This window comes from Odontesthes bonariensis, chromosome 16 (genome assembly GCF_027942865.1).
Source record: "Odontesthes bonariensis isolate fOdoBon6 chromosome 16, fOdoBon6.hap1, whole genome shotgun sequence".
Lineage (NCBI taxonomy): Eukaryota > Metazoa > Chordata > Actinopteri > Atheriniformes > Atherinopsidae > Odontesthes > Odontesthes bonariensis.
The window spans coordinates 18,190,986-18,253,059 of NC_134521.1; the positions used below are offsets into that span (position 1 = coordinate 18,190,986).

The window sequence follows — 62,074 nt, forward strand, 5'->3', positions numbered from 1 at the left end:
GCTCAGTTGGGAAATCATTATGGTCGACCCAATCAGATTGCCAGGGCGGGCTTTATACGATGATGGACAGATGATCAACAGGGACATTATCGACTGCGTCACTAAAGAGCTGAACATGGCTGCCGCTGGAGAGCTAGGGTGTGTAGATTCTGCCATCGAGTCTGTTCTACAGGATCTCCACATTGCATTCATTTTGAAAGACGAACAGAGGAACGCGATAAAGGCTTTTATCGATAGAAAAGATGTTTTTGCCGTCCTTCCTACAACAAGTGTGTGTTGCTTAATCTACGTCACATACTACGTTGCTCTGATTGGTTGTAGGTCTATCCAATTGAGCGAAGAGGCATTTTTTTCTCCTGGTTCGGTTGAAACACGCCCCATACTCAAAACTCTATCCAGCGGTATCAGACTCACATTCTGACTAGAATCGTGAGTATGACGTAGTCAGGCTAGTAAGTCAATGTTCATAAATGATATTGCTAATATGGGATGTCATACAGCTTCATGTCAAAAGAGGCGAACTATCCCTTTAACTTTTTATGAGCCTGTAAACTAATGCTCGAGCTTAGCCATCCACTTCCCTTCAGTCCTTGCTTTCAATATGTTCTCCAATCGTAGACCGTCGCCAGAAAAAGTGCCAACAGTCTTTCCCCGCCAAACATGCAGTGTGGCATGGTCTTCAGTGTTTGCACTCAATCAGCCCACGAACAGGACACAACATTTGTTTTCACACAAGGATGAAGAAGTGTTGTGGCTCTGAAATTGCAACAAAACAGCACTGAACATGGAGCTTTCACTGATGAAAGTAAAGGCAGGTAGTAAAAGATGGCTTGCGTGTATAGTTCTGCAAATGAGATATTGCATGGCTCACTAGCTTATACAGCTTATACCTAAACCGAACTAATAAGTCTTTTTAAAGCAGTGAGTAAAAACTAACTGCAGTTTACGTTCTCTGGAGTTCAATTTCTTTAGAGATTTTTGCCAAAGATAACTTTTTGAGCAATCCAGATTTAAAATCCCAGCAATTACGTCTCTTCTATGTGGCGTACAATACAAAAATGCTTCAGGTTAATCGTTCCTACGAAGTTTTTTTTTTTTTTTAATTGGATGTGATGGGAAAAAAAACAAAAAACTCCTTTAGTGCAATTGAATACTTTTCTTTCAGGAGCAGCCAATGAGAAATTAAGTCAGCATGAGGAGCGAGGGAGACGCACTCCCACAAAAAGCACTCCAGACATTCAACTTCCCATTTGAGCAGAGACACAATCAGCAAAAGAAAAAGTGTCTTGGCTCCCAGTCTGTGAAGAAAATGAACTGATGCATTTAATATATGATGAATTCACTGGAACTCTAGGCTGTAAATCACTACCTTAAGCCTTCTCAGGCCTGTTTTCTTCTTTAATTTGCCCTCCCTCCCTCCCTCCCCCAGCCCCATGGCCTAGATCACTGAGGAACTTACTGAGAGCATTGTTCCTCCTGCCAGCTCACTTGGCATATCTACTTTTATTTAGAACCCTGTGGCTGTTTGGCAGGAGGAGGGAATAAGCAGTGTTAAAGGTATTTATGAGGTTGTCCTTAAAGAACCTCTCTTTATATCAGTGGTTTGACTAATGCCAGTGACAGGAAACTTGACGTTGGCAGCAGCTATGAAGAAGTTGTCTGCATGACTGATGCTGCTTGTGATAGCTGCCAAGCCAAGACGCATTAACTGTAGTAGCTTTAAAACAGACTGATTTCCATGACAGACGCAAAATTTGGGAACTAGGCTGTTAATAATTAGAGTTCCCCAAGAAAGTTGCAAATTAAGGCTGAATCCATAGTCTTAAAATGGTTGATAGCTATCAGCAGCAGGCGGATTATTGAACCATTCTGCAATGCAAGAACATTCCTGTGGCGTGAATGATTTCAATTCTGCCGCGTGACTTTTGTATACTTTAAAAGAATGATGATTAAAAAGTGAGACGTGTTCTTTCATTCAGGCATTCTTGTTACAAAGTTGTGCTGTTTCAATTGCATATAAAGAAAAAATCCGACCTAACCTTTTGGGAGTCAGTGCGGCGGCCTCAGTGCACCAAGAATTTAATGCAAAACAACAAAAGGTTGCATCTTCCCACTGTCCTCGTGCCCAGTGCCAGCCCCACCTGTCTGCACAAACAGCTGTCTCACTGGGAAACAGCAACGTGTGACATGTTGCACCGTGTCATTATTCACAGAAACTGTCAAAGAATGGATTGAAAATGACACACACCTTTAGTGTTTCCATTCAAATTAGGCGGGTAAGGAACAGTCAGGTGCTGCGAATCCAGTGCACTTGATTAATTGATCATCAGCAGGTGTGAGCACCAAAATAAAAAACAGAAGTTTTGTCAGTTTGCTGGTCTTCCTCCGAAAGGGAAGTCATCAGAAGTGAGCTTGGGGACGCGACTGTTGCTGCCCATCAATCTGGGAGGTGTCAGTCGAGAGAAAGATTATTCCCAAGTTACAAAGTTCAAAGACAGCTGTCAATCTTCCCAAGAGTGGACGTCCCAGCAAGTTCACCCCAAGGTCAGACCGAGCATTGCTCAGAGAAACTGTAAAAACCCCAAATCTACATCTCAGTCTCTACAGGCCTCAGTTAGCATGTTGAATGTTAAAATTCATGAGAGTACAATAAGAAAAAGACTGAACAAGTATGGCTTATTTGCAAGGGTTGCAGGAGAAAGCCTCTTTTCTCTAGAAAGAACATGACAGCACAGCTCACGTTTGCAAAGCAACATCTGAACAAACCACAAGACTTCTGGAACAATGTCCTTTGGACAGACCAAACCACAGGGGAGATGTTTGCTCATAATGCACAGCAGCACGTTTGGAGAAAACCAAACACAGCATATCAGCACAAACACTTAATACCAACTGATGGTGGTGGTGGAGGGATGGTAATTTGGGCTTGTTCTGCAGCCACAGGACCTGGACACCTTGCAGTCATTGAGTCCACCATGAACTCCTCTGTATGCCAAAGTATTCTAGAGTCAGATGTGAGGCCATCTCTCTGACAACTAAAGCTCGGCTGAAACTGGGTCATCAAGAGGACAACGATCCCAAACACAGCAGCAAATCTACTAATCTTTTTTTTTTTTTTGTCTAAATATTCCAAAGACATGCAGGTCTACATTTTTAGCAGTACGTTGTTTTGTTATAACCTTGTGTTATAACCGTGTTATATCCTTCCTCTTTCTTCAAGCTGAATCAGCTCTTAACACTTGAATCTTCTCGTTTGACTGTTCCTCTTTTCAACATTTATTCAGTGTTCTAACCCCAGAATTGTCCAAACATCATCTGATAAAGATAATGAACACCAAAAAAAAGGAAGATTAGAAGTGACAGAGTGTGTAGGCCTCAGGTGTTTGCAGTCAGTTTCATGTCATATTAACTACCCCTCTTGGCCCAAAGAAATCCATGATGGCTCAATTATTCCAATGTACCTTTTGACAGATGAGAGCAAAAACTCAGAATACAGAAGTCCTCATGTCACCGTATTTAGTGCGAGTGACCTCCAGAAATTGAATTAAGTGCTTAATTTAACCTCAAATTGTGAGGAATTTCCACTGAATCAGACACTGTCCAGTTTGCTTAATTTAAATCTAATATGTACTAGATTAGATACATTAGCATTATTTACAAACTGGCACACATGCTACGATATAAATAATAATGTAATAATTGAGATGGCGTATATCAAGACAGACATGGACATATCTGCAGCCACCATTTCACCTCTATTTTGACATTTTTCTGTCCAAAGAGAGGTGTTGCGTTGAATATCTGCTGGGTCATCGTGACTATTCATCCATCACATGAGCAAGTACGCTTTTAAATTTTCAGTGGTAGTTGGATATCTTTCAATAGCTCTGACTATAATGAAGGAATATGCTGCATCCCGCATGGTAATCAAATAGGGTTTTCATTCTATTGCGTTGAGTGTGTTGTTTAGTATATTTTCTATAAAAAGGAGAAGGGTTATTCAAAGGTTTGAAGTTCTAAAATTGTTGCAGCGATGGCAATTAGTAATCAAGGATGAAATTACCCAATACCCCCTAAATCTTTCCTGACCGTTGAAGTAAAGCATGCAAAATTTTAGGTTCTCTACAACAGTTTGAGGAAGCTGATATAATGCCGATCCCTATTGTCGGAGGGTGACATTTTGACGATATCGCTCCCACTGAGCAGTGGCTGAACAGCATGTCTGTTTGTTACCTGTGGAGGGCAGCAGCAAGCTGGGGATCTGTGTTGGCTGCCCACTGCTGTGAAAGCAGAACAAGAACAGGAGGGAGAACAACAACGCCGCCGCTCCATTGGCTTCAGAGAAAAGCTGAGCCTTCCAGCCCCCAATTTTAAAGTGACAGAGGTGAAGTTTATTCACTTTGAGCACGTTGATGTTTATTAGTTGGCCATATATATATTTTCCTTCAGTCTACACGAGGTTCAAAAGGATTGATAGACATTTAAAAGAAGTGTGTCATTAAAGTATGATGATGAATACTGAACGTTTGAGCAGAGGCGTTGGTCACGTGATCGCCAAAGGTTTACATTTTTCACATTTTGACCAAAGCTGCTCATAAATACTCTGAAGTCGGCATATATTTGTTAACTTTATCATTCTTTTTTTTTTTTTTTTAAAGTTAGACTTGTTTAAATTAAGCTTAAATATGTTTTTTTTGCAGTTGTTTTTTTCCCCAGGATTCAGAGTGCCAGTTTATGGCGGGCACTGTGGCCTTTCAGCCCAGTATCTAATACCTTTCATAATGTTTCTATTTTATCTTACCAGCACCCCAGGATAGTAAGCACTAGTCACCTTTCCACAGAATACATTTGAACATGCCACAGAAAAAAAAGGTATCATTGAGAAAAGGGGATAAACTGAAGAAATGGATAATGTATAGATTGATTATAGCCTGCTATTATCGCCATGCTTGGTCGTTTGCCTTTTTATATTTATTTTTTATGACATGGTTCAAATTTGAGCTCTAGTAAACAGGAGCTAAGCCTGCAATGGTAGTTACCATAAAATGGACTTATATAGTATGATATTTCTAGATTTGATCTGTGAGGATATTACCGTGGTTAGAAATAGCTGGAGCTGTTTAGGTTTCGCTCACATTTTCCACATATAAGGTGGCAAATGTTGGGATACTAAAACTCGATTTATAAGCCGGAGTTTTTATGATTCAGATTCCAGGAAGCTCGCTTTTATCCCAGATGGACTCCCACTCAGAAAGTTTGCAGTGCCATGAACAAGAATGATTTTTAAAGATATTAAATCTGAGGTGAACTTGTTGCATTCCAAAACTTTTTGACTTTGTGGTTTTAAATTTAAGTTTGCGAGTCTAACCCTTTATTCGTGCTTTGTTATTGTCCGTTTGGTAAGTAAGAGGAGGTGTCAGCAGGAAAAACACTGGAAAAGCACCTGCATTTTGTACTGAATATCAACCCAGAGAGAGCAGCAGAAGTCAGGACCAGAACGGTGACACCAAAGCACTGAAGTTAGTCTTTTACTTTTCAAAAACCTTTTGTACCTCAAATGGTACTCGATGTAAATCACTCAATGTGAGACTGTACATGAAATGTACAACCTGCAGTGTTGAATGTGGAAAAGTGACTCTCTTACATCACAAGTGATGTAGATTGCATTAAAATCAAGCTCGTAGTTTTTCATAGAATGAGACTTTTTACAGTAAGGTCCCAGTTAAACTTTCAGAACGTTTTCATCGTTTAACTGCCTTCACAAACTCTTTTCTGTGATCTGCTCACATTCACAAACTACAGATTAGCTTGGTCTATGTGACTTTTTAAACTACATATATACTTATTGACAATTAAATGAAGAAGGAGACACTTTTTTTTTTTTTTTTTTTAAATATTGCAATAACGTTGCAAGGGGAAGGATAAAGCTAAAATAAAATGCATTGTTATAATACGATTATTACGAATAGTCACAAGTTTGAAACGTTTCTTCCACAAATGTAAAACTGTAAGGTGAGCTCTCAATTAAAAAAAAAAAAAAAAAGTGCGTTTTCATTGAAATCTCTCCCTTCTGTCCTCCATCAACAAAACAACTTCCAACAAACACAGAAATATGAGCGAATGAAACGTGAGTAAGCGTCCGGCCTGGCAAAATATCTCAACCTCATTATGCCTCTATTCAAGAAATAAGAACAGCCTGGAAAGAAACGCATAATGTATATTATTCTTTTAACAGGATATTCTTGTATGTGCTGAATTGATGGCTGGAGACAAAGTCAGAGGCTGAAACCCAAATGCCCAGCTGGTAAGTGATCTGATCTCGTGTCCTTTGGTTTTTAGTCTCATATCACTGAGTGAATGTCGGGTGATTTATGTCATGTTTGGGATTTTATTCATCACAGAAGCATATATTTTACACTTGGGATCAAAACTATCGATAACACGTGCCTGATTAATTCAAACTTGCAAATGAAGATGGCATAAAATGGAGAGTGAAGTATGTATACTGGAGTTAAACTGGATTATAATTGTATTAAATTGGACTGTGTTTACCTGGACTTTGAATCCAATCCTTTTTTTGCGCGTTCTGTATAATCACCAAAGGTTACTTATTTGTGACTTACCGCCATGTAAACAACTGAAGTGAATTTAAAAGTTCTAAATATATATATAGTATATATATATATTAGAAACTGCCTGTAAGCCAGCATGCAATGTTTTGCCTTAATATATTTGTTCATGAGCTTTTTTTTTTCTTCTTTTTTTTTCCCTGAAAAGGTTTGTACTTGTGGGGAGTTGGTGCATGAAGGGGCTGAAAGAAAGACACAAAGCAGGAGGGACCTGTACTTGCAGGGACACTTGAATGAATTAGAAGAAAAGGTTTTTACAGCCACAGTTCTGGGTCCTGACTGGCAGAAAGTACCAACGTCTCTGATTCAAATGATGCAAACCTCCAGGATTGGAAGGATTTAAACGCTGTGTGAGTGTGTGTGTGTGTGTGTAAGAGTGAGTGAGTAGGTCGGTTTAACTACCATTTATCTGAAAGCTGGAAAGGACAAGAAAAGGAACAGGGGCGCATTTTTATGTCTGAATTCCTAAAACTTAGATTCAGACATGACGATAACTATCCTTGATATTTTTGTACTATGTGCCACACAAATTTAAACAGAATTCACATGTGAATCAAATCTGTCATTTCAATACAGCACAGAAAAGGAGTATAGCTCAACATCCCACAGCAATGTTCCAAACAATGGGACTTTTCTCCAGAATGATTGATTCAAACATTTAATTCATCAAAGCACCTCAAAGGAAAAACTTAATTTGAGTTATTTAGTCACCGAAAAAGGGAAGCGAAGGGGTCAGTTAATATGATATTATCGCCTCAGCCAGAACAGTTTAATACAATTACTGCTGGCGAGTGAAGGCATCTATTGTGTTCCTGTAACAGCAGCCAGTGTTGCACCGATTGTGAGGGTGGTGTAAGTGTCCGACAGAATTATCTTTGTCAAGTGGCTGTCCGGGCACGGTTATATGATCTCATGAGGCACAGCCCCCCACACACACTCAGTATACATAAGTATACACCAACGGAACTAAAACGCCACATCATTTCCACACACACACACACACACACAGTACACCTGACCCGGAGGTCAAGGTGCAGTGACTCTGAGGTTTGTCTTAACTGGGCCTCTTGAAAGTCTCGCTTTGCATTCCAGCAACCGGAGGAGGGGGTGGCCGCGGCTTATTATTGGAGCGGGAGACCGAGAGAAAGAGTGAGAGAACAGGGAGGGAGGGAGGGAGGGAGAAGTGGGGGTTGAAAGAAGCTGGAAGGTATTATGGACTGTTTCCTTGCCTTCCTAGAAGCTCAGAGCTTGTTCCCTCCCACTCAGAGTTCTCCAACAAAGTAAAGGAAACGCTGAAAACTTGAACCTGCTATTCTCTGGCTGCCTCGGCCTTCTAACCAGCTCACTTGTTTTCCTTCCCGGCCGCTGCTTGTGTACGTTTCTGCCGCTCTCGTTCTCGCTCCCTCTGTCTGCCTCTGTCTCTGGGCTGTGTGTAAGAAGATCACTTTGTTTCCGTTGCCTTTTTCCGCGGTGCTGCAGACACACATGGAGGAGAGGATTGAATTTGAGGAGATACTGACGGGGGTGCACAGCTGCAAGACTACCCTCCATCTCCACACCAGGACTAATGCACTCCCCCTCCCTCCCTCCCTCCCGTCCTCACTCTCCTGCTCTCTGTCTGTGTGTGTTTGACTCTCGCTCTGTCGCACTCTCTGCTTTCTGCCTCCCGGAGGGGTGGGGGGTGCCATATGGGAGCTCTGAAAAATTAAAGTGGATCGGAGATAGACGAGAGAGGAATCTTTCAATCTTGGGCTCCGGTGTCGGGATCTGTATGGTAAGTGCTTCTCTGTTTCTCTCAGAGCACTTTTCAGAAGTTCTGTTTCTGAGACTCCACACATGCCTGAATCCAGCGTGCGTTTCTGCGTTTTTCTTGTCAGTTAGCTGTTTGAGGTTTTTGTTGTCGGACTCTCACTTCACAAATCCTCTAAAAGTTCAAGCTAAAAGTTTTTCGTTCACCTCACTCCGACATGCTTAACTTAGTGTTTGTTTGTTTTTTTTGTTGGAATTAATTTGCGCGCTCTGGCAATCAGAAGGTTATGAATTGAAGTTTTGAGGGTCAAGGTGGAGAGATGCGGGGGGATGGAAAGGAGGCCTCGGGGATGGGGGGAGAAGGGATTTGGAGGGGGTCAAAGAGAGCGGCACTTGGCGGAGGAAGCTTTGTAAAAACTTTTTTTTTTTAGTTATGTCATTGTGAAACATGTGACTGACTTTTTTTTTTTTTTTGCTGGAGCTCGAATGCAGGGGATCTGCAGGGGAAGCAATTTCTCTAACTGACCAAATTCATCAGTAGTTCAGCGGTTTCACCTTTTAACGAGCTCAGAATATTTAACATGTGCTGGAGTACGACTATAACACACTGAGGAATATTTAAGACGCGCACAAAATGTTCCTCTTACTCTGTATTTTAATCTTTGGTTTCTTCAACAGACGTAACAATAAAGAATTGTGAAAAAAAACAAGCATAAAGGAAGGAACGTGTCGTTGAATAAGTTCAGATGCAGAAACAGGCCTTCAGTGTCAAAGTTTGCGATGCCTATTCTAGACGAAGCCTCGATCCAGATTTTATCGGCCTTTGATGAAAAGCTTCAGGAATCCAGATTGTTTTGTAATAGCTTTATCAAAAAATGACTGCCAGTGCAGATCATTAGCAGTCTGCTTGTCTTCCCAGAATGTTAAAAAGGGTCATTGTTGGTTTTGTTGCTACCGCACACTAATACTTAGCTGCAGGCTCCCTGAATAACCCCTTTGTCTGATAAAATGAAGGAATACCCCTGGATCTGCATATCCGCATTTGTTTCTGTGTAGATTTATGGAACATTTTACCAAAAAAATGTTAAGCATGACTAGTTATTGCAATTGAAATTCTAAGTGAATTTTATTATTTATAATATGGAGTCAAAAAAAAAAAAAAAAAAAAGTTGTGTAACAATGGTGCACAGTTGAGGTAGAGGAGTGGTATTTCCCTTAACAAAGGTGATCTTTACGAAATCAGAGCTTTTTAGTAAGGAAATCGTGGTTTTCTTTTCTTTTCGGGTTAACAGTGTATTTAACCCCTAAGACATTACAGATAGCCTTTCCTCTTAAACGTGTGCTTTTGAGTGCAGTGAACTGTTTGAAGTGAGCCAACTCGTTTTGGGCAGCTGCTGAACTTCAGAGCCGGGATTTATGTGTCTCACCTTGATGGTTCGTTGCCTGTTTGGAGGTTTGACCTCTTCCTTGTCTCGCTGAAGAAATCAGAACCCGTCTCTGTCTGACTCATACGGCACCTCCCTCGCTCCCACTGTTCATTAGACATCTCAGCAACATGGGAATGAAGTGCCATGACTTGCAGTAATGGGCTTATTTCTGTCGTGAAAGGTGCTTTTAAAGCACGATTTTAAGGGCTGGAGTTTTGCCTGTGTGAGTGTATTTTTGGTCTGTTTAACTGAGAGAATGCAGGGAGCCTTGTGCTGGATTTCAGACACTACCGCAGCTCCTTTATAAATACACATAAACTGTGTCTGCAGCAGAATCTTTTTCTCTATTTTGGGCATGTAGGTCACAGTCTAATGGGGCAGCAGAACCGTCCGCCTCCGTAACAAGGTTTTGAGAATATTTGGGATCTGGAAAAGAGGTGGCTACTCTCTTTGACTGCCTGTCAAACACGAATATCCTGCTCAGCACTTAGAATTAAAGAACGGCTTTCGCTCATATTTGTGTCTGCAACTCCAAAGCTTCTTTAATCATTTTTGTGTCAGTTATTTGAAGCACAAAAATAGCTGTCCCCATTTCAAAGAATTCAGGTTAAAAAAAACCCATAAAAACAAGTAAACTGAACAGAAGTGCTGTTGAGTCTCTAGATGACGATAGCTGGGAATGTGTCTTCAGATAACCTGCCTGATCCCCACAGCTAATTTTTAGCCTCTACCTCGGGCCTCTCTGGTTATAAATTAGCTCGCTTGTTGTGTGCAAGCAGTGGAAAGGGAAAAGCTCACTTAGTAGCAGTGATTTATTAGCTGCTGGCCTGCTGCTGACATGTGAATGACACAGGTGCCATTGAGGATGAAAACAGAAACTCAGAAAGCAGGCAGGATCTGACTGATCCAGGAAATAGGTGGCGGTGTCCTTCTCTGCCATTCGACCAAGAGAGAGAGACCGCATGATTTACACTTTCGTGTTCCTGTCGAGTTATTCGCAGGACACGTGTACAGTGCCACGCTGCGTTCAGTTTATGCTAACCATGCTCTTAACAGATCTAAAGAGCTACATCTGCACCACTCCTGCTCAACTTGACTTATTTTCTAGTTAAAATCCCCCAAAGATCTTTGGATAATAAGTTAAACTGAAGCACCTTCCAACAGCTGTGCAAAATCAAGAGATGTCATGCTACAGTATATGCTATATACCGTACATGCTAAAAGTCATTTAAAGATCATTGTGTTATCCATCCTGTAAGTTGAGTTGTGCGTATTTCCATTACAACCATAATGCAAGTAAGATAATTTTGTTAGGCTGTTTTTATGTATGACAGTCCCAATCTGGGTATTATCTTACTCGAGTTATGATCAGATTACTAGAGTGCACGTAAAAGCAGCGAGTTGACCCCTTTGCCCTCTCCTGCCCCCTTCGCAGCACTCTGTAGGTAAACAGACGGCTCCAGTTTTCCAGTGCTAAAGAAAAAGGGTGTGAGAAACACACCACGCACATTACTGATTTGAATGATGACTGGGAGGCTGCTGTGAACACACCTGAGGTCCTCAGTAACGGTGAAACAATAACTGAGCTGTGAGTGAATGAAGGGATTTGGCTCATTTTGACTTTTGCTGACTAATGTCGGCACACAGTGTGTGACTGTGAATCCATGCTGCTTGGCAATGGAATATGATGGGAAAGGTTATTAGAATAACAGTTCATCACCGTGGAAGGCAGGAAAACAGGAGCCTTGCCTCCCCATCTTTGTGTCCTCTGTGTTCACACAGATCAGACTTGACATAATCACGACTTTCAAAGCGAGTCTTCTCCAGTTTATTTATTCAGCTTTATCATTGCCTTTGTTCTTATTGTGACAACATCCTGCTAAAAACTGAGTCCTCCCGACGTGATCTTCCGTATGATTATCCTTAAGCAGGAGTTCCAGCAGTTTTGGATTAAAAAGTGTTAAACTGAAAGGCCAACTTTATGCTTCTCGTGCCAGTGGAGCCACTGCACTCTCTGCATCAGCCTCCATGTGACCACCACTGATCTGGCACAGTTTGAATTCAGATGGCAAAGGACATTCTCAAGATGGAGATTTCACCTTTCGCTCATCATTCTGCAGGCAGAGATAATCTCGGGGAAAGTAGTAATTACCCGGAGTCACATTCGGTGTGAATGCAGCACGCCATGATTTGTCACAAGGGTTTTTAAACGTATTCCAGGAAAGTCTTGAAAGCTGTTTTGTCTCTAACCGTATGGTAGAGAAAAAAAGTAGAAAAGGGAAAAGACCATTAGTTTAACTTGATTTGATGGCTAGCATGAAAAGGGAGATTTATGCAAGAAGTGTCATTCGACACTACGATAATGACGGATGATAACTGTCATAAGTCGGTCATTATTGAATTATTAATGACTTGAGCCAAGTCTTGGGCATTGTCAGTGGAAAGTAAAACAGATGTTTAGTGTTCACTGTTTGCTGTGATGAATTAATACCCATAGCTGTATATTGAATTTAGACTATTATTATCATATGAAGAAGAAAAGTAGAACGATTTTTAAATTTTTATATTTTTTCGTTAGCCTGAGATGAAATTTAAAACGTTGTTTGGACACTAAATTACAGCTTGCACGCACGCACATGCACGCGTACACACAAACTCACATGCAGCATTGAATACTGGCACAAATGGCCCCAATGGGTTGGTTATTAAGGGGATGATGTCATGTCTATGATGGAGACTCTGTGTCTCTTTACCAGTGATCCATTTCTTATCCAGCTGTCCTTTCCAGCCCAACGCAGAGAGAAATGCAGAACAAAAGAAAAATAAGAACATTTATGCTTCATTTTCCTGCCTTTAAAACATAACCAGCATTACACGTTTTGCTTAATTTAACTGACGAGGGCGCCGCAACACGACACGAATGAGATTTAGTGCAAATGTGAAAGAAATATTTAATATCAACGAGTAAAAAAAGAGAGCCTTCTGGTACAGCAGCTCATTCGGGTGGTGTCATCCCAGAGACTGGAGCAAGGGGCTGACCCCAAGTTTAAACATAAAGAAATTTCATTTCAAATAGAGCTGACCTTTTTTTTTTTTTTTTTTTTAAACCTTTTTTTTAATTACTTGGCTTTTATTCTGCAAAAGTTTTTCATGCCATTTTGTCTTTGAGCAATTTTAGAGATGTGGGTTTTGGACAGCTGCCTGCTTCTTAGGTCAAGAGATCATAATCAATTTGTCTGCCTCTCTTTGAGCCAACAGGAGTTTGTTCTCGTTGTTTGCAAGCCGAGGGGTCTCAGGACTTCTTTGTGAGGTATGTGTGTGCGTGTGTGTGTGTGTCCATCCCCTGTGTTTGTAGCCACATGATTCTCTTTGTACCTTTTTCTTTTTTTTAAACAACTCTGCTTCATAAACGATCCCGTCTTTTGTGGAGTTGGGGGTGGGGGGAGGGGAGTCCATACTGCGCTCAGGGGTACACTGGGAAATGGCTTCCATACATTTAGTATTTCCTTTTTGAGGGCAGTGCGGTGCGGCAGGGTTGTCACGTCAAAGCTGTGCTGCGAGGGGGGTGGAGGTGTTGGATAATGCAGACACAATGGGCTAAGTCAAACATTAGGAGTGAGACAAAGGACACTCCACTCAGGTCACTGGGGGCCAACTCTTCCCATTATCTGAGGGAAGTGATCTTAACTGAGGGAGTTTTTAAACCCATCAGCAAATTAGTGGCTGTGCTGAGCTGCTGCTGTGTGCTTGGGTCATGATCGAAGCCTTGACAATGTGTCTGTTTATAGAGGTTGGCTGCGAAGCACAGGATAGCAGTCACAACACGACATAACATGGGGCTGGGTTAGCAGCGAGCATGCTATCATGGCCGTGTTATCATTGTTACAACCGTGGTATTTACTCATGGGAAGCACAGGATAAGTTATTTCTCATCTGCACTAAAAACAGCACAAGCAACATAAGTCAAAGGGTAAGCTGAGGGTTCCTACACCATATGCGACCAATTCTGGTTTCAGATGAGCCAAAACGAAAAAAAACCCCAAAAAAACTTGTGTCTGTACAGAGTAAGTGCTAAAACTTAGTTTTAAATAAATCAGTTGTAGTTTTCCCCCTCGATAGTAAGGTATAATCTTTTTAAATGATCGAGTAAACACATTTTTAGTTCCCTTGAATTAAAAATGATGTTTGTTTTTTTTACTGAGGAAGGCATGGCCTTTTTTAATGGACTTCCTAATAAACTGCTGATAATTATTGCTGTCAATGAATCTTCTGATTATCACAAGACAATCCCGTCACAAATTCATGAGAAAAATAATTAGAAAATAGTTGTTTCACAGTGATAGAAGAAAGAATAGCCTACAGATCTCTGCATTGGACAGAGAATATCTGGGATTCTTCCTTTAAACATGTTTTAAATCACTGGTCAATGATGGGCAGTTGCTAATTTATTTATTTTTTTAGCAAATTATTGCTGGCTGAAATAATTGAATCGGGGGACTTGCCACTTTAGAGCTCAGGTGTAGATCAGCTTTTAGCATCTTTTATGAGCTAAGCAGCCTGTCAAGTCCTCTAATTTATTACTTTAAAACAAGGTGTCAATTATGTGGTAATTACACGCTCTTAAAGCTGTTGCTTAACTGCTTCACATCATCAACATTTATGCAGTTTCTCAGTAAACATTTAATTTACTTTGCGGCTGTTCGGCCACTAAGAAACGGCACAATCAAAACAATGAACCTTTTGTGTAACGAAGACGAAGGATCGTTGAAGAAGCCACCCCAGATGAATAAATAGATTAAAAAAAACAAAAACAAAAAACAACAACAAGTAAACAAATGCAGCCAAGCAAACAAACAGAGCTCTATTTTAAGAATCTTTCAAATGGCTCAAGTGAATGTCAATACTTGCATGTGGTTATCCAACTGTGTGTCTTTTTCGTATGAAACTCTATGCGTGTTTGTGTGACTGAAGGGCCATTATGGGACAGGCTTTTAAGGGAGATCTGGGAAGTGGAAACCTAATACTGCCCGACTGCTGCTCTTGTGTACATGATCCCCACAGCTGCTGGAGAGAGAGCAACAACGGAGAGGAGAAAAGGGAAGAAGAAGGGAGGAGGGGGCAGAGGAGTGCACGGTGCGCTCAGTAATTAGTTGTCTGGTTTTGTATTGACCAGTCTGGTGCTTAAGCCTTGGGGACTGTTAAATTTGCTATTGAAACTGAAAGGATTATGCACCCAAAAGAAATTAAACGGGAGCAATAAATAGATTGTGGGCCACATGGTGGACTGCAGTTTTTGTTTTCTCTCCCTGTAGCTCCTTATCCTTCCTCCACCAGCCTTCGTTTTTCTTACTGTTTTTTTGCCACAAGCCGCCGTTTTTCGTGATATTGGGGGAAATTGAAAAAAAAAAACATTAAAGGGTCATGACAGCTTTAAGTACTGGTAATGACTCTCCATTTTGAGACCTGACTCCTAAAAAGCAAACTGGCACACTTCCCTGCTCTTTGCCAACCTTAAAATCTTGAGTCTTGTGGGGGCTAAGTTTAGGCTAAATCTAAAAACATTTCAGTGTGTTGGCTGTGGCTGAGGGGTGTCATGCGGGCGTGTAATGAAATCGCTTTGAATGGAGACGTGGTGATTGCAAGTGGGAATTGATGTCTCCTGGCCAAGCCGCCTCGTGGGAGGAGAGATTTGTGTCTATGTTTGCTCCCACCGGGGGTCGGTCTTCTTTATCACAGTGGCCGTGCTCTGGAGGGGAGCATCTTCCACGTGCCTGCAGATGCTTCTGGCCCAGAGAGACGAAGATTTCTCTTCAGATCAATGTCCACCAATGACACCAGTTTTACTCTCTTTTTGATAAGTGGGTGCTGAAAATGGAGACAAAAAAAACCCCCATCAGCTTTGAATTAGACGGTGTCACAGTTTCCTTGTCATGCCCTGCAGCGTCTGTTACGCTGCCCAGCGTTTCAAGGAAAATTTATCTAGCTGTTACATAAGGGATCAGAAGTCAGCATTAGCCTCCATCTGCATCGCCCACATGAACCTGCTGAACTGTGAGTCTTGAGAGTATCTTGTGGATGTTAGAGGGGTGATGTCATGTTCTCTCTCACTGTTTGTGTAGCTGGCAGGGGCCGGCATGCTGCTGGAGAGGGTCACACACTATGAGTCAGTGAAGACCAAACTAGCCCAGTGGGACGTTGTACAAAAGTCTCTTTCTTTTTTTTTTCTTTTTTTTCCCCGCCCCTGCTGCCACAAAACTCTGTGGTGTTTTTTTTTTGGTAAGTTTCTGGTTTTCCGTTTATTTCTGTTTTGCCACAATGGTTTTGGATATTGCTTGTGATAATATGCTTTTTCATCTTTTTGTTTTTTGGGACTCTTTATCACCAAGTCGTACAATCTGGTTACGATCCCTTTACCTGATCGTCCCAACCGGAGGGACTGGGTTCACAGTGACCTGAGCAGACTGATGGAAAAGACATCATAGATACAATATCATGTTTTTTTTTTTTTTTAAATAACACCAAGTAAGGTTTTGTGTGACATCCCACAGCTGGATAACTTCACATTAAAGATAACAGTGCAAGAAGAATAAGCTGATTTCAGCACAACAGCACGGTCAAACTTTATAACATATCATCAAGTTGTGTCGTTGCAGGAGGTCCCACAGTGACTGTTCCTAACAAATATCACCTGTGTCTGGAAGGGGCAACCAGGGGAGGCCAAATTCCCTGCTGTGTGATTGGCTCATTCTAAGTAAAAACATGTACATACACATCTGGCTGTGCGCTAGTGATTAGCATTGACAGATGATTTCTATGCAGTATAATTCACGGGGCCCGACACCCCAGCAGTTGTGTAATGAAGCCCAGGGTTCCTTACCCCAATGGGGCAAAATCGGGGGGAAGGAGGAAGAAAAAGAAAAGACCAATCAAAGGAAACTCGGGGGAGAATCATGTCTCTGCCAGGGACTTTTGGCCTGATTCGCACTGACTGAATTTGTATTAATGCAATTAACTCAGACATGGGATGGCCACAATTAAATTACTCTGCAATGTTGTTGCAAAATAGTGAGCCGTTTGCCCTTCATGCAAAATTAGTTAGGATTTTTGTTGTTAATCTGTTCTAAAACAGATATAGGCCATTACTTTCATTTAGTCTACACTTCGTAATCAGTCGTAGAATTTAAAGGAGCACAAATTTGCTGGTAAACAGACTCTTGCTTTAAGAAACAACCGTTGTAACGAAATATTAACTTCTAAAACATTGCTCTTATTTGCTCGTAATTGCTCTTATTTTTATTAATTTTTCAAGAAAACCTTTGCTTCATTTGTGAATCACTGCACGGTGCTGTTAACAAAGTCATAAAAACATTGGAGTTATTCGAATAAATTCGAAGTCGGTTACGACAAAAAGTAGACATCTGAGGTAAATCAGTTTGGTAAAATAAGGATAAAGATCGCTGTAGTTCATAAAGCCATGAACTTAAGTGATAAATGATTTTAATAGGATTACTGGGATTAAAATGTGAATATCCTTTCTTTTACTAAGCTAAATGAATTGGATATTCATGTTTTTCTCCTTCTAACATCTTGTCAGGTATGCCTGATTTTACTTGTATTGTTTTTGCTGTGCTGGTCGCTTCAGTCAGTGTGAACTCTGAAATTAATTTCATAATCAGGAGATCCAGCAATAGAGACCCCAAATAATTGTTTATTTTGCGGAAAAAAATGTCTTTATTTTCCATCGAAATGTGCTTTTCTCTTCTTTAGTCACTTCCTTACATTAGTTTAATTTTCCTCATTGTGTTGCTCAACATGTAAATTGCCTAGGGAACATTTCAGAAATGGTGTGTGACGTCTGTTCTGAGACTATGAAATGTATTTTTCGTTGTGGTCCCTGACTGAAGGAGAATGAACGATTTAATGTATATTCATTCCAGGCCTGTTTGCAGTGAAAGCAGTAAATCTGAAAAGGTGTTATTCTGTGCATCTTTGTACAACAGTGGCTTTCCCTCAGATTGCGATGGCAGACTTCTGGCTGCTGGCGTTTATCTGCAGTTATATACCGAGTAGTCTGAGCCCCCCCCCCCATTTAGGGGTCCCTGTCTTCCCCTCCCCTCATCCTTCCCTGTAATAGATGGTCCCCTCACGATCGGTTTGAGCCCACCTTTAAACAGCCAAAGGGCACTGGGGTTTGTCTCCGACCAGACGATGGACTGCAACAATAGGAGCGTGTAACATTGTCTGTGTGCGCACGGAGGCCCACAGCTGTCTGAACCACACGTTTAAACACGTGATGGCGTTGTGTTGACGCGGCTGGCTTCAACTTGGGCCTGCCAAGTATCAGAGACAGGATATAGGACATCCAGGGTATGCAGACTTACTCATTTTCAGTATCTTGGTCTCTTTATCTGTTTTTTTTTTTTTAATCAACTGCTGTTTCTCCAACATGGCTTCATGCTTCACGGGATGCTTGATGCGTCCGCCTCTACATCACGTTCAATGCCGTTTTCATGCTTCCTGCTGTTTGTCTTTCAGGACAAACCCTTTGTCTGGCTGATCCCTTTATGCAGAGTGGCTGGGACGTAGCCAGCATGGAGCAGTTCGTGTGTGTGTGTGTGTGTGTGTGTGTGTGTGTGAGAAATTCACGATGAAGCATCTCAGAATACGTGTATGCATTTCTATTTTGATTAATAACTTTGACTGGGCTTGTCTGGGGAATGGAGGGATCGCTCACGTGTGTCACGCTGTTTTTGACTCCTTTGTCATTACTTTATGTTAACGGTCTCTTGGTGCTGATATTCCTTTATCTGTCATGGGGAAGGATGTAGTATCCCAAGTTTTCTTACCCTGTGGTAGCTCTGGGACAAGGATCTTGCTTGTTTTTATTTTTTCTTCTTTAGCATATTCCACATTCATATGGAAATGGGGGGCAGAGGAGGGACAGAATCCCACACCAGCTTGATCTTGTCCTGAATAGCTGCCAGTGTTTGGACTGACCCTGAGCTGACTTAAAGCTACTGGCCAGCCTCTGCCATCTGACCACAGAGCCGAGGGCCAAGCACATTTTTAGCTCTTTAATACATCTTATGTCGCTGCATACATATATTTAAGATGATGCTCATAGCCTTACTCAATGCAGTTGGATACGCTCGAGTATTTGGAAACACGAAACGCAGTGTTATTCTCTGTCAGTGTTTGACACATACACAGACGGCCATGCCTAATCCCTGGGTGACCGGGAGTGTTGCAGTATGTTCCTTTTTTTTTTTTTCTGTTTTATCTCACAAACTCCTTCTTTATTTCACTAACCCTCACGGATACAGTGACTAAACCACGGTGCACTTTTACTATCAACTAGCAGATTTTAAGGTTTAATTTATGTTCATGTTCATCTTTTTTTTTAAAAAATTTCCAATTGAACCGGTCAACATATCATTCAGTAACAGTAAGAGTTTATTTTATCTACATTATTTATTCGTTCCTTGCCATTTAGGAAAATTCAGTTTTGAGTGTCTTTGCTTTATTCGAGTTACTCGAGATTAAATTCAGGTGGGGCATGAAAAAAAATTTTATATGAAAAAAATCTTTTTTTTGGTTTTCTGTGGGAAGATAAATAATATAAAAAGAGTATTTGAATTGTGCATGCTCTCCAAGAAAATGAATTAGCTGGATTAGGATAATCTGCTTTTGACCCTGCAGTCTGTGAATTAATATTGTGTTTGAGATGTCCCGTTTCTAATAAAATTTGAGTGTGCTTCCTTCTCGGGCATCTCTGACACAATGGGCCTCACAGACCGAACCGCTGCAGTAGGATCTAGCAGCGGGGATCCATCAAACAAGATTTGTCTCGGTGGATATGCTGGTTTTGTCCTTTAGGATTAGAGGCCCACCACCCATATTAAACCCAAGCCTAAATTACTCTGCCTTTAACACATATAGACCGTTAGCAGAAGTGTGCCTATACAATTTTAATTAGTTTTCTTTCTTTCATTTCTTTCCTTTTTTGTTTCCAAAATTACCTCTTCAATGTGAGGAAAGCATTTTACATAAAAAAAAAAATAATAATAATGTTTTGGCAAAGAAATGGTGCAAAATGCTTTTCTCATTCAATTTAATTTAATTTAGAAATTTTCAAAACACCAGATTTAGTTGTTTTTCATACATCAAAGTAACACTTATTTTTCAAATGTGACTTTTTCTTATTTTACCACTGCACATATTAAAGATAATCAAGATATTATTTTACCAATAAATTGGGATATTTTCTGCTTGCAATTGAATTCTTTGTATTTTTCAGGTGGCTGTAACGTCACGTCCGCAGGAACACACACTGGTGTGTGTTGCGGCTCAACTTTGAAGCAAAAGTGTCTCGGGCTATAAAAAGAGCAACGTGTCAAAGGAGGGCCTCAATGTGTGTGTGCTGTTTTGTCTCTCCATTTGCACCCATTCAAGAGACAAAGAGTTAAAGAAGCAGACGATGGGCTTGTTAACACACACAGGCATTAGTAAATTAGTGTGTCGTTGCGAGGGAGGGGACACTCCTCTGGTGTTATGACGGGAGTCTTTCACTGACGATGCACTCCACTCCAGCCCTACAAGTGTCCGGCCGCTGAATAGAGAGGATTTGTTGCTCTCCACCTAATTAAACAGTGCTTTGAGAGGTGGTTATGTTGAGGAGCCCTTTGTTCCAGTCCACCTTGAAAAGCTTTATGTTTTGACTTTGGAGACAGTGATGGTCCGGCCCAGAGACCCGGCCACTCGCTGACAAATATGGGAGCTGGTTTTTATACACAATGATCACAGCATCAGTGGTGTCCAGTGAAGGATTTCTGCTCATGAATTGGTGCGAGTTTTAATGTAAACGGTGATTGGTTTTTCGAGAGATGATGTCGTGCTCAAAAATTCTGATATTCGGTGAAAAAAAATTCCTTGAAATGTGAGGATGTGGTGAGACAATATGTAGCAGCTGACTGCAGGGGTTTTAGGAAATGATGATGCCCTTTGTGCAGCAGCCTGTGGGCTTGACCTGAGGGATGGAGACCCACGCCTGTGTGACTCTGAAAAGGGACACCACATCAGGAGCAATGGTGTCTGAGTTCAAGTCAGCCTAATCTGTTGATATGGAAATTGGTCGTGTTTGCGTTTGCCTTTATTAGAAATGAGATCTCAGGGTGTCATCCTAACCTGGGAGGACACGAGAGAGGCATATTGGTGTAATTTGTAAAGGATGGAATTCATTTAGATTTTTGACAATTTATTTAGTTTAATTAACATTTTTCTAGATTGATTTCTTTTCTGTGAAAAGGCCAAACATCTCCGGGGGTTTTCATGCTTTAGACTGACGAGGCCTTTCACCCAGACAACCCCGAACAATTCCCTTAGTTTAGCTGTCAGGGCAGTTTAAGTTTCGCTTTATGAAGTTTAAAAAAAAAAAAAAAAAAAAAAAAAACGTTTTTAGATGTTTCTGATTTTTTTTTTTTTCCCTCTGAGCCATGTAGTCACACAGTCTGCAGGGTGGCCAGTGGCTATCTAACGAACACCGAAAGGATCAGTTCAGAGAGAGCCGGAACTTCTCAGCCTTTGCAGACTCTCTTGTGTTTGCTTTGCTTTGCTGCCTTGTAATGACGTGTGAGTGCTGCTGACACGGGCTTTCGTCTTTGCAGCAGCAAGAGGAGACGTGGAGCAGCACTTGGCTTTTAGCTGCCTCCGTCTCCAGGCAAGGTGATGGCCATGATGTGACGCTGGTTTACTTTTCTGCTCCAGGTTGCATCTGTCGTCCGGTACAGTGCGTCTGTAGATATGTGCGTGGCAGAGATGGTCACGCGGCAGAAAAAACAATGCCGTTTTAGGTAGTTAAATCATTTATAATGTCATTTAGTTGCATTCACTTTAGTATATGCCAGGATTAACAGTGCCAAATCTAGAATACTTAGTTAGATTCACTCTTCTGAGGGATATAGGAAACACACACACACTTCATTAAAGGAATAAAAACTTTTTCTGTATGTATTTCATTGTGCAGTATTTCAAGGCACATTGAGAGAGATAACATCAATTCAAATTGGTTTAAGAAGTCTAAAATAGTTTCAGCTGGAGGTGGAAATATTAAGAAAGCTTACTGGGTATATTTTTATCTTCTATTATGAGCAAAGCACATCGTCCTGTAGTTTGAGAGTTTTGTACCGTTGTCAAATACCGGCTGGTGAGTAATGTGAGACAGGAAAGGCTGTCTTTGTGGTGGATGTAGCCGAGCCGACCCTGTTGGAGCGTTGTATGTTGGTTCAGTCGGGGGGATCCTTGCCCCCTCTGTCCCACAGCCCCCTTCTCCGCCATTGTTCCTGCTCAGATCAGCCAGCTCTGTTTTCAACGTGCCACTTCTGTTGTTGGTCCGTTTTCTCATAACCACAAAGATGTACGATGTGCTGCATTGTTTGGAGACTTGTGCCTGTTTTATCTTAAAGTGAAAGGCACTGCAGTTGCACATTATATTCTAACATTTTCAGGATTTTGCCATTTTTCTTACTGTTTTTTTTGAAGAGGCATTATAGGAGTGATACTTAAGTAATCACTGCCCATTATTTTTTTGCATCACCGTTTGTCATGAGTATTTACATCTGCAAGGCTTTGCTTTCATACGTCATGCGCTTTGATCTTAAAGTAATTAAATCTAAATGTTGATTGCGGCAAACAGGTTTAGCTGCTTATTTGCAACATTGTCCCCTCTGTTGTCTAATTGCATAATTTATTATCACATTAAACTACTTTCTTTTTTTTAAAACCAGCGGCAGACCTCCTGGCGTAGCCCGTTGGTTTCGTGCTGTCTGGACGTGCTTATTTGTAGCTGCAGTATTTTTGGACGCAGACTCGTAATTCACTGTCGGGGCAGCCTAGATTGTTGTGTGAACACAATGCATTTGCGTTTTTTACTTCACTGGTTCCTTTGCTTTCCTTCCTCTGCCTTTGAATTTGCTCATTTTCTGCCCTATTTCGTCCCCCCCACCCTCCCCCTTTGATTGGCCCCTGCAATAGCAACCTCTCACATGGAGCATGGGAGCTAGAACTGCGCCGCTTTACAGGCTTTGCTTTCTAAATTTGAATCCAAGGATTGTGTTTCTAACTTTTGCTTTTTTTAAAAAAAACATCTTTTAATCAAATTGAATTATTTTTAAACCCTGTCTGGGACTGGCACGGCTGCTAAAGTTTCGTAACAGATTACTAGAATGCATTAGCTCTATTCTTTTTAATATTCGACCATGATGACACATCATTGTCCCGTACTTGTGACCATTTATAAATAAGATTCTGTGTATTTCTTCTACAAAATTTGATATGTAGAATCATAAAAAAAATTGTTTTGTGGGGTTTTTTTTCCACACAATATTTCATAACATTTGAGCAAGGCAAAATAGAGCATGACAATTCATTAAACTATGGTGGCATTTAAACAACAACAAAAAAGGTTCTACTTGATACATCAGACGGAACAAATAGCCACCTCCTCTGAATGGTTAATATTGATATGTTGACAGTGATCGTCTCACCTTTAATTAAAGCTGTCATCGAAGCTCTTGTCTTCTCTCCCTTGTCAAAAGAGTATATGCTTCACCCTGAACCTCTTAATACAAAAGGGGGAATATGTAGAGTAATATATTTTCATACAAACTAACATCATTTTACCTGCGTAAGAATAATGATTCGAGTTTGGTTGTTGCTTTCAATTACAGGACCTGACAAAAATCTTCTTCTTTTTTTTTTTTAATTTTAACTTGAGATGACTGATCTGGATATTGTTTCTTGTAATTCAGTGATATGTACAACACCTCGATTATTTTTTGTTTTTATATTTAAGACTCGTTCTTATGCCAAATGAGAAAGCAGTTCCGAATTTTTTATTTTACCTCAAACTGCAACTTTTAGAGCCCAATTGTCTCTTCTTTATTTTAAATATATCATCATAAAATTGAGGTTTTTCATACAGATGGTGCTCATTTTATTTTCAAGCTTGTGACTGTTTTTTCTTTCATTTATTAAAACCTCTTAATTACAATTACAGTTTTGTCAGCTGCTCATTACTTATGTATTTTAACTTGAAGTTTTTAAATTCCTCTATTACATGATTTTAGCTTTTAGCTCTTGTGGAAAAGTTGAATCATTCAGTGAAGAACATTTCCCACCTGCTTATCCACCTTAAACCACTCTCATTGTAATTCAGTTATCAGTAAAGAGTGATGAAACCAACTTTTCAACACTGGACTTCACCCCAAAATAATATGAGGCCACATTTGGATCAAACTTTGCCAGAAATATTAGGCAGGAAATTTAGTTTTTGATTAGAAATGACATTCTTACAAGTAGTGAGGAAAGAAATCGCAGCTCTGGGCCCACATCGCAGACCTGAGAAGAGGGAGGGCAAAAAATGCTTGCTAAGCTATCCGTTTCACACACGCAGGGACAGAAGGTTCGATATTCATGCGATCGATGAATGAAAAGGCACAATGGCAAAATCGGACGGGCTCCTTTTCAAATCCACGTCTCCAATGTCCCCCCCGCCACCCCTCCACAGTCTGCAGTCGCTGGGCGGCTGGTGTAGCAGGCAGAGAGAGAAAGAGAGAGAGGAGAGCAAGGGTTACATCAAGGCTGCTCCCTGGACCGTGCAAACAAGTCTAGACCAGTGACCTGTTCAATGGCTCCTTTTGAGGAGTGGGGCAAGTTCGGTCAGAGCGAGGAGAAAGGCAGGCACAGCCTCTTTTCACTGCCCGAGCAGCTCACAGCCCGCGATCGACAGGAGGTAAGGAGGGCCGGGAGGGCAGGCATCTGCTTCCATGGTTACGGGCCGGGTATGGGGACCCTACTATTGAGGAAGCTCCGTTCTCATGCTCCCACAGAGGCAATGTCACGCATTTTAAAAATGCGTCAGGTTGGGGCGAGGACCACATCCAACAGCGGTAGAGTCGCTCTTTGAGAGGGGGAAACAAAATGATAGCACGTCAGGTTTAGGAGAGGGGAAAGAAGAAAAAAAAAAAAAAAAGTGAGGGGACGCCAGGATGGGGGTGGCGGTCTGTGCTTGAGAAAGAAAGAAATGCATCACATGATCACGGCAAATCCAAATTCAAAGTAAGATGTTTTTCAGCAGTCTGCTGTGATGCTTGTACGTTTTCTGGGTTTACAATTTTTTTCGCAGCTTTTGTGGGGAATTTGTTTTGTTCCGTGGAAGCCGGTAGCACAGATGATTTATACTCGGAGGGAGCAAAGGTCAAGGTTTACGTAGTGAACTCCTTTGTTGAGAGGCAGATATCATGTTAATGAGGATTCTCTCCAAACAGCAATCGCCTCACATTAAACATAAAAAGAAGGGGGGTAAAAAAAAGAGAAAGTAAATAGTGTCAGTTTTGTTTTGTTCTTGCTTTTTTTTCCAGCAGAAAACTTCACCCCTCCAAAATGTGCGCATTTATTTCCAAGTTTTAACAGATCAGCTGGAGCTAAGTCTGCATATCTGTTGCACTAATAGAATGTGAGTGTGTGAGGGCTTTGGATCAGTCGAATACGAGGAGTCACATTTGTTTGTTGATTTGTTTGTGTTTGGGTACAAGCTGTGTATGTGTGAGTGCGTGTGGGTTGAGTTGAATGGATACTCTGGGCTTTCCTTCATGAAGGAGGGGTGTGCTGGAACGTTGAATTTGGTCATGCAGCTGACGCTTTGCCCCCTAGCACACTCCAAACAGAGTGGACAGATGGTCGGCCCTCAGGAAGGGCTCGGGGCGTTTGGATTTGCTCGAAGACCGTGGGAAAGTCTTTGGCTGACTTCACCTGCTCAGAGGGCTGATGTGACTGGATTAAACGGCAATGAAAGAAGTGAGAAATTAAAACTAACAAGAGCAGCGGCGTACGAGGCTTTAGCACAAGTCGGAGCATTTTTCTCATTTTGCTTATGAGAAAAAGATGGAGCCGAGACCCATGAAAAGAAAACATTTGTCATTCGAGTTTACATTTTCAAGAACAATAAACATGACTTCTTTTATTATTGTTGTGAGTGTGTGTGGAACAGGAAACGGGGTGGATGGGTTCGTTCTTTTTTTCCTTGTTTTTTTGGATATGTCTTTGTTATTTTAATTGGAAACAGTTGATTCTCAGTTTGCTGGGACATTAGACAACATGTTTGGCTATCTCGCCCTCTGCTTTTGATTATCTCACTCTCAGAGAGAGACGGCCCTGTGCATGCTTTGATTTATTGTTATTTAAGAAGAAGAAGAGGGCTTTTTTCAGGCTTTTATCTGATTGACTCTAAGATGCATCCACGGTTCAAATTCATACTCCCCAAAAAAAACCAAAGGGCTGTGCGTGTAATGGGTCATTAATTATGCATTTGAAGTGAGATGGATTACCTGGGCTGAAACATTGTCTTATGCTCATATCATTTTGAGTGTAGGTGTAGGAATTTATGAAGACGGCACTTAAAAGTGTGCTGACAAGTGTGAACCTCCCATTTCAAGCCATGGAAATGGATTATCAAAAACAAAAATCACTGTCATAACTGAGATAATGATCAGTGTGTTCTGAAGCCCGGACAGGTAGCTCTTTATAGAACAAACTGCTCAAGGATCCCCTTCTGTGGAAGGAAAAAACAGATCCCTTCAATCTAACACCATCAGCTGCACTGCACTGTTGATGTCGCTTCATTTTGCATGAAATGTGATCTGCACTACTGTGACCACCTCAGTAGTTATTTTGAATATTTCAAGAATGACGTGTGTGTTCAATTCTATGCACGTTGAAAATTTATGGCAACATTACAGTCATAAATGTTTCGTTTCTGGCGGTAACTCAGTGCAAATATCTATGTGCACTTACAAATAATTGCGAGTTTATGACACCTGTTTGGGTTTCTCCAAATGTTGATTCACAACCACGAGAAGCGTCGATTGCTGCCACTTTGACTGCCTTCCTCTCAATGAAATGCTCCATTGCAGTTTGACTACAAAAAGCAGAGTGCTTAAGAGTTCAATTTAGGTACGAGTCAAGTGCTCTCCATCCGAGAAGGGTGTCTGTGTACGTTGTTGGGTGGAGGGGGCTGTGGAGGACTCATCAAATGTGGTCATGAGCTAAGCTTGACTTTGCAGTGTGTGAGGGAGCCTTTGAATTTTTTTTTGCATGGTGCAGCTTAATTGCAGGTGCTCTGTGCTTTGCAGTTTTAGCCGGAACTTCCCCTGCTTTTGGGAGGGAATGGTGGTTTTTCCAGTTTCATGTTTGACAGAAATGCAGTGGGAATTCATTTCAGAGGTGCCAGTGATAATGAGAGGGCCGAACAGGATTTAGATGAAATTGTTATTCTTTTTTAGTTTTTTTTCTTCTCTCAGGTCAAATTATCACAATCCGTTGAATAAATTACAGAAGTTTCAGCTTTTTTCCCCCTCTAATTATAAATATGTCAACTGTTCTCAGATCATAAAAAAGGTCTCGTATTTGAGCATGAAAGCGGTAACTAAACACATTTTCTGTACGACAGCAGAGTTGTTTAGCACTGATGGAGCCGGTCTCTGACAGTGGACGAACACTAATTGGGTTACTGGAGCTCGTTCCCTATTCACTCATACGCGCTATATAAATACACACTTAGAGACATTTTCTGCTCTGGCCTCGCTGACCTGTTCACATCATGGTTTATTTTTATAGTGGTAATTTGCCATTGGCTCCATGGTTTGGTTTCAGAGGCCCACACCATTAATCATGGAGGGCATTACTGCAGTATAATTACACTTACTTTGTGAGCATGTAACATTTCCCCGCATATGTGTTCTCTGTCTCTGCTTATAGCACACACAGTCAGGATAGTCAGCTACAAAGCCTGCTGAACACAACAGCAAAGGAAAGTAGAAAAAGCACTCGCCGAAATATCATGATAAATGAAATATCCTGTAAGGTGCTCGGGTCATTGTCCTTTTTAACCATTTATGGAAAAGAAATATGACAACAGGATCACCGCTGATGTTGATTGACACCAGAACATCCTCTTAAAGAATGTTGTTTGGAGGAACTTGAGCGAGCGAGTAACAAAAAGTGAAACCGCAAACGCCACGTGAAACAATTGAATGTGTGTTTCGGAGGAGTGATGAGCACATTGGAATCAGTGACAATGCTGTGTAACCCCTTTAAGATCATTATTCCACACAAAATGCACCCCGGGGTGTGTGACACATTTCTGAATGGGCTCTTCCGCGGGATTTAATGGGTTAACACCAGACAAAGGGAGCTGGGACCATGTAGCTCAGCAGGGGAGACCCCAGTGGAAACACCAGGCTGTTTTATAATCCCTGCGCTGTCCCATCCCGTTTGCTTTGCCTGCCATCACAGATGACTGACAAGCACTCTGCAAGTCGGCATGGCTTTGGGGTGAGAGGAGCCACATGTTTTCTACTTGAGCACATCTCTGCAGAATTTGATTTGCAAACTCATTGGCACACAAAAAGACACACAAACATCTCCAGGCAATGTGAGGACCCTTTTACGCTTTCGTTAGAAGCTGGCAAGAGAAATGATAACGAAAGACAAATGGTTTAATTCCAAATGGATGGAAAGGAACTTTGGACAGTTGCCTGACTTTACTTTCTTGACCAGATGTATGCGATTTCATGCTGTCAGCTCTGGTTCATCATGCGTATCTTGAAGTATCACGAAGCGTGCTACAGTACTACATAAGTACAAGGATATGGGGTTATTCTGAAGTCTAGAGGCCAAGCTGAAGAAATACAGATCATTTAACAGTTGTAGTTGTCAGTTCCACTGATGTTTGCAGCACATATTTTAGTTGTGCTATATTTACCCAGTCACAGTCTGGCTGCTATTTTGCCGTGTGTAATATCATTGCCATTTCACAGACTATAATTGCATTTTCTAAAAAAGATAAACTAAAGCAATTGTATTTCCTTTGATCAGAACCATGAAGTGCTTTCAAACGGTCAAATGCGTGCTTGAAAACAATACTTTACTCTTTATTTACAACAGTCCTAAGCGGTTTAAGTTGGTAGACTTATTTAAATTCCACACGTTAATGAAGAGAGAAGTCTTTATGTGATCCAAAAGAGATTTAGCTTTTCTCTCCAACATATTTGATTAATCCAGGCGTATTTTTAGTGTGAGTATATAAATACCCGTCTTTTACCAATTTTGGAGAAATTATATCTTTCGAGGAGCAGTTTGGTTCTTATCTACTAGATATTTATCCAAAAAAAAAAAAAGAAAACAGGCATTAAATCCCTAACTTAGAATTAACCTGTTAGAAAAATGAAATCTCATGAACATACATATCCTGCTGGTAAAAGAATTGAATGTCAGGTATACCGCACCTATTCCAACAGCTTTCTTGTTAAGCCAAACAGTTAGACTCACTTTGGTGCTATGTAGATGTAGTTTAACTAAATAATTTGGCCGACATCATGGACTGAAACGTGAACTTTTCTTTCAAATCTTCTTTTCGCCGTGTAAATGTGTCATCTTTTTATTTTCGGTCCTTGTTTGCAAAGCTGTTTGAATTAATTCTGCTGAAAAAAAAAAAAAACTTAAATCCAAAATGAATGGATGGCCATAGGTTTTTGTTTTTATATGACAGTCTTGTCAGATCAGAACATAGCTTTTCAGCCATGCTTAAATTAGTTGTGACCTCATTGGTACTCGTATGAGGCACTTTGATCATCTCCTAGATCTGGAGCATGTTTGTGGACCCACTCAGACGGTGCTTAAGAAGCCATTTACTAGCTCATGGCAATTTTCAGTGCTCATTTATCTGCTGATTTATCTGCAAGTCACCTGTTTTACAAGCCACAATCTGAGCTGTGGAGCTGTCACACTACACATCAGATTTTAATTGATCTCCTCTTGCTTATGAGTTTTAGCTTATTGACTGGTCCCACCGAATTGAATCTGATTGTTTTGGAAGGGCCTAATTACAGCTTTGAATCAACAGTCATTTTTCCATAGTCCTACACTAATTGGCTAATTTCTGGTGTTCTTCTTCGCATTGTCAGGCGATTTATTTTTTTTGATCGTGAGAGGTTGTGAAGAAGGATTATCTTTTGGAAGGCATTTGGTGGGGACTCATAGAAAAAGTATCATTCTCAGCCCACTAAATGAGAGGTCATTCTGAATGATCCACTCGAGATGGCCTTTAGAAAATGATTTGTGCATGGCAATGCTCTGAGGCTCTTTGTATTTAACTCATCGGTCTCTACAATCTATAGAAACACACATCAAATTGTTTTCACTTTGGAATCTCATCGTCGTGATGTGTGATAACAACAGAAGACTGGATAACCCAGACAGATGTGACAGACTTGTACCTAAGAAGAAAAGCTGTGTGTGCACTTAATGATAAAATAAATCAGAAGTGATAACAGAATCGTGTATTTACTCTGGATTCATTGGGAAGTGTTTTGAATCCAGCGTGTCTGAGCCTCTGGAGTTTAAGCTCACCTGAACTGACTCGTTGTCTTGCCTCGGTGTTTATTATTAAGGTTATGGGTATGCATTTTAGATGCAGGAATACCAATAATAAGCTCATAGCATTAGCCTCCATCGTTTTTGCTGTTGGATGATGAGTATTTGTCCCTTGTTACCACAATAATCTTCCTTCTAATAACGTTCAGAAAATGGCTAAATCAAAAACCAGAGAATATATCTCTGTTATTTTCCCAAAGGAGTATGTTCACAATTTAACAAAAGACAGTTTATCTGCTCCTAAGAAGGGGGCTTCTGAAGAGACAGTTTGTCTCCCATATATTTTAAACTGACTGCAAATATTTCATTTGTGTCAATACCTTCATCTAAAATCACCATCTTCATCACCTTTAAATCTTGATGCATTACTGATTTCTGTAGTATCCTTAGCCCCTTAATCTGTACACTGCATGTGTATTTTTTAATGACATTTGACTCATCGACAACATTATATTTATTTGCTCTTAATCCCATTATGGTGTAAATGGTAGTCTTGCTTTTCTCGTCTGTTTTCCGTCGTAATGCCTCAGCAGCCTTGAAGGTTACAGTGGTAATTAAAGCACAAAGCCAGATCGGGAAGGGAGGTGAGCTGAATACACAATAAAAGATTCCAGGACGACGGTGCCACACGGTCCAATCCATATTAATTGTTTGAATTAATTTGAAAATGCTCAGGTCAATTAAGAAGATGCATTCCTCTGGCTGTGTGTAATGTCATAATCATCGATCCACAGAGGTTACTTTATGTACCCATGTGTAGGATGCATTTATGCTTCTGAAACTCTGCCGTTTGGAATTCATTAGGTATCGATCCCTTTTGGGAAAGGTAAAAGCACGGTCTGATGGCAGCTTTGTCTGAAGCCAGGTGATCAATTCAGTGCCATTCACAAGCAGTCCTTTTTACTGTTACTGTTACTCATCAAATTTTGATTCTCTACCAAAAATCACTCGTTTCTGTACCATATGGCAACTTGAAATTCAGATGCAGCAGTATATACTCCAAATAAACCCTTTGCATGTCAGTAGTAGAAAATCATTTTTTCCTGCGGTAATGTCAACAGAAGCACTCGTGTCTGATTGGTGCAGTTTTTTTGAGATTTGAATGAGGTTTGGTTGCCTCAGCACAGCCTCTTCTTCTCCCCTCCACTCTTACGATCTCAGCCTTGCCCTCCATTCTCCCTCCCTGTGCACGGATTGGCTGTCAGTGAGTCAGCTGCAGCCAATGAGATGCGTTGAAATCCCAGTGTTTAGTCTGGTGCTAGGCAGCAGGATCAACAGACAGGTGGGTCAGGCAAAGTCATCACCATTGCTGGAAGTTTAGCAAAGCACTGTTAGCTTTTAAAGTAACATTATCTGAGGTTAACAGTGTCTGAACAATGTTTCTATAATCCTCAAGAGTTAAGTCGGGGTTTTGAGCATCAGCAACTCTCCTTTAAGGCCAGAATGCTGTAAAGAAACCCCTTGAGAGAACAAAGAGCTGTACGTGTGACTGTAGTTTAACATACTGGTTACACGGATGTTTGTTCTAACCAAAATGTATGTTAGTGGTAGAACAATAGAATTGTATGTTGCTGGACACCGAGTGTGTAGTTTATTGTTCATGTTGACAAATTATATTTGTTCTGAGTGATGTATTTTTTCTTTTGTGAATCCTTGTGGCTGAACACTGAGGAAAAGAGGCCAGACAAGGGGGGGGATATAACCAAGCCTCTCAGCTGGGATAACAGAGATAAAGTACATACTGTGTACAGCCTCAACGCCCCTCTTTTTCCTTTTTTCACTCTGCAATGTAACTCAGGAAACAGCCATCCAAAATATTCTGTGCAGAATGTCAGATTTCAGCAGTTTTTTATTATGTTACTCCATTCTTGGCAAATCAAGTCGTACATTCAGACACTATGAAATGGCTGAACCAGTATGTGTCTCATCAGACTGAACTTCACGAACTTGCGTCTGGATTAACCTGTTGGCTGTTTTCTTCATCCTTAAATTAATGGAGATAAGAGCTTTGTGCTGTGTCCCTTAGGCCTGTGGAGAATAAAATAGCTATTTTCTTCATTCAGAGTTTTGGCTGCTGGTCTACACGCTTTTGTTAAAGATATGAAAAAAAATATGCCGTGTTTTAGACTTTAAGGATTGCCCAGTAGAACAACTTCTGAAAATAACTGCATAGAGATAATGCTACTTAATTTAAAATCTGTAAGGGCACGTTTCTTTGTTGACTTCAGTGTACGTTAACGGGACATTTTGTTCATCATATGATGCAGTCTTTTCTGCTTTTTCAGAGCTGTGCACATCTAAATTGTTGTGTCGTCTTTCTTTGTCTCTCCCTCCCCCGCTGACAAAAGATATATTACATTTTATAGATTACCAGTTTGAAAAGTCTGTCTGATTTTTTTTTTTTTTTTCATCCCTGTCTGGGTCACCATGGTCCATGCCATCCCCAAGGGAAGTCCTTTACCCCCCCGTTCTCATTTGAACTTTGACCCCAGCCTCCTGCCTTCCAGGATATGAAATGACCCTCTCGGTGTGAGAATGTTTGGAACTGTTTTGTCTGAGTCTTCATTGTCGACTAGAGCGGATAAGAGGCTCAGATGGGTATTTGGCCATCTTTTTTTTGCAGTTCTGAAAGTTCTATGTCAATGGTGATTAAGTGGTGTAAGAGGATCGAGGCTGAATCTGAATTTTCACTTTATTTTCTTGATTTTATTTGTCTGTGAAAGGGTTGCGTGACATGGAAATAGAGGGGACACGGTGGTTACCCATTATCTTTTCTTCCAGACACGACAGATGTTAGACAGATGTGCCAATCGAAGAGGATGATAAGAATGGCTCATCAGTGAGCAGATTGGTGCAGTTTGCCTCTGGGTCCCCTTATATAAGAATTTCCTGCAGCAACTGATTAGCAATAAATGGTACACAGTTGTAACTGAAAAGCACAAACATTCATATTAGTTTGTTACTTCAGCGAAAAAGTGTTAATTTATGTAACCACGAAGGATTTTCCACTTCGATGGGACTGCTCTTTGATACGACACATCCAAAGTTCGTGGCCGAAGGTATACCACACATCTCAAGTGCTTTTTTCAGACGGCTGTGGAAATGTAAGCATGTGACAGTAAATACTGCGTAACAGGCTGCTGTTGATAAAAGGTAATGGCAGGAACCACCCATGAATCTGTAGCTCCTTAATTTAATGCTATCAATACACTAAAACGCGTTGGGATAGAGTCATGTTTACCATTGCAATGCATCATCCTCCTTTTTAATGACACTATAATGGGTTGGGAACTGAGGATGCTAATTGTTGCAGTTTTTCAAAGGAAAAGCACAGGATTTAAGCTGCTCGACACTTCTTGGTTGTCGTTTTCAGACTCTCCTCTTCATAATGCTCCATACATTTTTTTTTTTTAATAGGAGACAGATCTGGACTGCAAACACAGTCTGGGTTTGTGAAGCCACGCTGTTGGAAGTCATGCAGAACGACGTCCGGCATTGTCCTGCTGAAATAACAACGGCCCTATAACAACCAAAAAGACGTCACCTTGATGGTAGCGTTTGTCTCTCCAAAATTCCAAAATACGCCTCTGCGTCGCACATTTGCAAGTCATCCATGCTCATTGACACAGATGCACCGCCATAACAAACGCAAACGCTGGCTTTTGCACCTTTTAATGAGAACAGAGTGGATGGTCTACCTCCTTAAATCCACAAAATTACACTTTTCATCACCAAAACCAGAACACTTAGTAAGCTTGACTCGATAAAATACTACTTGTCAGCTGTAGCACAAAACTCTTTTTACTCTCTTATTGTAGACCTGACATTCGTCTTTTCCCAAAAGCAGCTGATACATAGACTTATCTGACTGTGAACGTATGGCTTCCCCTTTGTGTAATACAGTTTCAGGTTACATTCCTGGATGCAGGACTGTATTGAGTGATAATGGGATTTCTAAGGTATTCGTGTGGGCATATTGATCATGGTGGCATGACCGATTCTCGTGCATTCTCGTCTCAGCTGAGGGATCACAGGTGTATCCAGCAATGTTTCCTTACAATATAATGCACTGTGGATGTTAAAAGATCAAAGTTCTCAGCAGTTTTGCATTGGTACATATGTTTTTTTTTTTAACTGATCAACGATTCTCTGTCAGGGTTTGTCACAAAGTGGAGAGCAATGACGCATCGTTGCTTGAAAAGACTAAGCCTTCGTAGGATGATCCTTTTATACCCAATCCTGACACCCTCACCTGTCATCAGTTTATCTGCTGATTGTTGAATCTTGTAGAGGAATTATTCGTATTTTTACGTCTGTCTTTTTGTCTCCTAATTTTTTTTAAGTGTATTGCTGGAATCAAATTTTTGATTTGTTTTGGATTTTTCTTCTTTTTTTTTTTTTAACAGAAAAAATCTTTGTACTTCTTTCTGTTAAATAAGCTTTAAACAAATTAACAAGTTACATATAAAAGTTTTTGTCACATGTCAAGTAGACCAAATGTTCTGGGAATGTGTTTTGTGTATCTTTAATGTGAGACTAAATGGGTCTGCTGGCTCGAGTCCGATCTATGGTTACACTGTCATCTCTGATAGTTATTATTCTGTTTCTCTGCGTTTTCAATTAACCACAATGCAAACTGATACTGTCATACACCATGAGGTCATACGGAATCTTTCTATTTATACAATTACCGCACCACTGCTATGCTATGATTCACTGTGGGAACTAAAAAAATTAGGAATGGTTTTCTTGTCAATCTATATCTTCACATTAAACGTATAGACCTAAAGCTCATGAAAAAAACCGTTGCCATTGTTCTCCAGCTTTAATAACACTGATCGTCCTCTTACTTATATGAACAGAGCCAGAGTTTGGTGTTAAAATGTGTGAGATGCTCTCAGGGCAGAACTTTAATCTCGTCTCTGGTGGACACCTGGCTCTTTAGTGAGTCACAGGTCTGTGACATATGCTTGCGTTATTGTAACAAACCAACCTGACTCTTTGGCTTCTGTTCTGGCTAAATCTGAGAAGTATGCCACATTGGGGAAAACACAGTTGTCTGCACTTAATGCATAAGAGATTCATGCTCGATGTTCTGATCTGTAAATCGGAGCTTGACTGCTTGAAAATCATACCGCTGCCATGATATTCACTCTCTGAAGAAAGTAATGACTGAGGAAGAATGTAAATATATAGTATGTAAATAAATAGTATAATTTCCTTAATATAAATCAAATCTACTGTTTGTTTTTACTGAAAGGGCTCACATGGTTGAGATAGATTGGATTTTAAAGTAAAAACATGTGAATTTAATCTCAGCCAGCTCCAGATATTTGAATCAGGAGGCACAGTACAGAGTTTGTCATTAGTTTGTCGTGCATTCGGTCTAATGTATTTACTCTGTCAAAAAAATGTTGGCAACTGCGTTGAAATCTTAAGCAACCAGCACGCCCAGAGAGTTGACTTTGGAAGGCACTAAGCATTCCTGCTCCGCACCACATTAAGTCCCTACTTCTCTCCAACTCAGGGTGCTGGGCAGCCTGCCAGGTAGAGGTTGCCATGACACCACCCTTTGCACTGCTTCCCCCCAGAAGGTGCCAGATTTTGGGAGGGGGCAGGCGGGGCTAACGTTTTGATTTAGACAAAAGATGTCTTTACAATGTCAGCAGAATACTTAGAGGGAATGCTGTGGCTCTCTGGTAGGAAATCATGTGATCTTTTTACCGAGGTTTTGTAATTGTGCCAGGCAAGATAGAGACAGAAAGACTAGGAGGGAGAAAAGGGGGAAACTTTGAATAATGACGCCAGAAAATCGCTTTTATGCGGTTTGTTCTTCTCTTATCCTGGTTTGTGTCAGAGAAAATGGCGGACAGCACATTGCTGAACTGTGTTATGACGCCCGTTGCTCATCACTCACACCTTGGCTGAAAGTGTGAAAACAGAAACATAAAGGCAATATTTACTAGATCCGTCGCACAGCTCTCACTTCAGACTTTTCTTTGACGCCCTGTGACAGAGGGAATATTTTGTTGTTTGAGGCTCTCCGGCGGCACAGTTAATGGTAGCTGACCATAGCATGCTTGATTACACTGGCATTCCTCTCAAGCTTTGCTCTCTGCGGTCTTAGCTAAGCAGAGCTAGCCTCTCCACAGCCTGCTGCTGACCTGGAAGAGCACTGCTTTGGCAAGTCTGCAGGCTACTTTAGAAGAGCAGTGCACAACAGAGTTTTATATATATATGCCAAATGGGTTATGTGGTGGGTACAGCTTGTTTATAAGCAGGATTGTTCATAAATTCACGAACATATTTGCCTAAATCTTTGCCAAACTTTGAGGCATTTTACTTCTAACGTGGATTCAGACATTGAATCTGAATCCAGGATTTCTTTGTATTCAGCCCAAATGGAGGTATGCATTTTTCGGACTATTCTTGATTCACTTTTTTTTTGTAACTACTGAGACGTGTGGCGCTTCCAAACTGAGGCACAGCAACCTGGAAATGTACAGAAAATCTTGTTAGAAAATCTTGTTAAAATGTCTTTGTTTATTTTTTCCTCCCTTGGATCCGATGTCAAACTAGTTCCTGGCAGGTTTTGTAATGTAATATGATTTTATTTTATTTTTCTCACCATGATACTGTTCATTATGTTTCCATAGCCCCTGATTGAGTGTTAAAAGCTAATATTAATCCTAAGCAACAGGCTATAACAGTTACATGCCATTGTGTGGTATCTAAAGACAACTTTCTTTTTCCTGTTTTTAAGGAGGCAAACTAAAAGTTGGCCCACCAGCAAAGCCCCCCCACTCCTCATCCCCTGAGCAAGACGCATCCAAGGGTGAGTTATAACAATCCTCTCACCATCTGTTTGATGAACTTGGATTGTTTGGGGTGAATCTTAACAAAGTTTCTTGCCGTCGGATGAAGTGGATTCTCTATCACTGTCACGATCTGCATAAACGCTGAAGAGCGGCTTTGCTGCCAGCTTGTGTTGAGCACACAATTCGCTTGTAGTGACACGTTACTACAGTCTGCTTTATGCTGCTATGTTAGTCCTTCACTCAGTTATTTTGATGCTTTGGCCATGACCATTTGGCACAAACCCGTAGATCCGATCTTGTGGCAAATCTGACATCACAAGCTCGCTTCTGTGGGTCTTTGTCACTGTGGTGTGAACGTCGTCTTTTAACATTTTATCTAGTTTTCCTTAGTATGTATCGGTGTTGTATGTACATAATAACCCCCTGACAGTGTATTTGGAAATTAAGCTCGACGTCCCAACATTGAAGAGAAGCTCCATTGTCTGCATCCAATTGTTCAAACCTGAAATAAACTGCCAGACAAAGAAAAGTCGCTTGGATTTAACTCATTATATGATCTGGGGTTGCTTCGATTGGTAACATCAGTCTTTTTATGTCAAAATTTTGTCGGCCGACTGCCTGACTAAACTGAATGACCAGATTTTTTGCACCTGTAGATTTTTTTTTTCCCCCTCACGACACAGGCGTATCTCAAGATGAGAATGTAAGGATTCATCAAGTTAAAATTGTGAGAACGAGGTTCAGGGAGCCTGAGACCTGAGTCTGAGAACAGTTTCACACATTGATTGACCACCACAGAGTCCAGACTCTCCCATCATCAGTACAAATTCTTAGCAAAAAAACGAATGCAACTCTAAATGGAAAGGAATGTTGTGACAATGCGCAAGCGTATCAAAATGACGCCATGACCAATGCATGACTTTTTCTTTTCTTTTTTTAAATCAGCCAGGCAGTGCGTTATGATTGTGATAAAATAAATCAGGAACAACGTTCTCTCTGTTATATGTAGAGAAGAAGAGCCCTGGTTGAAAATGTGTGCATCCGGGTTGAGGTAGTAGGTTGTATGGTTTAGAATTATACCCTGGGAGTTAACTGTACAACCTTCTAGCTTTCCTTGGAGTACACGTATGACATCATACTGACAATACATACAGAAAATTGCTCTGCTTAAAGGGATTCATTCTCATGGTTCCTTTTCACAGTGTTAGTCGTATTTTTTATGATAATCTAATTTTCCCCCTACCTGTGGTTCTCATTTGAGAGCTGACCTTTAGAGATGGTCAGCCAGCCTGCTGAGGCGCAAAACCTTTAATTAATGTTCGCTTTACGTTTGCTGTATTTATAGGCGTAATGCATTGTGGTTAGTCAGAGTAATGACTCTGCATCGGTTGTATTTTGACCTTCCTTCACTATAAAACACATAAATCAAATTTATGAGCAATCTGCTGTTTTCTTTTGTCCAACTCTGCAACAAATTGTGGTTTCATACTAGTTAGTAGGGCCAAATGACACGTTAGATTTTTGTGCCAACAGAGTTGCATTTTGATCCACAAAAGATATTTGTGTGCTGCAGCGGTAAATATAACTCCTATTCAACAATTGCTAAAAATAAAAGGGTGTTAGAATGGCTCCAGCTACGTCATATTTTGAATTTTCTCACTAAGGACTTGATGTGAGGTGGAAACTATCTCACACAGTGTCTCACTTTTCAAACTGTTGCTCCATGTTTGTGGCCTGGTGTCACACCTCAGCCTGTTTAGTCAGCATGGGTCCGTGGCATCCTCTCAATCAACTGCATGTTAGCTACATGCCAAACATTACAACGCACAGATGGCTCGCTATAAACACGAGCTATGTCACATAATAATCAGAAACAAAAAAATCTGCCTGGTTCTCTGTAAGAGATTCTTCCTGATGACTGCACAGCATTGCCATTTGCACACAATAATTCGATATTTCTCAGCTGTTTATTTAAGTGAGATACTTTTCTCAGAGATTTAGAGGTTTAATTATCGCAGCTGATGCTATATGAAGCTGCCTGGCCCAAGTTGCCCTTGTAGACCTCTGTAAAATGTCACGTTTTCCAGCCTGGGAAAAGCTGATTGTTTATACGTTGTCTCCAAGCCTTGTGATACATTGTCGACAGTTCCATACAATGACCGTTTGTGATATGGGCTCCAGTTTCAGGATGAAACTTGCCTCGGCGACACTGAAGCCTCTGTTTACTGTGGACTTGTCCGCGGGATGGCTGCATCAGACTTCATCTCTGTCTGGCACTCAGCCACAGCTTGTAAAATGACTCCGAAGCAGCTAACAGGAGAAAAATGGCCTGGCAGATCAGCTTGAGATTGTTACTCCTCAGGGTGACTTAATTTGAGATGCAGCTTATACAGGGAGCGCCGTTGTAATTTCGGCTGTAGCTCTTTTTCATTGTGACAGTGTATTTTCAGTTTGATAGATGGCACTGCTTTTGCTACGTCTAGATCTGAGTAGGCTGCCTTTCTTTGGTTTGAAATGGTTTTGTTTGCATCATGTTAAGGATTGCATGTTGTCTACCTGTACATGTAGATGCCCGCCCTCTTCCAATCAGTGCAGAACTAAAAGGAGATTATCGGAAACTGCTATTTTAAGATCATCGGTAATGAAATTTGGTGGGCTACTAACACCTCTGGTGAGTGAATCCTGCTCAGACTCAGATTGCCATCACAGCCATTGTCATTAAACAGGTTTCTGTGTGGGAATATGATCCTGGTGAATTACCAGAAACCCAAGAACACCTTTTATCTTGTATTTTCCAACCTTTCCTCCGTCTGCCAAACATCGCCAGGTTTCACGTTTCTGCCGTTTTCCCCCACCCACAGGAAAAATAGTCTTGAATAAATTTTGAGAAGTGGACGCTGTGCAGGAGCACACAGGGGGAATATCATGGCAGGCAGAAGAGATGAAGAACTTGTTTAAGCAGGAACAAACAAAGTGATTTATTTTATCAACAGTGCACATCCATTTTACAGGACAAAAAAAAAAGCATCCTTCCTCTTCTTCAGCAAAGAAGAGAGAATAAAAATGTGCCTTGCTGGTGTTTATTTTAGAACCTACAATTTTTTTTCATCTCTCCTCACCTCTGAACCTCAATCGTTCCTCCAGATGTGTTGAGGAAAGCATTGCTGCTTCGACTCACGCTGTCTCAGCACTCCTCTGTCCAGCTGCTCCAGCAGTAAAGCTTAGAATCATTGGTTCCAGCTGGGCCTTCATTTATAAGATGGTTGAACAAATAAATTATAGGATGAGATTGGGCTGGGATTTTATATATATATATATATATATATATATATTAAGATATTTTTTCAGTCCTTGCAGCTTTAACAGCTCCTGGGAGAAGTATCTTGGCCAGCAATCACAAGGTTGTTCACATGGCTTTAAGAATAACAGAATAAAGAAAAAGAATAATAAAGATTCCCTCGATTGCTTTTGGTATGCTGCGGTCCAAATGATGTGCAGAAAAAAGTGTCCATTGTTACCCTGTTATCAGTGAAGGCAGTTGGCCAAATACCTAAACATGTTTCAAATAAGCAATGACAAAAGGGCTTATTGCAGAGAGCTATCAAACCCACTTGACATTATTTTTCTGAAGAAAAAGACAGAGCCCAGCACCTGGCCTCCTCACTATGAATTAGTTGCCCTTGAAATGTATCGACCACTTTCAGATTACAAAAGTTAAAAAAAGTGAACAGTCTTTTATTCTGTGCATTTCTAAGCTGAGACAGTCTCGGAAAATGTAGACAATGTTTCTGTTATGGAGTTCTTTCTAGCTTTAAAGATGAATCTCTCTGAGTTAGAAATTCAGAAAAAACACTCATTTTAGAACATTGTATTTGCAAACAATGACAGCACACAAGTAATAAAAAAATGTGATACTTTTCCTTCCTTGAGTTTTTAGGAGCTATCCAAACGTATCACTGGCACTAAGAAACCAAATACTTGTAATATCAGCCAATTGCCGCTTGCATCTGGAACTGTTCTGAGAGCAGTGATTGGTTTCCCGTGGGTGACGTCACCCACGGGTGGAGACCTTAGTAACAAATTTTGAGACCAGAACACTGTCACTTCTGGCCAGAGTGGTACTTTAGCTCCCCAACGCATAAAATCTCACTTTCCTATAAAAACGAGCCGCCTCAAGCACTTTTTCTTCCCAAGGAAACATATTCCCTTAATGTGCCCGGGTTAATGGCAAATGAATAATCATAACACACCGATGGCAGACGGGGGTGTCATCGATCTGTCTGGAGTCAGCCCCTCTCCGCCTGCTGCATCAGCCACTCTCCCCCAATTGATACGCTCTTGCCCCTTGACCCCTGGGACAGATCAATGCCATTGATTGGAGAAGGGCAGGGACAAGGGCAGGATCTGCTGACTGGCCCGCCAGCTAGTGTGACAAGACATGATCGTCATTAATGTCCCGCTGACTGGCTGACTGACTGGCTGGCTGGCAGACTGGTGTGGCGCTGTGCATCACATATTCCCTGCCGCCTGTTCTCCTCCCCCTCCAGCCTCCTCCTTTTTCCTCGGCTCCTTTCCTTCACTCCTCCCCAGTCTGTGCTGACTGCGATGCAATGACAGAGATGAGTCCATTGTTTGGATAGCTGTCTAATGCTGGCATGTGGCACAGATATGCATCTGGAGGCTGCATGGGGATATTTTGTGCTTGTATTGTGCAAAACAAATGGTCTCATTGCAGATGTGTGCTGCATGTGGTCTCATGGCTCATTGTGAGAGCTTTTCACCAATCACAGTGAAGTCGGCCTGATTTTTGGGTGCTTTGAAAAGCTGTCTTGATGCAGTTCAAAGCGACGAAATTAGAATCTTCTTCAGCCACACCAACTTTCCTCTGTGTTGTCGGATAGTAGGCAAATCTCTCCCTAATAAGAAAGTCGACAGGCCCTGATTCCCACAGCATCACTGAAAATACATTGATACCTAACAATAACCGGATTGTATATCTGCCTTCTACTTTGTTTACTCTTCTGGGCTCGTTTCATCGCTCCGGTGGGTTATATTTCCAGTCTGCAGCAGAAACAAGACGGGCAATGTTTATGTGTTTATGCGTGTGTTTGAGGAGGGGTGATGGGCAGGATGCGGCGACGATTCCAGACAGACTATGGTGAAACGGCTGTAATGGAGCTGATTGATCACCTATATTGCCGCCTGGTAGCCCCGCTGGCTTAAGCATACGGCGACCTCCCAGCCCCCAGTCTCTGCGTCACAACCAGCATCACGGACCAATCTGCGAAGACAAACCTTCCCCCATAGACTTCAACCTGGCCACGGTTTTGACATTGGCTGCAGGGTTTACTTTTTCATGTCTCGGGCGCTTTGCTCGCTGCGTTTCTGTATGCTTCTGTAGGATTGAGGGGAAACGGCACATTTATTGTCATTGATAAATTGACATTTTCCAGTTTTTCCTTTTTCTGTGTTGCGGTAGAATTAAAAAGCTGTGTCTTTCCATTTGAATTGAAGGGGATAATCAATCAATGATAACATTTGCTGATCGCTCTCCCTGCCCCCTCGACGTGACACAGGGTCATAACCCTAATCTATCCAGGGTGCTGAAGGTGATTAAGCTCTGCGATTAGAACAAGCTGTCAAGGGCAGACCTCATTCAGACAGAAGGACAATTAGGAAAATGTCCTCTTTTTGAATTTTATTTCTACTCCCATTTCCCACATACTATTCTTCATGCTGATTATCCTCTAGAATGCAAACATATCACCTCGGTTGACATTATTCCAACAGCTGTTCAACATTAAAAAACCAAATGATATTTCAGCTGGGTATTTTTGGTTGTGAAAGGTAAAGTAATGACATTTGAATATTTCACTTAACCTTTTAGGTTTTGTGACACGAGATCCTACAGAAATCTTCAGTGTGACTGCAAATTGTGTTTGTTGAGCTCAAAAGCGCCTCCGATTGAACAGATTTGAATAGTATAGAAATGATGAAGCGTTTCCAGTCCTCTGCCTGAGGACGTCTCTACATGTAGACATTTTTCGAATAAACATTTCCTTGTATTTTGGGTTTGCGTGCGTGCAGATGTGGACGCACAGAAGACGCGATTTGATATTGCAAGTCCTTACAAGAGCGATCAGGAAATTCTCCGACTCTCAAACAGCTGTGTGCCTCGAGCTGCAGCTCGCTGCTTTCAGGTCTCGGTCACAATATTGTGACAGAGCCTGTTTGTGTTAGTGCTTGTGCTGACCACATCACTGTCTGCGTGACAGTTTCTGTGTGTGAGCAGAGCAGCTGTAGTGTCACTGTTGGGCGCCTCTCCATTCAAGCCACAATTGGTTGTCTCTGTTTTTCTTGTTTTGTTTCTTTTTTCGTTGTTGCCTGTGCGTATGTGTGTGCTCGTCTCCAATGACTGGCAATTTCGTACCAGGCTATCTCACTTCACTGGCGTTTGCGTACGTGTTTGCTTGCGACACTACAGTCCACATTACGAGACAGCGGGATCGCTACAGTGCTTCCTCCACCACGGTCAAGCAGTTCACTGCAGTGTGTGTTTGTGTGTGTGCTGCTGGAAATTGATCAGCACGGGGAGGAACGTGTTCACCAGCAAAGGCTGGGTGGAGGGTGTGTGTGTGTGTGTGTGAGAGAGAGAGGGGGAGAGACAGAGCGAGGGCTGTCGCTGCAGACTCCTGCTGCAGTATCTCACTTTGGCCAAGCAGCTGCAGACAGGGAGAAACAGACCAGCGAGACAAGCAGACAGGTACAGACCTGGTGTGATGGGAGGGGATGGGGGGTGGAGATAGTGATAGAAGGCTGTAGAGGCAGGACTTGGGGTGCAAGGGTCAGGTGGGGGAGGGGTGTGGGGTGAGTGCAAGGTAATGGGTTGTGGCGGCTGGAGGAAGCGAATGTTTTTGGCTGTTTTTTGTTGTTTGTTCAGTGATGGCAGCACATCGTGTTGGACCTGTGATGATGTAGGAAAGAAGGAGAGAATATAAAAGTAAAGAATTTAGATGACAGTGTCACGACATGGCTGATGTCCCAGAGTCTGGAAAAGGAGGAGGAGGTGGAGTTATGGTAGTGGGGGGGCTAAGATGCTGAGATGGAGCTGACAGCGCAAATGGGATGGAGCAGTACTCTGTGCTGCGGGTGTAGCGGGGTGGGGGTTGGGGGGGGTGTCCCACCTCATTGACCTGTGTTTGGCTGCGGCTTCCCGCGGACTCCTCAGCTTCAGCACACCCCCACCCACCCGCATCTCTTTCTTTTACACCTTTTTTTTTTTCTCCCGTCTTCCAGCGCTGCCCTTTTTTCCCCCCTCTGTCCCTCCTCATCCTCAGCTCAGAGGCGGATAACAAAAGGCGTAGTCGGTGGCAGACAGAAGAGTGAGTGTGCAAGGCAACGCGTCAGGTGGCGCGGAGCATTCATTTCCGGAAGCCTCCACTTTGCCTGGCGTTCCCTAGAGAGACAGTCGGAGACATCTATCCGACTCGTTTTTTTTTTTTTTTCTTTTTTGGACTGGGTGGGAGGAGTTGTGAGGTTGGTGGTGGGGTGGGAGGGTGGGGTGGAGGGGGTGGGGGCAGTCAGTGGTGTGTTTAGGGATACGATAGTCAAAAATGACTTTTTCATTCTGAATTTGATGATTTTTTTTTTTTTTTACTCCAGTTTGGCATTTTATGCCAAGTAATATCTGAATTCTTTGGCTCAGTCTGTGTTGCATCTTATTTAAGTAGAAGCTGTTTTGAATCCGACTGAAGCTCGTCGCCTTTGACAACTTACTGCGTGCCAAGCTTGCCGCCGTGGTTGCACAGTTGGGCTGGCAGGGTCTGGCGCTAAGAGCAATCGAAGGAAAAGTGGGAGGGGGGTCAAGTTTTGGAGGCAGCTTGCAAACCTGAGCTGGAGACGAGCCTGCTCGTTTCTGAATTGGTTTTGTGAAAAGCTCTCTTTTTATGTGGGGTTTTAACTACATTCTCCTTAAAGCCGTGCTGCCATGGAGCAGAGCATCAAAGCTGTGATTATTTTTCTTTTTTTCCTTACTGAATATCTAGCTGAACCTGTTCGTACTCGTACTATTGATGGAAAGCCAGAGGCTGAGGCTGCTGTGTGGCTATCTGCATCCATCAGTCAGTGTAAACGGATGGATGGTCCTGGTCCAGCCATCCTGGAGGAGAGAAATTTTGACTGGTGATCAGCTGACGCTCTTTAGGACAAAGAGGCGAGCCCGGCTGCTTGGCTGGGGGGCTTTTTTTTCCTTTTCCAGCACAAAGGCTAGTTAGCACAGAGCAGGCAGTGCAGGCTTGTCTGTTCGTCTGAGCCTCTGCCTCCGTCTGGAAGCTGCGATGAAGATCATTTAAGTCTGTCCGTCTCCGAAGAATTTACCGCTTTGTCCAACAAATATCTAGTCATTTCTGCACAATTTTTCTGCCGCTGTTGTTTTTTTGTTTTTTTTTGGTATCCTGTGCTATTGAGTGTTTGTAAGCTAATGTCTGAATATGTTTCTACCTTTGCATGTCTTTGTCCGCACAGGAATCAAGCTGAACCTTCTGAGCACAATAAGTTATCTGCAGTGGAGGAAAGGAGGGAACATGGGATCGTTTTTTCAGAGGAGAACAGCCTTTTTTTAAAGATTTTTTTCTTTCTTTTATTGCATATAGATACATTTTGGCAGTGGGTGTCTGTGAGCCATAATAGGGTACCTGAAAGCTGCAATGGTTTTGCAAGAAACCATATTTGTGCATTTGTAAGTGAGGAGGAGAAAAGGGGGGAAGGAGTCAGTGCCACTCACTGCCCTGCAGCTGACTGCGGCTCCTCTGTAGACCCTGTCGTACTTCACCTGCTCCCTGAGACCCTAACTTGTGAGCTCTCCTGATAAAAAATCACGGGTTAGGCTCTTGGGACGCGGGCGGAGGGCACAATCGACTTTCTACCAAATGTTCCAAGGGTGGAGTCGGAATAAAACCCAGGAACCGATTGAACTGTTCAAAATGTAAAGACAGTAGGGACGATGAAGAGACAAGAGTGAAAAGTTGACACATTAAAAAGATACAGTTGAGAACCTTAAAGAGAGAGTGTGTGATGGTGTTTCATCAGCCCCCACCCCCCACCCGTCATCATTCATAAAGTGTTAAACACACTGCAGCATTTCTGAGGTTGCGTATGCAGGAATGTGCTCGTCTCGTTTCCGCCTAAAATGCGAGGTTTTTCCAAAAATTCGTTGAGGACACCATTCGTAATCAGCGTCGTTGCCATAAAAAAAACGAAGGACCCGCGGATGCTCCACTGCTGCCAGCCAACACTGTGATGTCCTCTTTGTGTCAGCATATCTGCTTGAAATACCATTCTAATAACACATTATCTCATTAGAAATGGCAGGATAGTTCGAACCAGCGCAGCCGAGACTCGTGCTGCCAGAGTTAATGTGTCAGTTGCTGTGAATTTGAGAACTCCAGCTTGATTCAGATGCTGCAGGAGCATGCAGACACTAGTCCCTCTGCTGCTGTTGTCAACACTGTCAAACTAAACACTCAGAACATACATTTCACCGTTTTCTTTTTTAAACAGTCCACTAACTTATTCCCTTGCCAACAGTCAGCACATTTATGTAGTCTTTTTTTTTTTGTTTTTACTGTCCTAATCATACTTGTTTGTTTTATAAGGTCGTTTATAGTTCATATATTGCTGCATATCTAAGCCGACTTGAGCCAGTATAATAGATTAAATTGAAAATCATAAATATAACATATGAAACGTAAAATATAAATTTTCAGAACAAACATCAGAAATATATCCTGTGATAATAATTCCTTGAAAAATAAACTGAATAAGTTGCGAACGTTTGTGAAGCCAAAAGCATAATTTTTTTTTAAAATGTACAGTTTGCTTTAGGAATTCTCTCATTTAACAAGAACTGTTGATTTCACATATACCCCTTTATGTTTAAAACTGATGTGAATAGTCGGCATGTGAAATGGGTATAATATTAGGTAATCATCGACATAAAAAACGACTGACCGGCAGAGTCAGGACACAGAAGAAAGGTTTCATGAATTTTATTAAATAATAATCAGTGTACACACATCAGTTCCACAGGAATTGTGAAAAGTGCCATCGCTGTCAGACGTCACAACTAAATTGGTTCGTGACCTAAATCAATAACTTAACCTGGAGGCTGAAGACAACTCAGATTCTGTACAGCAAGACCGACTTTTTAAGTCACTGAATGTAAAATGAAAACTTAGTCTGCTCTCTTATGAACTTAAAATAATAGAGGTGTAATTAGACTAGATTAAGCCCGTGAAAGAAAAGGTTCTTCTTCTTTATGCCACTGAAAGGTTTGAATTCATTTACCATTACAGCCTTGACCTGGTTTTAAACTTGGTTTTTCCCAAGGCAAAATGCTTTTCTCAAAACCTAATTTCTGCTAAATTACTCATATTAGGAATGCAGTTCAAAACAATTGATTTTCTCTGTAATACCCTCCTCTCCATCTCGCCCCCAGTCTCCTTCTCTTTCTAATTATGTATTTTTTTTTCTTTCCTGTACCCCCATTTGGTGTCGTAGTGAACAATGCCGATGCCATCTAATCAGTGTGTGCCGATGCCACAGAGGCCCCAGCAACAGCTGAAGGAGTGCCATGCCCCATGAATACCAAACAGCCAGGCACAGTGCGACAAGTGCTGAGCAGACAGACACAGCGCAGCCAAAATGGAGCTGGTGCCCACAAAACAGCCAGACAGTTTTATTAGGGTCTGTCTGACACGCTGCAAAGTCTGGCAGCACCCGAACCCACTGATGAAATCCTCACGCTCCCCCAACAGTAACAAAGCAGCACGCTCAGAGCAATCCGCCAAGGATCCAATAAATATCACCCCGTAAAAAAAATCAGCTCCCGGCTTGTTTGTAACTCCGCTGGATGGGGAATACGAACTTTGTTCAAAGTCAAACAAGTTAGCACCGAGCAGCTGCTGGGTTGATGTTGTTTGTGCATCTAAACAGCATCACTCTGCATCTGACTGAGCCGTTTAAAAAGTGTTGCATCAGTTTGGTAGATTAATAAAAAAATTTTTGCCTTTTTGAATCTATGTTAATGTCAGTGTCGGATTCGTTTTAGCTCGTTTTCTTTTAAAACTGATCATTCTTGGAGAAAAAAAGCAAAGACGGAGCAACCTGCTTGATTCCCCAAAATCGTCTGGCAAAGAATGACCTAAGAGTGCGAAATGTGAATAATTTTAACACCATGATGAGTTCAGTCAACCTTACAACAACAAGGTGCAATTTACTTTGTCCTTCAATAGAAGTGCTTCATCAGGCCAATCCAACAGATTTCCCACAATGAAAATAATGCGTCAAGGACAGAATGCAGAAGTGTGCCTGCGTATGAAAGGAGTGACAAAAAATGAAGCTTTTAAATGTTATTAATTCTACGACTGAAATCATCACACAGAATCTTGTGTGGAAGTGCAGTGGCTCAGCTAGAAGTAGAATGTAAACACGGTGTAATACGCTTTTATCTTTACCATCCATAAATAAACTGCCCTCAGTGTGTGGTTTGTGTTCTCAGGTTTCAAGTTCGAGAGTTCGACTCAGACCTTGAATTTGTGTAGACGGACTAAAGGTTCCTGCTGATGAACCCGTGTGTGTTGCAGAGATTACACTCCATTGTTCAGAGGTGGTCAAGAAACCCACTCAGCTGCTACTACGCTCCTTCCTGAAAGTGATAAAAAGAAATGAACATTTATCTCGGAAAACTCGGATTTCACCTGGAGCTGACATGGAAGTCGGATAGTTTTAGAGCTTTTTTGTTAGTTTGTTTTTTGGTGGGGTTTTTTTTCATCTATTTTCAGGTTATCAGCTGAAGCTGCTCAGTCTTCAGTAGATTTCTTATCACAGCTGGGTGGAGGAGGAGGGCGCAGGTGGCGGTGATGGGGGGGCATCAGGTATGCCAGATAGAGCGCAGGATGGAGCGTGGGGGGAAGGATGTGGGGGTGTGGCGTCTGCGTTTCCAGACACTGCGGCAGGAGGGCAGACAGTCACCTGAACACACACACACACACATAAAAATGTGCTGATGACATGGTGGACATGCCCCTGTGCAAACACACAGCACATTTTATACACAACCAATTCAGTTTAGTTTTTAATTCAATCAAGGAGTATAAATCATAGTGCCACTTGTAATGTAATTATCCCTGTGCATCGAAAGCACAAAAGTTTCTTTATTATTCTCAGGGCGACGGGGATGAGAGATAAACTCCATTAACTTTTAGAGATTACGGTAAGTGCTCGGGGAGATAGGAGTGTCTGTTGAAGGGACAGTCGGGCGGCACTGAGGCTGGAGGATTTTCACAGCGGGCCTGTGGGTACGGAGCGGGAATCTGAAAAGTGGAGCTGATGATTGAAAACCAAACGGCAAAGCTCAAAGGGAGTGGGCTGTCGGCCTGGCAGACCAGAGGTCTTAGCACAGCCAACTGGAATATTCTCAGACGGGGTTTGTTTTTTGTGTGCACATATGTGTTTGTTTTTTTCCCTTTAGGTTGTCTCTTCTGCCCCTGCTCCCTTCCAAAGTCCCACATTATCTGCCCTTCTCTCTCTGATCCTCACTTCTTAGGCGTTGCCAGGGAAACCTGGTATCTGGCTAGCAGCTTGATGGAGTTATTGAACTGTGGCTGGGATAATTATGCTCTGTCTTGCAGGTTGGCTGTCCAGTGGCTTGGACACGAGTGCGGCCCATAGCTGGTTGCTGAAGGCTTTTAACCCTTTGGCCTCCGGACTTGGGCAGAAATGTCCAGTCGGACTTTGCATTTTGAGCTTCACTTTTGTCGTTTTATTTGTTATGATGGATATTCAAAAGACCTGACTTCTTGTTGAATGTGTCACTTAAAATCCATCAAACTCATGTTCAGCTCACCTAATCACATACTTTGCTTTATGTTCCTGTCAAAACAGGTCATGACCAAAGTGTATTTGCTGGATGCAGCGTGTCAACTCGCAGGGATATATTACAGAGCAAGGAACATTGTTGTATTTTTCCTCATTTAATTTAATTTAATTTAATTTGTCATTGTCGTCCTGGAGCCCTGGACTAGATTTTTCTTGGTGCTTAAAGGTAAGACGGAACAAAGCTGGCATTTACAACACGACAGACCCTTGCATCAAAGTTTTATGTGTGTGATCTGCGCTGTTCGTGGACAATAGTGTTTGTTTGTGCCTTGTTCTGTTTGCATATTTTCAGAAAACTTGTGAGTCAGTAAGTGTCAGACTGCGGTAACAGACGGCCTGTGCAGGATAATTAGCCTGGAGTCATTTGGAAACGGCTCAGCTCTGCCCAGGTGCCCACTGCGCACAGAGAGACCAGACGACCTTTTACTCGGCTCCGTCCCACTGCAGTCACTTAAAACAGTGATGGATGGCTCCCCCTTTACACCCTGCTCCCCAGTGGCTCTCGCTCTGCTTTCCTCTCCACCCATCCCGCTCTCATCCTCCCACCCCAAAACCTCTCTCGCCTCATTTTGTCCTTCTCCTCCTTGTTTCTCCACCATTCTTTACCTTTTACAGCCCCCATTTTCTCTGTTCCTCCAGACTGATGAGTGGGAAGAGGAAGAAGAAAGGTGTGGTGTGGAGGGGGGGGGGGGGGGGGGGGGGTTTAAGTGAAGTGGCCGACGCATTTACTGCTCACGAGAGAGAGAGAGAGAGAGAAGTAGAGTCAAGCGCCGCACCCCTGCCCCCACAACCCCTCATTAGTATGCGCAGGCTGTCGCTCAGGTGACATGGCCGCTGGATTCGGTCCCGACTGCAGGAACATCAGCAGCGTGGCGGAGAACAGGACAGCAGGTAAGGACAATGAGAGCAGGAGAGAGAAAAGGAAGGGAGAGGCACGTATGGACTAACTCCCCAGGACATGCACCCTTTCCACTGCTGCAATACAAACATTTCATACTTAAGTCCCAACTATTGCTCTTTGCTGAACTGAGGTGAGGTTAAATTATTGTTGGAAAACATTTGTGGGATTGAGCCATTTTATCTGTGGTTATTATTAAAATATCCTGAAACTAGCTGTGAGGTGTTTCCACAGTTTCCACAACGCATTCATTCACAAATGATTTCCTTGTATTTTATGTGCCGGTATGAAATGATTTGCAGATGTTCCTGTAGCTGCTCTTCATATTGTAAAGAGTGATTTCAATAAATCTCTATGAATGAATATGTTGTGTGTGTGTCTGGTTATTTGGAAAAATAATGTGATCAAACAATGTAGGAATCCTGCAGTTTCCTCTCTGAACATTTTCATTGTTTTCACTTGTGAGGCTTTCATTCCCCTTGATATGTAGGATATTGGTTTTGTTGCCAAAGGCAACAAAGAGAGAGGTGTATTAGACAAATATTCGTACACTCAGTGTGTGTTAGAGGAAAAGAGGAGACAAGAAAAGGGAAAGAAAGAGAGGAAAGAGTGTAGGCGTGCTTTTGTTTGCTCTATTTCTCTGTGTGCGTATGAACTAGAGACAGACTGTGTTTGTGTGCGTTGGGGGAGCAGTGCGGCCAGGCTGCAGATATCATCCATCTCCCTGTCACCGGCCCAAGGGCTGCTGGGAAAGTGGCAGACAGCTCGCCGGCTTTGACAACGAAGGCTGCATCCTAATTTTCTGACATAGAATGCTTGAGAAACCGGCGCCTCTCCTCCCCTCACCACCCAGTACGGAAACCCATTAACCCCGCGATCTGGGAACAAAGCGCCGAGCCGAGCCCAGGCCACCGCAGGCTCGGAGTCCTATCAGCTCCCGTCATCCACCAGCCATGACGGAGCAGCAACCCTCTGCATGAACTCGGCTTTCAAAAGCGGTCAGAGCCGCATTCATACAGCAGACACACTGAGCACAAAATGATATTCCTTTAGTCGGATCTAATTAGGTGGTCCTATCACTGATACTTGATGACAGTGCAAAATAAAAATCCTTCAAAACGCCGCTCTAACTGGATTACATGGTTTGTGGTTAGCTGTGACTAATTGCATTGTAAAGCTGTTTTCAGACATTCTATAGCATTTTTACCCGTGTTTCTACAGTTTATCTCTCTGGTCCTTGACATTATACGATAATTGGCATGAGGATTAAGTTCTTACACATTCATGTGTATCGTGTGCAACTGTCAGAAACTCTTTTAGTCGTCTGAAGAACCAGAAACGTTTTGCTCAGTTAAGATGTGTAGTTTCACTATGTTCTGAACTGCAACATCTGAACCTTCAAAGCCTGATGACATGCAGTGCTGGAACAGAAGAGAAGTCTTTACTGTTCAGGAAATACTAAAGAGATGTTGCATAGACGTGCTTTTTCAGGTCAGAAATGTAATTTTATTCACTTATAATTGATTACAAATTATTACATTTAATTTTCCAACACTCATCTGTTTTTTAAATCCAGTTTCCAGATATTTTTTAAATGCAAACAGTTGATTATTGGAAGTGGTGCACTAAAGACTCAGACAAATTTTCTGACCCTAAATATGATGGGAATATTAAATCTTTTTGTTTTTAAAGCGATTAAAAAAAAGTCCTGTGTCACAATAAGCCGATTCTTCTGAAGTGTAAAAATCTTCACATTCAAACTAACTATAGATGAGAATGACAGCGATGCAGAATTGCACCTCAGGTTGTAATAAATCGTTAGCATTCAGCGCAGCCCTTTTCATTCTGAGAGTCTTTGCAGGTGGAGCTTCATTTAGTCTCAGATTAGGGCTGAAAGTCTGCAGGAGGAGCTTTAAAACCTCTGACTTTATTTTTCAAAGACGCAAGCAAAAGGTCTGCATTAGACCTTCGCTCATCGTTAACAAACGGTAGAAAATGCTGGTGAGATCAAACACATTCAGTCTGTGCGTGTTCTCCAGTTTGTTCCTAATGATTTGAAACGGGACGTAAGTGGTGTATGAACAGGTGATGAAAGACAAGGTAGGACATGTAATGTTAGTGTGATGTATTGAATTACTTCATATTAGACTCTGACAGTTTTAAATGTGTTGGAAAGGTTTTAGATCAATTGCCTTTAACATGCTTACCAACTAACATTTGTCTAAAATTAGGCAAATTTAGGAGGAAAACAACATATTTGTCCAAACACATAAAGACGTGTTATAGGGTAAGTCATTGTTAATAAACTCGAACACTGAATGTTAACTTTAAAGGCTGAAAACAGCCCAGGTAAGTGGATTAAAATGACACCCACTGCAGTAATGATGCTGCATTCATGCGATGTGGGTTAAATACTGCAGGGGTTCCTACATTTATTTGAAATGGCCTTTCAACTGAGCTGCATATACAGTTTCAAAGTGGGGTCCAGTCACATACTGACTGTCTCACCCACTATAAACTGGGCCTATGATTTGTCAAGTGAATTAAATGATACATCCATCTAAAATAAAGTAAGCCAGAAGAACTGCATGACCTCAGTCTTTTTTTTCCTCCCTGACCTGAAAAAAATAGCACTGGAGCGTACAACTCTCTGGATTTGTCATCTGCGGTTTACATTTCTATGTTTGACTCGCCGTAAAACATGAACTCCCGAACTAAGTGCACATGTGAAAGGGCTTAATTTACAGACAGCTGCAATCAGCATGTCACTGCAGCTTCAAAGCAGTTCCAACACGTTTTTGCTTTTTATACCAACAAGTCATTTCCTCAGTTACTGGCACGTGACTAAAAGCACAGTCTCGGTCTCTTGTCTTTTGGCATTCTCACACAGGGATCATTTTATTCAGGAGGTGGTGTCTTCCTACCACAATGCTTGTGCCGGCAAAAAGTGAAACTGCCTCTTTTGTCTCTTTTTATGTGTCTGTGAGGGAAATGTAAATATCATTAGCAACTTATAGATAAACTACCAGCAGCCCATCCCCTGCTCTGTTTCGGTGCATCACCGCAGCATTTGTCTGTGGAGTGTGGAGGTTTGGGGAAGGAGCTTCCTGGTTGTTGTGAAGGCCCTGTGACGGTGATTCAGCTGCAGCTTGGAAACGCTACGCTGAGCTCTAAAAGCCCTCTCTGAAGCCTGGGAATCCAACCCCAGCGAAGCACAAAGGCCACTTTGATTTCTGATGGGTAAAATAAACATCATGCTTGTACAAGTTATCAGAATCTGCTGACTGTGTCTTTCTAAGTGGCCTATGGGAATCTCAAACAGAGGGAGAAGGGGGAAAAAAAAAGTCCAAGCTTCTTAAAATGTTGCCAATGAGCCTTGAAAACACATAAGCTCCCCTGAAGAGTGCGTTTTAAGGCATGCGTGTTTACAGCCCACACAATTCTGTGAGTGCGACTGGTGGTTTCAGCAGGAAACCTGTCAGCATTTCAATGTACACACTTAGTAGTTGTGCTTTTCTGCGTTCCAAAGTCAAGGAGAAGGACTCTTTTTACATTAGTAACAGAACCACATAGCAGTAATGTCTTCTTACAAATAAAGGTCCCGCCTTCAGAAATGATCGCAAGTAAAAGTACAAACGTGCCAGCATCGAATCATACAAAGCAATGGTATCCAGAATTTATGGATATAATTGCATTGTAATTGTTGCTGAATTACTAATGACAGAGAAAAAATATTGTTCCATCATTTACGACTAATATCACACTGTGTTTATAGCCAATACAATTTAATATTCAAAGTACATAGAAATTTCTAAGTGACTGCCAGACTTATCAGGACATCACAGTTTTCCCATAGCCCAAAATGTTACATCGTCCTTTCTTTGTTAAATAAATTCCAGCCAATATGAAAACTGTATAAAACTACAAAATAATAATAATTAAAAAAATAATAATAATTCAAACCAATGAAAGAAAGAGTGGCACGTCTTTGCATGTGAGATGCTGGTATCATGAAAGTTTGGGCATCTTTGTTGTTAAAAAAAATGTTTTATAACAAAAGTATAAGTAAATTAAATAAATACCATAACCTGAATGTTTGGCTTTTTTATTTATGCCTCTTGTGCAGGATGACTTCAAACATTAGATTTTAGAAGGAAAATTCTTTAAAGTTATTTGTTACTGAAGCTGAAGAATAAATATATTTATAAGTTCAATAGTTTTTCCCTGAAAAGAATTTCAAGAGTAGTTTAAAAGTAATTTGCTGAGCTGAATTTATTTTGTAGTTTCTCTGTATTTGATTAAATTTTAGTTTCTTTTTCTTCAGATACCAGTTCTTTGCTTTTACAACGATGATTCCACTAATTCTAGCTGTTGGTTTTTAATGCTTCACATCACTTTCAGACAAGTAAACCATGTTTTAAAAAGTACTAAAGTTTTCTGTACAGCCCTTTTGTCTTGAGAGACATTTTTTTAAACACCACTTTGATTCAAACTTAAAGGTCTCAATAACTTTTACCCATTCATGTCCCACTGAAATTGACTTCATGGTCCCGGATTTTCCTTAATTTAGCGCAATAATAAGCTTGACATTTTTGGTTTTCAGTCAAAAACTAACCAAAAGTTAAATGAAAAGAAAAGACAAAAGAATATAAGAAAAGAAAAGAAAATAATATTGAATAAATATGGGTTTGAATTGATATGAACCTTAGTTATCAGTGTTCTTCCTGAATGATGAATTCTTTGATAGTTTCTTAACATTCTATGAGGCAACAGTCATAAGGAAAACATTTCCAGTAACAGGTATATTATTTTCATTACATAGTCACATTTTTAATTGCACTTTTTCATGCACATTGGCAGTTTTGATTCATAGTGAATTTGTAGCTTTGTGTTTTTAGCTGGAAGTGACATAAACAAGTGGAAACACTCGTGAATTTGTGTTTATCGGTTTTAACTGCACGTTTCTTGTTTTCTCTCTATGTATACTTTATACACTGTATATATGTATATGTGGACATTTCTGGGATTTAAAGGAAAATGCCATGTCTACAATTATCCTATCCTCCATCAGCAATCAGTGATAAAGTAAATGATTTGCAGTCACAGCTTATTTTGGACCACTCCTCTTCTGTGACAATCTCCAGGTCTTCGAAGTTGGAAGGTCTCCCTCTTGATCAATCTGATCTTGAGTTCCCTCCATAGATCCAACGCAGGGTTCATGTCTGGACTCTAAAACACTGATACTGTTTTCTGTTAACTGTTTCTTTACCCAATTTGGCTACAAGGGTCTATTTCTACCCAAGGTCAAGTTTTCCTGTAGACTACCTGATATTTTCTGCCTGAATCTTAATGTACATACTGTGTATAAATACAAAATTGACGTATTTATCTTTACTTGAGTTCTTTTCATGCCACTTTATACTATACAACAACACAGAGAAAAATAATGTTGCTTTACTTCACTACTACTACTTATCAGCAAGTTAAGTTTTTATGTGTTCTGCACATGCAAACACAAAATATGTTTTATTATCAATGAGTCACCAGGCAGCATTTAGCTCACTTGTCATGGTGATTTTCATAATTTTCGGGGAAAAACAAACAAACCCAAAACTACTAATGGAGAAAGTAAATATTAGATTAATGCACAATGATAAATGGTCATTAGTTCCAGTTCGGCATTAGATTGTTCAAAATGAGCTTCAGCTACAATTATAGGTTACAGTTTACAAACTCAGCTTTCAAAATGAGTAATCAGCAGGGAAAAAAATTTGGAGCAGCATCTGTGTTCAGGAAAATAAAAGACTTGCTTTACAGTAAATAAGAGAAATAAAATCTTTTTTTTTCTCAGCAGTTAAGCTTTATAGCTCAAATAAACATGTCCGCACAACCCAACGGAAAAGTGCCACATCGCTGAATAGTCAAATGGTCGTTTTAGCTTTGGAACCTTTTGAGTGAAATGAACCAGAATTATCTGAGTAGCAGCCATGAAGAGAGCTATTTGATTTTCTATTTGAAGAGAGGAGCCACTCTGCTGCCTTTATTGTCTCTTTTAGCATAAGAAACACTGGAAAATCCTTTATGAAATAAAAATTTGGACAGTTCCCTCCCACAATTCCTTGCAGCTGCAACGGTCATAGCAACGCTATTCTCTAGATGTACTAACTGGGATTCATAGAAATAAATATGAGAATATGGTGCACTTTTGTGGCTTTTTTGCTCCTGTTTTGAATTACAACAACTATTATCTTGAACAACTGAAAAAAAATGTGGTTTCAGTGCCGTGGACACATCCCAACTTAAAAAAAACATGAATAAAAATAAAAAATGCAACAATGAGCTGAAGATTAGAATGAAATTTTGACATCTGTTACTATGTTTTAAGCACATGTACAATCTATAGGCACAATAATACACACACACTTATATGTGTGTATCTGCAGGATATTGATTCATCTTTATTTCACAGACTCACTCAGCAATGATGGCAACCACAGCTCACCACGCAGCCAGGCGAGCGTGTACCTCCTCTTGTCCTGCCATGCAAGCTGAGCAGCACAATGTAGGAGCAGAAAGCTCAGATATACAGATGTCTCCATCCTTCACAGGCTCATCGGTGCCTGCACACAGCACCGCAGCTTCTGCTGCTCAGGCAACAGCCCGTCAGACATTCGTCCATCAGTGCACCGACAGAAAACACTGCCGTTTCACTGCGGCTCGATCTCGATGATGTATATGACGGAAGAGGACAGACTTAGCGTCAGAATTAGCTGCTGGAACAGAGAAGACAGAGCTGCTACGCTCTGTATCGGTGTCATCTGTGCTCATGTTTCAGCTTAGAGATGGACACATTTCAGGCTGGGAAAGCAGCTGACAGCTCCTCAAACCAGAGGATAACTGATAACAGATGTACAGTTAGTAGAGCTCTCAAAATAGATTTCAGATGTTGACTAGAGCAAATGTCCTCCTCAGATGTCCCTCAGCTTCATGCAATAAGAGATTTAATGGAAACAATGAGTCAATGGCATTAAATCTCTAAAGTCAGATTCTCATGCAGACTGCATTGTCATTGGATTGGATTAAAATGTGCTGTCTGTTGACAAAAAGGAGCTCTACCACCATCTTGTGGCACAAATGCAGACATCAACATTTAATGCTGCTCCCTTTTCACTCATTCCCAACACCGTAGCATTGTACAGCATCCATGAACACGATTTATCGGCTCTTGTGTCACAGCTGCAGCAGCATATGCAGAACTGCCCATAGCCCTGAAAGTTTGCTCAGTTTTAGGTCTTTTTCCAGGAGGTAAAAAAAAAAAAGATTGTAAAATATCATTGAGCTAAGGATTAATCAGTTTAAAGTAGTAGTTTGTTAAATAAATAAATAACTCATGGTCTTGGTGAGATTTATGCTGGTTGCAGGACAGACCATCCGAGACACGGCAAATTACACACAACCCTCAGAGAGGCAGCGTTCACGCCTCTCTGACACCACTGGAAGACACTGAGTTATGATCAGCTGGGGACCAATGTGCTATCACTCATGCTTCTCTGCAAAGTTGTTCAAAACTCTGCTCACGAGTTTGTCTAATCTGACGCAGTGACTATCTTCTCTGGCAGATATTTAGTCTGAACCTAACTATCCATCAAAGAGAAAGCTTGAGCCAGCAGTTGGTGACCCCGAGCTTCACGGAAACACTGGAAACAGATTTCTAGGCTCAGTCCAAAAAACTAAGAACTGCTTTATACTGAATGTTATTGGTTTAATCTGGATGTAAACAAAATAGGACTGCCAGACTGTTTCCTGGAAGGCACTGTGACATTTTGCAGATAGAATAATAGCACCATTTCCTAACTTTTTCAATTCCAGACGATGGTCAGAGTTTTCTCAGAATTCTGAACTAAAGCTAACAACTGCTCATAAGAGAGCAACCAGGAGAGCAAATCCTTCAACATCTTGATCAACTTAAACTTAAAGATTTCACAACAGTTTGACACAATAGTATTTTTACTATAACTGCCTGACACCAAGGTAACATGGTGTAAAATTACAAGATAGCATGGGTTTGATCCTCTATGAAATTCTTAAGTTTGAGGGTTTTCTTTTTATGTAATTCCCTCTTCTGTGACCCTGTTACACTCAGATGGACACAGGAGCATTGAATAACTTGTGCTGTCTTTTTTCTGTTCCTCGCAAACATGAAACAGAAACATTACACTTAATACTGGCTCACTATCTCTTAGCAGCATTTTTTTGTGTATGTGTGTAGGTGATAACCAGCCTTGGCTGTTTCTCTCCGTCTCCTAAACCTGAAAACAACTTTTTCTTCTACCCTGCCTGCTTGCAGACTTGCTCTATACAAAGCACCACCTGGTGGCAGCAACTGCACACTACACACACACTTTTATGTAGATTCTACATGTTGTCATTCCATCATGACTGAACTGAATCGAACATATTCACAATTGAACATTTACCCTTTAAAATGAGCTCAGCTTGGCCTCTAGGTAGGTCCCCGATATTTAAGAGTAACTGGGCAAAAAGAAAAAAAAATAGTGAGAAAAAACATCTTGCGTGGCTCAAGGAAAGTTATGGGGGGGGGGTGTCTTCACCTGTAATATGTGACTCACAACATGTTTACAGTTGTGCTTCTCCTAAGTTAACACACCAGTGCTTTAACTCACACATGTTTTTGCTGCACACAAAACATACAATGAGTTCGAGTATTAAATGTGGCAGAGAGTGAACCATCACGGTGGGACTGTAACCAACTGTGGGCTGAAAGAAGCGACCGCAGAAAGCTTAAAGATGTAAATTAGCTTAATGGGCAGAACCAGTGTGTTTACAAGCTCAGGAGAAGAATGAGCTCCTCTCGCTGCCACGCTGTCACTATGAATTAGTCCGACATTGCTCTTTTCACACAGATCTACCAGTAGGGGACAGTAAAGCACCTTTTTACATCTTGACAGACTGCAGGGTCTTTTGTCACTGCAGCTGGGTTTAAGTCGGTTGCTTTACAGAAATACCCTCCTGAAGAGCCGGCCCCCTTACTCAGCCCAGTGGGGTGTGTACGCTCACATGAAGATGTATTCCATTAACTTTGTGGTTCATCACTGAGGAGCAGGAAACGTTGCGACTGTCTGGAAATCAGCACGCAATCAGCACAACACTCCTGGTAGAAAGTGCAAATGAAGGGAGCCATCACCTTACTGTTTACTCAAAGAAGTAAGCAAAGAGCTGCTCTGAGGTAGCTCAAATACTGAACCATCCTGAGGAAATTACAGTGGAAAATATGTTCCTGGTATTTGTAGTGTGTTTGTATGAAAAATGCCTGCAGCAGAATGACAATGAATGCTGAATATTACAGCACATTACTGGATTTTCTGAAACATTTTTATTACATGTCTCAAATCCTGAGTGATAAAAATCCTCATAAATATGGTGATCAGCCTTGCATTCCCTCTGATTCCACTAACAAGCCAGAGTGAAAGGCAGCGTCTTTGAGGCAAAAAAAGGCGCACATTTGACAACGTATCTGTGAGAACAGCATTGAACTGTTTCAAAAGCAAAGTTCTTTAAAGGAATCATAAAAGGCAATCTGCCACCATTTTTTCTTTTTTAGGAGCTTTTTTGAATGTGTCACATTCAGTGAAGAGTCTGTCACTATTAAGAGTGTCACTATTTTGTGTTACTGAAGTTGATGCGGCATTTGTTAGCCGAATAAATGAATGGATGAGGCTAAAAATGCAATAAACAAATATAATATATACAATACAGAATAGACAAGTAACAACAATTCCAACAAAGCTAAACTGCAAAGATTAGATCTTGACAGTCTCGACAGTCTAAGTTGCCCTCACATCCTCAGGAAAGCTGCTGCAGAGATGTGGGTCCTGCATTTCCACAGTTTTCTTGGATTGGCAACGTATGTTTTACATATGAAGATGGGTCTGAAATTGTTCACATTTGCTCCGGAAGTTTGCTTGGCGGTTTGCTGTATGATTTTATAACTAGAAGCAGTAATGATACGACTTGTCAAATATGTTAGAGGGTCTGAGTCCAGTTGAGGTTTTAGTTTTACCTGTTTGAAGTGGGAGCGCATCTTGAAGGGATAGTTTGCCTCTTTTGACATGAAGCTGTATGACATCCCATATTAGCAATATAATTGATTAAATTTGACTTACCCCCTGCTGCGTCCTGTGAGCCGAGTTTCGGCCTCATTTTGGCGTTGACGAAGGTAGTCCGGCTAGTTGGCTGGGGACACAAAAATAAAGCGTTTTGCTTCTCAAAATAATATGCGTTCAAAAGAGTAATACATTTGCATCACAAAATCGTTCTCCAGAAAAAGTCAGACCTTACAATCGCTTGGCGCTATTTTCTCCAGTGTTTCCCACAGAATTTTTGGAAACTATGGGGGGGGGGGTAAATTCACGCGGCGTAAATTTGTGCGACTGCCGATTGTATTTTATTTGATTGATTTGCACACATTCATTCAAATATAACAAAAAAATACACAATAAAACACAACAAATTAAAAAAAAAAAGGAATGTGTGCTGGAGATGTTAGAAACCCTTGTGGGCTTATAAGGAAACCTCATCTTGTCATTAAAACCCAATGATAACAATTGTAATAGAAAATATTTACAGGTTAAAACTAAACTTCATGAAAAATATGAATGGATCATATACAGTGAGTACTTATGCCTTTTTGAGAAACTTGAAAAGGTTTTCCTTGATAACAAAGGGTGTGGGAAGTACACAATGAGTTCAGGAACACATCAGAAGTGGTTTGGTTTTGATATCTTTAAAGCTGCGGTCTGCAACTTTTTTTTATTCATATTAGCTTGAACTGTCATTGGATTCTGGAAGTAGAATATTAAATAGGCTGTTTAGGAAAAATAACGAATTCTGTAGCTCCCTCTGAAGCCTGTAATCGTGCTTGCAAAAACCGAGCGCTCCCGGCTGTTTTTAACCAATCAAGCTAGGGTGGAGGAATCCTACCTGTCAATCACAGCTTGTGCACACGCTGCTGAGCGTCAGTCTGCCCCAGCTTGTGTGCGCACACACTGGTGTGAACTCACGTGCACAACCTCGTCCACAGAGGGGGAGGGGTTTGGGGGGCGATTCGGA

General features: G+C 41.3%; 3 long non-coding RNA genes across 3 annotated transcripts; 2 read left to right on the forward strand and 1 right to left on the reverse strand.

The window, feature by feature from the left end:
* The first annotated feature begins 8,010 nt into the window (after nt 1-8,010).
* On the forward strand, nt 8,011-50,139 carry LOC142401203 (uncharacterized). The gene is made up of 3 exons (XR_012773094.1): nt 8,011-8,403; nt 37,056-37,127; nt 50,053-50,139. It is a non-coding gene; the product is annotated as an uncharacterized LOC142401203 (long non-coding RNA).
* Nucleotides 47,141-57,653, reverse strand: LOC142401205 (uncharacterized). The gene is made up of 2 exons (XR_012773096.1): nt 57,420-57,653; nt 47,141-49,140 (listed from the first exon to the last, which is right to left on the reverse strand). It is a non-coding gene; the product is annotated as an uncharacterized LOC142401205 (long non-coding RNA).
* Nucleotides 50,160-51,307, forward strand: LOC142401204 (uncharacterized). The gene is made up of 2 exons (XR_012773095.1): nt 50,160-50,212; nt 50,339-51,307. It is a non-coding gene; the product is annotated as an uncharacterized LOC142401204 (long non-coding RNA).
* Nucleotides 57,654-62,074: the final 4,421 nt, after the last annotated feature.